Below are 52,812 nucleotides of genomic sequence, written 5' to 3' on the forward strand. Positions count from 1 at the left end.
TGGGTAGATACTTCTGAGTTGAATGGCTGGATCATATAGTAAATCTATGTTTAACATTTTTAAAAACTGCCAAACCGTTTTCCAAAGTGGCTGTACCATTTTACATTTCCGCCAGCAATGTATAAAAGTTCCAATTTCTACACATCATTGCCAACACTTGTTACTGTCAGTCTTTTAGATACAGCCATTTTAGTAGTTGTGTTGTAGTATCTCACTGTGGTTTTAATTTGCATTTCCCTAAAGGATAATGATTGTGAGCATCTTTTTATATGCACGTTGGCCATTCCTATGTCTGCTTTGGTGATAGGTCTATTCAAATCTTTTGCCCATTTTTTTTTTTTTTTTAAAGATGACCGGTAAGGGGATCTTAACCCTTGACTTGGTGTTGTCAGCACCACGCTCAGCCAGTGAGCGAACCGGCCATCCGTATATGGGATCCGAACCCGGGGCCTTGGCGCTATCAGCACCGCACTCTACCGAGTGAGCCACGGGCCGGCCCACTTTTGCCCATTTTTAAACTTGGTTATGTGTCTTATTGAGTTGTAAGAATTCTTTCTATATTCTTGATGCAAGTCTCTTATATATATATGATTACAAATATTTTTCCAGGAAAACAAACAGAATGGATAACTATTTCAGAAAAAAAAACTTACATAACAGAGAAAATTAACCTTAAGTAAAGACCTATAAAGAAAATTTTTTTTATTTTTTGGCAGCTGTCCAGTACAGGGATCCAAACCCATGACCTCAGTGTTACATGGCTGCACTCCAATCAACTGAGCTAATTGGCCAGCCCAGAAAAAAATTTTTAATTACCACCCCAAAGTTATCTGACCTTGACGAATGCAAGTCCTAACTTGGAATAAAAAAGATTAAGAATTTCAAAGTACATGAAATGTACTCAATATGGCTTATGAGGTACATATTGTTTTAATGCTCAAACTTGACCAGGATAACACAGACATACAAAGATTATAGGTCATCTTGCAAATATAGATGACATATCATAATAATAAATAAATCTTAACAAGTTTAAAAGATCTTAGCAAGCCTAACATAAACAGCAGAAAACAGAAAATAAATGAATACCAATAAAATAAGACTGTAAGATGAATTCAAGCTACATACAAAAGAGAGAAAAGTATTGCGATGCTCACAGGAAAAATAGAGCCATTATCTTGGTGAGGCTAAAAAGGTGTACAGAATTCAATAATGATACTGATTAAACTCTTAAAAAGGGGGGGATAGGCGATTGAGGAAGAACATCTCTTTCTCTTTTCCCTCTCCAAGGTTTTTGTTTTTTTAAAACTGACTTGATAATATATAGTCATGTGCTGCATAATGACATTTGAGTCAAGGATGACGCGCATATATAATGGTGGTCCCACAAAATTATATTGGAGCTCAAAAACTCCTATTGTCTAGTGATAACATCGCTGTAGTAAGGTCACAGCACAACACATTACTCATGTGTTTGTGGTGATAGTGGTATAAACAAGCCTACTGCGCTGCCAGTCATATAACAGTATAGCTTAGGTATAGTAGGCTAGAATTGTGTAAGTACATTCTATGATGTTCTCACAATGACAAAATTGCCTGACAATGCATTTCTCAGAACTGCTTCCCCATTGTTAAGCAATGCATGACTATATTTTAAAATTAAGAATTACTATATCAGGCTGACCAGTTAGCTCTGTTGATTAGAGTGTGGTGTTATAACACCAAGGTCAAGGGTTTGGATCTCTATAATGGCCGGCTGTCAAAAAAAAAAAAAAAAAAAAAAAAAAAAAAAAAAGAATTACTGTATAAAATGCTTCCTAGTCCCTTAAAAAAACAGAAATTAGACAATGAATAACTTCACACCACTCTTATTTAACAAATTTTAAAATGCTGATTAAAGTTACCCAAGGGAAAAAATAAGCAAGGTTGGTATCATTATTTGTAGATATCATTAGAGGTAACAGTTTAGAAAAAACTATAGAATGAGTTATACATTTTAAAAATTCAACTTCATTTTTATGTCAAACACATCACAGAAAGACAAACAAAAGCAGGTACTTTCTTTTCCAATAACAAAAAGCATGTAATAAAAGGATATTAAAGTATTCACTTAGGTTTAATAAAACCATAAAACTACAATTCAAAAAACTGAGAGAAAAAGTCCCTGAAGAATACTTTATATGAGTTTGGAGTTTGGGACAAGCAATTAGCTCAGTTGGTTACAGCACAGCCTTATAACACCAAGGTCATGGGTTCAGATTCCTGTACCAGCCAGCCACCAAAAAAAAAAAAAAAGAACAGTTTTGCCAGTGCTGGCAAAATTCATCTGGATAAATGTGCAAAATACCCTTTTAATACTCTTGACAGCAGACATACACTAACCTTTTAATATCTTCTAAGACAAATTTTAGAGAGGCTCAATTTTAAGAACTTTATATATAAACAAATTGAAACTACATAGAGAGGACATTATTTTTCAATAAATGCTTTTGGGCTATTTAGTTATCAGCACAGAGACAAATTACTGTAACAAATTCTAAATAAGTCAAAATGTTAAGCATATTTAAAAAATTGTTTTAGACTAGAAAACAAAGAACAGCAACATTATTTTATTAAGGAAGAAAAGTACATTTCTGAGTCATGAAGAGCTAAGATACCGTTAAAGACGAAATAAGAACATGCCAAGGTCTTATTCAAACAGCACTGCTTCCACAAATTCCTCCCCAATATTCTGCTCCCCCAACTTAAAAAAAAAAAAAAAAAAAGGGGGAATAATTGCTTTTTCCTGTATCAGCCTCAAATTATTTGAGTCATGTGTATGGCCCTCATCACATTCTCCACTGCATCACATTATTTATGTTCCTGTTCTCTACCCCCCACTAGACTGCAGATGACTTTAGAATTGTTATCTTTACAGCCCCTTATATAAAACAGGTGTAACCTATGAATATTTAAATATAAAACCAATGTTTCTGAAGACAAAATATTGTTTAAAAACCAAAATGTAGAAAACTATTCATAAATAAAGACAATAATAAAATCTTTTTGGGAGGGTGCATGGAGAACCGAACCCTTGACCTCGATATTACAAAGCTGTGCTCTGAGCTAACCAGCCAGCCTGATAAAATCTTACCTTTCAAAATATTACAAAGAATTAATAAAATAAGGTTGTTACAAGGTTTTAATTGCTAAGTAAGCAAGGATGAGAGATTCTGTACACATGGAAAAATAGAGAAAATTATATCCTAGTCATTAAAGAAACTTCCATTTTCACACAACTTTGCACCACTATGAAATTAATAAGGAGTTAAACCCAAAGTTGGTGAAGGAAAATCTATGTATCACTGTTAACTGGCTCCATAACTCTGAAGAGCAACCCAATAATTTGCAAGGACCATTTAGTTCATGCTGCAATTCAGCAATTCCACTTTAGGGAATAGATTCTAAAATTTTATCACCTCTAGCTTTTCACAGGTCCTTTGCCTGCTTTATTTGTAACACTTATCATGGTCTAACTCTACATATATCACTTCTCAATTTTGTCGACCATATTTCCACTAGAATATCAGTCCCACAAGCTCCACAACTGACCTGTTTTGTCACTGTTTTAAGGAAACAAGTACTTGTCCCCATGCCCAAACAGGTATAGCATATAGAATTTGTAACAACATAATTGATAACTGTAAAAACTGGAATCTACATGCCAAGAGAATAGCTAAGCAAATTAGAATATAATTACACCATAAAATACTGACTAGTCATTAAACATAAAAAGTTTAATGAAAACATTTATAAACTACGTGAAGAAACATGACAGCAACATTCATATAATCATAAAAAATGGTGCCTTGAGGGGCCAACCCATGGCTCACTTGGGAGAGTGTTGTGCTGATAACACCAAGGCCACGGATTTGGATCCCTATATGGGGATGGCCAGTTAGCTCATTTGGGAGAGTGTGGTGCTGACAACACCAAGTTAAGGGTTAAGATCCCCTTGCCCGTCATCTTTAAAAAAAAAAAAAAAAATGGTGCCTTGACCATTCAGAATTGTAGCTCAAATAAAGCTTTTATAAATAAGGAAGTATTAACAGAAGAATCATTAGATTCTTTAATAACCACCTTCTCTTACACTCATAATTTTCAAATATTCTATCAGGTCTGCAACATTTTAAGATTAAAAACAGCTACCGTTTCAGTGGCATAATCTCCACAATAGTTGGTATGATTTGGGGGAGGGGTGATAAATGTTTCCCTTTTACAAAGACTAAAAAATGTAAAAAATTAAAAATTAACAGTAAAGTTTCTAAGTACACTGCAAAATAGGGTTTTTTTCCATTTTATTTATTTTTAAGATAAAACTCATTGCAGTATAATCTACAAAAAAAAAAAAAAAGCACCCATTTTAAGAGAATACCCCTGGCATCCACTCTGAAGTGACCTTGACTGAGGGGCTGAGTGGGACCAGTTGTCATATACAGGATGCTGAGGCAAGGGGCTAGCTGGATAGCTCAGTTGGTTAGAATGCAGCCTTGTAACACCAAGGTCAAGGGTTCGAGGATGATGCTGGGACAAGAGTTCACCTCCTGCAGTCTTCACAAGTGAGGGACGCACCAGCTCCTTGCCAAGGACCCATCCTGCCTGGCAAGAACATTGCTTACCCCTCTCACCAAGGCCATACACACCTGTGCCATACACAGGGCCTCATGTGACCAAGTCTCTGGTGCCAGGCCCTTGATGGAGAGGACTCATCAGCATATGGGCAAGGCATCGAACATACAGGAGAAGCTGAAGGGTCACACCTTCAGGTGGGGAGCCTGCCTCTGGTTTCCACAACAGTCAGCAAGTGAGGACTTTGGAGTCAGACCCCATCACCTACAGCCTTGACTGTGCTTCCGAACCTCTTTAAGCCTGTTTCCTCACTGGACTTAGAGGGAAAGTACATTTGCAGGAGGAAGATGACAAAAGTAAGAGACAACCCCCAGGAAGCCCCAGTGTGCAAACTCACTTTATTCCAGCCATGATTATCCTAGTTGTCCCCTTAGATGCCTGCCATTTGTGACTATCTCCTGGCTGGCACATTCATTCATACCCACTCTGGCTCTGAAAGACTCAAAAACTAAAAATGGGCAGTTGGGGCTAAAGAGTATTTACATAGAAGGCTCCAAAGGACCACTTTCGCTAGGGTACATATCCAGCCTCTCTCAGCAGAGGGAGGGTCACAGATTCCTCATTGTGTTTTCTGAACAGGGCCCTGGGGAACAAAGGCATATCAGCATCACACCATTCAACCCTCCCTGGGTCACAGCAGAGCTGCTAGTCCAGACTGAAATACTACTGCAAAGGTGTAAAGACCCATTCCTGCTAGGTTGCTTTATCTTCCACTTCCAAAAATAGTACAAGGTAGCTTCAACTGCCCCTAAATCAGGTCACAGAACAGCAGGAGACATTCCTTTGGCAAAAAAGGACACGCTCTTGTCTTGTATCTTGTACTGGTAAGTGAGGCTCCGATCCCGCTGGGCTGTGGGCTGTGACGGCCTTCTCCACAGGATCCTCAGCTACAGAGAGGGAGAAGAATGAAAGAGGAGCAGCTGCACCAAGTACCTGTCCATTGTGAATCCCACCCTGCCTTCTCTGTGACCTTCAGTGAGGCTTTTATGAGATTGTAGTCAGATGTGCCATGCAGTAGGAGAACCAACTTCCAAAATAAAGATTACCAGCTAACTGAAAATATAGGTTTCCCCCTTTGTTAAACCATCATATTTGCTCATTACAGAAAATGTGAGAGAGCTGGCTAGTTAGCTCAGTTGGTTAGAGTACAGCCTTGTAACACCAAGGTCACGGGTTCAGATGCCCATACCAGCCAGCTGCAAAAAAAAAAAAAAAGTATGGGCCGGCCCATGGCTCACTCAGGAGAGTGCAGTGCTGATAACACCAAGGCCATGGGTTCGGATCCTATAAGGGATGGCCGGTTGGCTCACTGGCTGAGCGTGGTGCTGACAACACCAAGCCAAGGGTTGAGATCCCCTTACCGGTCATTTAAAAAAAAAAAAAAAAAGTGAAAGAGAAAAGAAAAGTAAAAGGAAGAAAAAAATCCTCCAGAGAAAAACTGGTAAAGTACTCTTATGTATTTCCCTAGGGTCTTTTTTTCTTTTCATGGTTTTGTACTTATTGCTAATTCTGAAACTCCTACATTCAACGAAGAGGCTCAGGAAGGCCATTTGATGATTATTTTGATGATGTTCTGCTGACTAACAATGCTCTGGAGGACTGGCTTGAGAGAGAGACCACAGCTACCCTGCAGAACCTTCTCCTTATTCTGTGCCACAGGCACGACCAATGCAGCATTTCTGGGCTCACTCCTTTGCTTTATCTGCCAGACTTGCCTCTCAATGACTGTGCGCCAAGATTCCTAACCAGCCTTACTGGGTCAAGAGTGATCAACATGAAGTAAACCTCAAAGATGTAGGGAGACTTGGGGGTGATTCCAAAAGAGAAGTTTTAGAAGGCACAGAACCACAGCAACCCCATCAGAGGTTAGAACCCAGCTTCCCTCCCAGAGCAGGACTCTCAGCTTCTAAGTGCTCCGAACTTTCTGGGAAGAGGCAGCAGTGCGGGCAGCAGCAACCCTAGTCCATGGGGAGGGCCTCCCCAAATCTTTATTTTATTTTATTTTATTATTATTATTATTTTTTAAAGATGACCGGTAAGGGGATCTTAACCCTTGACTTGGTGTTGTCAGCACCACACTCTCCCAAGTGAGCCACAGGCCAGCCCTCTGAGTCTTTATTTTAAAAGGAATAGGATTGAACTGAATATACAAAGCCTGCTGTAGTACTGCAGGGGAATTTTGCTGGTTTTTTTTTTTTTTTTTTTTTTTTAAAGATGACCGGTAAGGGGATCTTAACCCTTGACTTGGTGTTGTCAGCACCACACTCAGCCAGTGAGCGAACCGGCCATCCGTACATGGGATCCGAACCCGGGGCCTTGGTGCCACCAGCACCGCACTCTACCGAGTGAGCCACGGGCCGGCCCAAATTTTGCTGTTATTTGATGGCATGACCCCTGCATTCTACTCTAGACAGCTGTCTCCTCTTTAGGAGAGCTCCACTTTGGTCACAAATGGAAAATGTGCCCTGATCCATGAGGCTAAGCACCATCTGGAACAGGCCTCTGACTTGCATTCACACAACTTCTGAGGTTCCACTTCCTTTTTTTTTTTTAATTTTATTTTGTCGATATACAATGTGGTTTATTGTAGCCCATTACCAAAACCTCCCTCCCCCCTCCCTCCCAACATCCTTTCTGTATGCTTGTCGTGTCAACTTCAAGGAATTGTAATTGTTATGTCTTCTTCTCCCCACCGGGTTTTGTTTTTGTGTGTGTGTGTGTGTGTGTGTGTGCGTGTGTTTTGTTTTTGTGTGTGTGTGTGTGTGTGCGCGTGTGTTTTGTTTGTGTTTGTGTGTGTGTGTGTGTGTGTGTGTGTGTGTGTGTGCGTGTGTGTGAGAATTTATTTATTTATTTTTATCTCCCATCAATAAGTGAGAACATGTGGTATTTCTCTTTCTGTGCCTGACTTGTTTCACTTAATATAATTCTCTCAAGGTCCATCCATGTTGTTGCAAATGGCAGTATTTCATTCTTTTTTATAGCTGAGTAGTATTCCATTGTGTAGATATACCACATTTTCTGTATCCACTCATCCAATGATGGACATTTGGGCTGATTCCAACTCTTGGCTATTGTAAAGAGTGCTGCGATGAACAATGGGGAACAGGTATACCTTCGACTTGATGATTTCCATTCCTCTGGATATATTCCCAGCAGTGGGATAGCTGGGTCATATGGTAAATCTATCTGCAATTGTTTGAGGAACTGAGGTTCCCCTTCCACCTGAAGGAATGTCTCAACCAGACAAGCCTGTGAACCTGACATTCCCCAGTGCAGTCTGTATTCATAGGCACAGGGGCAAGCAGACCATTGCCCAGTGAGCCCCTGGCCCCAGCCCCTGCATACCTGTCCATGCACGTCCCTGCAGAAGCCAGTGGCCAGGCCCTCGGCCCTCAGGATCAGGTGACTCTGATGACTGAGGCCGTTCAGTAGGATGTCGTTCTCCTCATCCTCGGCATCTCCACTGTCATGCACAAGAGCCACCATGTTTCCCTGCATTGGATATAAGATGGAAACCTGCTCTATACTGGAAGGGACATCTAGGGTAAGGGAGCACTGGGCTCTCAGAGCTTCCACTCCCCTGCACATCCTCCCACAGATACCATTCCTACTGCTGCTACCACCAGCCCCTTTGTGGGAAAAACCCCTGTCTGGGCCCTAGGACCCTAATTCCCACCATCTACTGGACAGTTTCACCAACATGTCCAACCTGTCTTCCAGCTCATCTAAAACCAAGCTCGCCCTATGGTCTTCAGAATTAGCTCATTCTCCTGATCCGTCAATGTTATTAAAAATGCCACCATTCTGGGCCGGCCTGTGGCTCACTCGGGAGAGTGTGGTGCTGATCACACCAAGGCCATGGGTTCGGATCCTATATAGGGATGGCCAGTTAGTCCACTTGGGAGAGCGTGGTGCTGACAACACCAAGTCAAGAGTTAAGATCCCCTTACTGGTCATCTTTCTAAAAAGATAAAAAATGCCACCATTCTGCCAGGCACCAATTCATCCAGTCAACAGTCCCTAAGCACTTACTGTGTATCAGACCCCACAGTGGGGATAAAAGGCAAGAGATATGGTCCCTGGAGAGAGACAGATGCTGACAATACTGGATGACAAGGCCAGAAGAGAGGGAAGCATGGGGTCCTGGGGGAGCACAAAGAAGAGGCATCCTATCTAGCCAGAAGGAAGGGGTCAGGTGGGTACTTCTGAGCTGAGCCTTGAAGGGCAAGCAAGAGTTAGCCAAGCAGAAATGGAGAGGAAGTTCAACCTCATCAAAAAGTGACAGCTTGAATAGTAAGTACCATCTAGTTGTTAAAAAGAATGCAGCAAGGGCTGGCCAGTTAGCTCAGTTGGTTAGAGCACAGTATTATAACACCAAGGTCAAGGGTTTGGATTCCCACACTGGCCAGTCGCCAAAAAAAAAAAAAATTAAGGTAAAAAGAATGCAGCAGATCGATGTGTTCTCTTTTTGGGCAATGAACAAAACATACTTTTTTTGGCAGCTGGCCAGTACAGGGATCTGAACCCTTAACACTGCACTGTAAATAACTGAGCTAACTGGACGGCCCATGTGTGTGTTTTTTTTTAATTGAAATATAATTTATTATTACATATTTTTGGAGTACAATGTTGACTCCCATCACCTGTGTACAGCATATGTTGATCAATGTTATTAGCATATTATTACAGATTGTACTTATTCTTTGCACTCCTCATCCCCCTCCCCCTCACCCCACCTCTAATAATCATAGATCTGTTCTCTCTTTCTTAAAGATTAATGGTTTCTCTGGCTTTTTATTTTTTTTACACACCCCATAGAAACATTCATGTTTAAAAAATATACTCTAAGATGTTGTTGGGAGGGAGATGTGGCAAGGGGGGGCAGGGATAAAGCCCTCGGCCCCCCATCTGAGGGCCCCAGGGGATTTTGGTTCCAGCTCCCTGGTCGGCCAAGTTGCTGACGACGGTGAGCGGGCTGGGCCCACTGGCCAATATTCAGGGCCTCAGGGGCGAATGGTGCTGGCTCCCCCATGATGGTCTCCCCCATGGTCGCCTGGCCTGGATGCACCTTGTATGTTTTATTAAATGAAAAAAAAGAAGTACTAAACAGTGTGGACAGCAGGTAATGTGAAGAAAAATGCAGGGAGACAAATAACATACAAATGTGTTCATTATTCCATAGACTCCCTAGAAGGATACACATTGGAGGGAGGGAGACAATCACTTTTTGCTAAAGCACACATTATATTCTTTCTTTCCTCTTCTTTTTTAAGCTATGTCCAAGTTTAACTTTTCTAACTAAGAGAACTATTTTCACAAAAAGAGGGTGGCAGCAGGCCACGGAGCAAGCTGAGTTATAGAAGGCACCTTTGACTACTGTCACTCCAACCCTGACTGCCCTCCAAGCCCCTACATTTTCTCCTCCTCCCACTCCCTCCACATTACTCTGGTTCCTGGCCCTGCAACCGTACCTGGGACAGCCTCAGCAGTTCCCTGAACACAGCTTCCAGGCAGGACATGCTCAACACACATTACTGGTTATCCATGCCCCTGGCTAACTCATTCAGCCCATCTGTCCCACTGCCCCACACTTGCCCCCTGACCACACCACGCCACTCACTGTCCACGGGCTTCTACCAGCTGCACATCACAAACTGAAGAGTGGCTACCATGGGCCAGACACCATGCTGGTGTGTTATAAGCTTCATATCACTTAATTCTGACAGTCAGGTACCTGTGAGGTAGGCACCACAGCCATTCATATTTAACTGGTCTACTATTGTTAAAAACTCTCCAATGGAAAAATTTCTATTTTTGCCTATAATTTGATAATAAAGGTAATATCTTACATCCTATACTTGTATTGCACTTTACAATATGTAAAGAAGTTGACACCCATTATCTCAGATGATCTTTAAAATATACTCAGGGATGATAAAAACTTGCCCTAGAACACACAGCAGTGAGTGGCAGAGCTGGGACTGCAGCAGTACCACACATGACCAGCCCTACTGAACACAGAGCTGGTCACCCCTTTAATTTTGAGGGTTTTATTTTTTAGCAATGGCAAGCAGGGGGTAGCAGGGTGGGTAGACCAAAAGAATTTCTTAGCTTGCCAGAGTAAAGCCAAAACTTCAAGCAAATAAAAAGATCACTGAAAGCAAGTAAGTCCGGACCTGTCTAGGGTCTCAGAGGTCACAGGTGGGAGTGCAGAATGCCGTATCATTAGTACCTTTAATTCCCAGCACACAGTGGCTCTGCAGTAGTGGATGAAGTCCAGCACGGCCACCGCCCCCACGCCCAGGCTCAGCAGCACACTGAGGTCATCTACCAACAGCACTGGGCACCTCCACGCAGCCCCCCCATTGTCCACAGGCTTCAGGGCTTCCCGCACAAACTCATACAATGGTTGCAGGTTCCCAGCGTTGGTCTCCCTGAAGACACAGGACAAAAGTCACCAAAGTTCACTCTCTCCATAAATGTTTATCTGGGACCAAGCAGCACCACAGGAAAGGGCTGGGGGAAGCAAAGAACTTTATCACAGATCTTGGCATCAGGAGGTTCGCAATTAGGCAGGAAAAAAAAGGCATGCACATGTGCACAAGTTTTACTCCAAATCAAATACTTCCTGAGGCCTATTAGGTACAAAGCACTGTACTAGAAACTGAGAGACACAAAAATAAACAGCCCTGGGGCCCTTAAGAGACACCATACAACCTCTCAACCCAAGAGCTTAAGGCATCTGGAAGATTAACTTGGACCAGGCAGGCAAGAAAAGCTTCCCAGCAGGTCATATGTGGCTATAAAAAGTTAAACAGTAATGCAGGTGCCCTGGTGGTGAGGGGCAGCACCCTAAGGGCTGCTAGTACACATAACAGATTCAACCTGCTCCTGATACAAGCTGGTCTACCTACCTCTGTCTTCCTCACTAATGGGTTGGGTAACAGAGCACAGGGCTCAGGCATCTGCCCTACAGCCTCATACTACAGGGATGAGGCCCTGGCATTGGGTTATCTTCACTAACAACAAGGATGACTCCCCACACCTTGGGATCAGGGGTAACCAGCCCCTGCATTCAGATGAAGAAACCCAGGGTCACAGGTGCTAAGGGATGTGTGTGAGATCACACACACAGGGTTAGGGAACACAGCTTCCCAGCCACTGCATAAGGGTGTGTCTGAGAGAGGGGGGCAGTGGGAAAGTTCCTGTATGACTTCCTTTTTGGTAGAGAAAGAGGAGCAGCCAAATGGGGAGTCTGCACACAGCTATGTCTGTGGCTGATGTTCACATAGGACAAGGAGGAAAGCCAATCTCAGACCTGTGATGATAAATACCAAACCAGGAGATGACAAACTTTTTCTTAAAAGTCTAGATTGTAAATATTTAGGCTTGCAGTCTCTGTCTCAACTGTTCTGTTACTATAGTGCAAAACAGCCAGATCAATGTGGCTGTGTTCCAACACAACTTTATTTACAAAAACAGGTGGCTGGCCCATGGCCCATACTTTGCTGATCCCTATATCAAGCCAAGAACAGAGCAAAGATGTATACTAGGGCTGGAAAAAACAGCAAAGCATACTCTTCTGCCATATTCCCAGCAAATGATACTCTCTAAGCTTTTGGGACAACTGTATACCCTCAGCTTCATGATAAGAGGTAAGGGCTTTCTGATAATGCTGCAACACCAGGTGAAGTATCTGACTCTTGAAGCCAATTTTGTCCTCCCACACAACAAGGAGAAGGAATCACACAGCCACCCTTGTGTGTGCCCACTTGCCAGGTGTGGCCTTTTGGGCTGGGCTTCAGGCTGACTGACCTGAGAAACTGCAAGGGATGTGGCTCCTCCTGAGCCTGGAAGAAGACATCCACAGAGGACTTGAGACCCTCGAGAAACACAAGCTGCCCACATTCCCGCGCCGTGGTCAGGCTGACACCCTAAACACAAAAAAGGGGAATGAGTTACTGTGCCTTGTAGAGGAACCCATCAGAGGACTAGATGCTAGCTCACGAGAGGGCACAAGACCATTCGAAACCCTGCAAATGTTTACTTGTCTACTCTACACACGGGGCCCATGTCTTCTTTCCCCTAGGTACTTCCAACCCACAATTCCCGTTCTGTTTTTAGATGTGCATTTCCATTTAACTGTCACATTCTTTTTGAAAACTTACATTCTTTTGTTTACATATCTATTTTTATAATTATCGAATACTGATTGGGTATTCAATTATAATTTCCCCTACAATAGTAATAAAAAATTTCATTTTTAAATGCATGTATTTATAAAATTAAGCACATTTAAAAACAAATAATTAGTAAATAATAACAATATGATGGGTGAATGATCCGGAAAATGCCAGTACCACAGAGAAAGGGCCAGATTTTTGACTTTGTTTGCCCACCAGGGGCATGGAACCTGAAAACTGGTCTGAGGTTTTAAAGAATACAATTCATGGACTATAACCATCAGGCTGCCTGAAATACAGTAAGAATTCATTACAAGTAAGTTCTCCTTCTATTTTATTTTCCTTAAACTAAGGAAGTACTCCTATCAAAGTTAAGGCAACATGAACTCTTGATGCTCTAGTCCAGGGGTCAGCAAACTTTTTCTGTAAAGGGCCAGATAGGCTTTGCAGACTGTACAGTCTCTGTTGCAGCCACTCAACTCTGCTGCTGTAGAGTGAAAGCAGCCACAGACAATTTGTAAATAAACAAGTGTTGGTGTGTGCCAATAAAACTTTATTTATGAAAAACAAGGGATGCAGAAATTTAGTTTACCTACCCCTGCTCTATACCAGGACTTCTTAAATATGGTTTTTCATGAACCACCCAATTAAAAATCCCTTGAGATGCCTGATTAAAATGTAGATCCCTGGACCCAACTTCAGACTGCCAGAATGAGGGTAGGACCCAGGATCTACATTTCAACAAATACACAGGGATGGTGATGCATTCAAAATAAGCAACCCAGTACTCTATCTGTGCAGAAATAGATCACATGGAACTCTTTAGACTCGCCAAGCCTCTAGACCAGGCGTCAATTGCTAACTCACACAATGAACACCCACCATCCTCCACTATCCAACACCATTCGCTCAAACAGCTGCCCCAACAGAGAAAGACTGATCATCACCTTTGCTCTTACTCATTACTAGTCTACTTATGTAAGTGCAATAACATGCCATGAATATGGAAGCTCACACTCCAGTACTTCACATGCCAAGTACTGTACAAGCCATCCTTGCCATGTTGATTATGACTCAAAGGTAAAAAAAGAAAAGTGGCCAATCTGGACATGAGAATACACAGGTTGGCAGTGACTTAGCCCAACAGTAAGATCGGCATTTTAAAGATCACTTCTGATGAGTGACCTGGTTCTCACCCTCTCTAAGGATGGCCTACCCAAAGAAAAACCAAATACACCTCTTCAGCTCCCATTCTCAGGTAGTAAGTCCACTTGGTCATAGGTTACATGTAATGGCCCAGCCTGGTTCAAGAGGTTCACCAGCCTCTTGGCCATTTTCTTTTTGATGTCGTTGTTACTTTTTTGTACTTTTTTTTTTCTTATTTTATTTGCCATCTTATTCTTTCCTGGCTGCATCTGATGAGATGAGGGGCAGGCAACAAAAGTGCCTCTCCCCACATTTGGGTCTCAAGCCCTATAATTAGGCAGAGACAGTGGGAGGCATCCAACTTGGCAGCAGACCAAGCCGTGTTCTCCAACCCAGCAAGACCAAGATTAAAGTCCATACTGAGAAGAAAACCTTAACTTGTCCAGAATCAGTAGAGAAGGATTTGATTAAGATCCACAAACAACAGTCCAGTTCTATGAACTCTCAATTGATAAAACATGCTGAAATGCTGCCTCAACCCCTCAGATAAGAGGTTCAGCATCCGAAGATTTCCTTAGTTCCTCCTTTGCTAAGTTTTCTACAACCCAAACAGGAAAGCCCAGCCTTAGACCATGCTCACACATGCCTGACTCACTCAGGGACCTCACCACAGAAGTCTAAAATATTTACCAGCTTCTGTCCCACGATATTGTAGTGACTGAAGGACTGGATGAGTGCCACAAAGCAGACTTTACAATTAGCTAGAAAACAAAATAAATTGATTTTTAATAAATCCTCTGTTTACAACCAGTCTCATACACTTCATATCTCTGGAAACAAAAACACTGAGAAAAATCTAGAAACCCAGAGGCCTTGTAACCTGACATACTCAATTTGATTCTAAGATGTACTTTTTCTCATAGTTAACCGTTATTCCTCACTTCATTGATTTTGGGATGTACTTCTGTTAGATGTATTAAGAAATACTTAATTTTGTTCTATTATAATAAACTGTGTCTTTTAAAAAAATTTTTTCTGTTTATTGTCGGGACACAGGAACACAACTGGTTTTTTTTGTTTTGTTTTGGTTTTTTGGCAGCCAGCTGGTATGGGGACCAAACCCTTGACCTTGCTGTTATCAGCACCACACTCTACCAAGTAAACTAACCAGCCAGCCCCCCACAATTGATTTTTTTTAAACTGGTCCTGTATCCAACAGGAAATAAGGGAAGCACAAAGAAGCTCCAGCTACCTGTCTGGAGCTTATTAATTCTAATAATTTAACAGTAAATTCTCTTGCTTTTTCTATGCTGATGATCACATCATCTGAAAAAGAAAATCACTTTCGAAGCTGTAAATGAGGCTGGCCGGTTAGCCCACCGGGGAGAGTGTGGTGCTGGTAACACCAAGGTCATGGGTTCAGATCCCCATATAGGCCAGTTGTCAAAAAAAAAAAAAAAAAAAAAAGCTATAAATGATTATGACTATGAGTGCCCAAGGTCTACCTCATAGCCTGGCCTGACACAGTACATGCTCAAGGGGTATCTGCTGATAAATGAGTTTTTTCATTTGGCCATTTTCTTTATCTAATCTATTTCCATATGTAAACTTCAGTGGCCATCTTCTTTTTTTTTTTTTTTTTTTTTTTGTTGTTGTTGTTGTCTTTTTCGTGACCAGCACTCAGCCAGTGAGTGCAACGGCCATTCCCATATAGGATCCAAACCCGCAGCGGGAGCATTGCTGCGCTCCCAGCGCTGCACTCTCCCGAGTGCGCCACGGGCTCGGCCTGCCATGTTCTTTATGAAGCATTTACTGCCAAGGCAAAGTTTCAATAGGGTGGAACGCCCAGAGACCTCATGATACACGAGGACTAGAGAGCAACTAAATCAGGAGGCCACATAAGAACCTCAGTGAGGCAACGCCTGCACAGTGGGTGAAGGGGAAGGCAGAACATGGATACGGTCAGCACATGCCACTCTTTGGCAGGGATGGGGAGGGAACAAGATGGCCCAGTAATCTGTCACCAAAACACCAAAACCCTGGCTAGTAAATGGTCTTCCCATTGCTTCCTGAAACAGTTCAGTTTTTGGTTTTTTGTTTTGTTCTGGTTTTTTGTGTTTTATTTTGCCTTGGGTTTCTTTTTCTACAGTATCAATGAGTCCTATACCTTTGAGGTAGAAGGAGAGAAAGTGGTTCACAAGGAAACTGCCATCTGTCTTCGCATCACAGAGTAGAGTAAGTTTCCCCTAAAAGTTAAGAGAAACACAAAATTTGAATGAGACTCCCTAGAAAGAGGTCAGCTCAGTGCAGAAAGCTAGTCAATAGGGTCCAGCCTCCAAATTTCTACACCTAGAGAGTGTATTTTTTAACGATATATATGCTGAGTTTAACCAAGAAAGAAAAAAATAGGGCTGGCTGGTTAGCTAAGCTGGTTAGAGCACAGACTTATAACATCAAAGTCACAGGTTCAGATCCCCTTACCAGCCAGCCACCAAAAATAATGGCGGGGTGGGGGAAGAAGTCAAAATTATGGAAAAATCAATGATTAAAGTTATCAGTATTAAGTTACTCATGATGGTCAAACATATCTCAGCCTCCAATTTCTCAAAGCAACAGAGGATAAAATTCCTTCTCTTCCTCAATCCTCAACTTAGTAACTCAGGGACCAGTCTTTTGGAGAATCAGATCCTGAACAAAGGATGCTTTTACCATCAGACTCCAATGAAAACGAGACTACCAGGATTGGAAGGGATCTTCAAAAAGGTCTTCTGACCTAACTTCCTCCTGTTTCTAATTCTGATGCCAATTCTGTCCTATAATGTGGGAGAAAGGGGAGGAAGAACTAGTTGTTGACAAACTCCTCCAATAACAAATTTCTTCCAATGGCCCTACTTCAGGCAGAGCTTTGATCATGGAGAGGCCCAGCAAGACCTCTAAACGTGGTCTCTGCAGTGCCTGGCTGCCCTGCTACAGCTACGTTTAGTTTTCTGTCAGTGACAGGGTAGGTCAGGATCAAGTGGTATTATACATGCCACCTCGTGCCGTGTGACCTTAGGCAAGTACCTAATTTCTCTGGGCCTCAGTTTTTTTACTTACAAAATATGAAAGATCAACTGTCAGACCTTGAGGGTTACTCCCAGTGCCGTCATTTCCTGGAGCCCATTTCAATCCTCCATTCCCTCTCTCTTGCCCTGGGCTGAGAACTTTGGAAGTGCCAATAATGGCAAAGGTAACCACAGCTATCTGAAGGCTTGAACACACAAAAACTGCTGGGCAACTAAAATCCACAGGGATCTATTGAAAGCTACAATTTGCCAGGTACTATGGGGTCATAAAAAGGCTTTACACACAGGGGTATCATGGCTGCCTGGAGGAGCTTACCATTTCAGTAGGAAGACAAAGGTTGTGAAATAAACCAGATATGTTCCTGGAAGAGGTAATCCCTGCGCTAAATGTAAAAGATTTCGAGGTGCCCCAGAATGAGAGCACAAAGGTGGAGAAAGCAGCGTTCAATACCGAGTGCTCCGGGGCGGCAGGGAGACTCAGGGCTAAGAAGCTGGTCCCATGAGGACGGCGAGAATCGAACTCTACTCTCGGTTCTGTTCCGCAACCTCCTCTGGGAGCCAGGGGACCCTCCACCGCAGAGAGCACGCACGGGCTCCCCGGTACACGCCTGTGAATGTAAGCCAACCCAATTGTCCGACATGCTGCCTGGGGACTTTAAAGGGCACGCACAGCCCTTGAAAACATGCGAGAAGGCCCAGAAGCTCCCTTTCCGCGGGCCAAGTCTTCAGCCCAAGCCCCGGTTCGGCCCTCTCCAGACTACAACTCCCAGGCGCGCGGTAAGCACAGTCATAGTACCTCTCCCACCCGCTCCTAGGGTTACATCCCGGATGCAGTCTTCCGCCACGCTCCCAGGACCCGCCCCCTTCCGGTCTGCACGATCTCTGACCTGCTCCGCCTTTTCAGGGGCGGTGTTAAGAAGGTTATTGAGTTCTGTGAACATTCCCGGCTCCAGGTACTAGCGCCCTGGATGAGGAGCTGGAGTGCCGCAGAGACAACCGAGAAGGGAGAACAACACACACCCGCGAACCCAGCTCAGTAGCGCGCCAAGGAGCGCGCATGCGCAACGCGGCTTCTGGGCGCCTGCTGCAGCCAATCAGGCCGGCGCCTCGCTGAGGCTGCGGCCGGCGCACGCGCGTAGCACCCGGGGTCATGGGGCACCGTTGGCGGCGCAGCTTAACGTTCCCACAAGCCCCGCTTGTTCCGTGCGGGTCCACGTGGCGCCCAAGTCCTTGCAGTGGTCCCCAAAGCCCCACGCGACCGGGTCTCCTCCTCCTTCCCTTGGCCTCTCTCTCACCCCAGCCCCGAGCCTTAGTCCCTCCACATGTGGCTGTCAAGCGCCTGCTGAGAAGCTTGGGCTAAGTTCGTGAACGAGATGGGCGAAGATTTACGCCCTCGCGGGAAGCAGAAAACACGCATAATAAACACGGAATTATATCATGAAAAGTTCTGTGGAGAAAAGCAAAAGCAGGATGGGGGAGTAACGGTGCGGGTGGTGTAGGTTTCAGAATTAAAGAGGTTGTCACAGCAGGCCTCACTAAGAAAGTGTAATTGGAACACCCTTGTGTGCCCCTCCTCAGAGCTTTTGCACTATTCCCTCTTCCTGGGATGCTCCTTTCTCCAAATATTCAGCCGATTAAAAATTCCCAACTTTCTTAAGGTCTTTGCTCAGATGTCACTATCTGTGAGGCCTTAACTGATCACCCCATTTAAATCGCAAACTGTCCCTTTCCCAACACTAATTTTTCCTTGTCTTTATTTTTCCATAACATTTATATATATTATACTGTGTACAGTTTTGTTCTAGCCAAATCAGCTTCAGATCACCAGGGACAAACCTGTAATTCTAACAAAGCCAGGTTTATTAACTCATTGCAATGAAGAATATTGCACACCAGTGGAGCCCTGGGCCTGCCACTAAAGGAAAAGGGAGTTGTTATAGGATTTGCGGAAGGATGGAGTTTAGGTGAAATTTAAATGAAGTGGTGTTTTGATAGGCTCAAAGCAAAGCACAGCTGTGTGTAAAGGGATCACACAAATATCTGGCCTGGACTGCAAAGTGCACCCCGGGTAACATTTCTGTGAAAACTACAAGGTTAAGATAGATGTGGAATGTAGTCATTTTTCAGAAGGTCTGCCCCTAGGATGGAAATCGAAGCTGCTTCCCTGTGTCAAAGTGACATAAATACTCCAACCAAGAATGGGGTGTTTCATGCTTACTGGTATATGTGAAAGAGAAAAGCAGCCACTGACACTCGAGGAGCTGGCCTGACATTCACAACTAGTTCTTAGTGTTCTGTTGAGCATAAACAATTTCACAAAACATCAACATCAGAGTGCTTGTGATGGATCAAGACAAAACTAGATCACTCTGTAATCATGTTGAACACAAAACATGAACACTGTTCAAGCCACAAACTACCAAACATCCCCTTTCCTAGCTAATAAGGGTACTGCTTCTTTATCAATCACAGCTTTAGCCTTGCTGTAGTCTGCCCTCCCTATAGATAAGATTAAGATACCCAAACAGAATTAACCCCACTTTCTGACATCTATTCCCGAGCAAAGCAGTGCTTCCTTAAACTCAGCCTCAAATCATGTAAGAAGCCCAAATCCTATAATTATTTTCTAATGCTCTCTTAACGAGATGCCCTGTGGTTCCCCATGGTGTACATTCTGTCTCACAGCAATAAGTAATAAACTCAACTTTTTCAGCAACAGGTATGTTCCTGGTGATTGTTGCCTGGAGGGATTGACATATGATTTCAAAGTTTTGATTTTAGAGAACAAAGTTGCTTAGTAAAAACTCAGTAGTCACTCAAAGAAGGGGTTATTATGAGACTACAGCTGCAGCATGTCCTTGAGAGAAATATTGTTTCCTGTTAAAGCTAGCTTTATCTGTGCTGATAAATAGGACAGATTTTTACACTCTGAGCTTATTTTACCTTTCCTTATATATTTAATTCCTTGTACTAGAATGCAGGAGGGCTGGGATTTTTGTCTGTCTTATTTGCTATTTCCTCAGTGCCTAAAAGAGTGCTAAGGACATAGCAGGTGCTTGTTTTTAAGAAATCAATGTATGTATTTTTCTGCAACTTGATTTATTTGCTCAATACTGTGTTTGTGAGACTCATTCTTGTGGATATGCTGCATTGACAGCATATGTTCTCTTTGCCTTCCTGTCTCTGAGCTGATGAGTTGTTTCCTCCCAAGTGCTGCCTGACACCTGCACCCTCTGTGACAAGAGAGTTTCCATACCCCAGAGTTGGAAGTGAACCCTTAGAACCCAGAGACTGCTGGCAGAAGAAAAGCTGGAAGCAGGTTTGGGTCATCTTCTGCATGCCCACCAGAGGGCGGCAGACACTGGCTAAAGTGGCCCAGTTAACAATTGCTTAGTGTTCATTAAACAGTTGCATTGGCAAGCATTTGGGCAGAGTCCCACACACTGACAGTCTACAGAGGTTAGAATCTGCAGTGTGTCTCGCAGTCTCTCCACCTTCTTGCTCCTTCCCCAGCCTACCCTTAGCTCCCCTCTCTGGAAGCCCAGCAGTGGACTCCTCATGGGCTCTCCTGCTCCAGGATCTCCACTGCCCTCACCCCTCCATGGCTCCACTCCTGCTCAGAGTAAAAGCAGAGTCCTCACAGTGGCCTCAGATGTGGCCCACTGCTGCTCTGAACTCCTTTCCTGCTATTTACTGGCTCCAGCCCCGCTAGCCTCCATGCTGTTCCCTCAGGCCTCAAGCACAGCCACACTCAAGGTCTGTGATTCTGTGCCCTCTGTCTATAAGACTCTTCCCTCAGATGTCTGCAGGGCTCACTTCCTTAACTCCTTCTGGTCTCTGCTCCATGAGGCCTTCCCTAAGCACAGCCATGTGGTAGACATGGAGTTGTACCACTAGATCCCCTTTGGAGGGGGAGCTGCAGGAAGAGCAAGTGCCAAACAATCTCTGGATCTCAGTTCCTCCGGGGTCCTCCTTGGCTGCATAGAGCCTCAGCTGAGGTCCCACCCTTCCCAGGGCAGCCTTCATCTGGTGACTGACTGAAGTGGGGGCTATACGGGACTGACCATTTCTGCCCTCTGTGAGACACTCTGAGGGACTATACTCACTCCAGATCCAACCCCCACCCTCATCTTTGTTGGGCTTCCATCACCGTTCAAGATCTCCCTCTGCCCAGTCCTGCTCCCTCCCCCATTACTTTCATAGGTGTGGGCCCCAAACTTCATCTCAGTGTTTGCTTCTGGAAAAGCCAGACTACCCATCTGCCCCACCCTGCTTTATTTTTATCTGTAGAACTTATCCCATCTAACTCACAATTCAGTTTGCTTACCCAGTGCCCTTCCTCACTAGAATGTAAGCTGGGTGAGGGTAGATCTTTTTGTCTTGCTCTCTTTTTGTTATTTTAATGTATGATGGTCTTTATTTACAACTTTATTGGCAAAAAAAAGGGAAAACTTTTGAACAGTTTTACACAGGGCATCATGGCTGATCCTGTCAGATTAAAGAAGTTTGATTTGCAATGTCCATCTAACTCTCCAAAGATGTACTGAATCTGTATATGCAGTTTCTTTTTTGAAGTACAGTGCTCATCATGTTTTAGGTAGTCTTTAAACAAATAAATACAAAAGAATCAAAATCACTCACTAAAAACTGCATCAAATGAAGCGTACTTTAAATGTAAATATGTTTTGTTCCTAGCAATAACACATGCCCAGTGAAAACCAAAGGGTGGAAAAGCAGTTCCACTTCCTACTTGAGTGGACAGTTGCAACAATCAATCATTTTCTGCAACAACCATTATATTTTCAATTTATCGTGAACTCCTCTGAACTTACCATGAGATGTAGCCAAAGTCAGAAGAGAAGACTTAGAATATTCCTTTTTTGGAGGAGGGTAAGCCCTCCAGAATCAGCATGGGAAATAAACATCCTGTTAATTCTAGGTGGAAAAAAATTAATGTAGTCAATTTCAACTCATGCTGAGCTGACTTAATTTTTTCATTGACTTGTTTGGTGCCATTCTTCTAAATCGAGTGTGTTTAATTCTTCTTCTAGTCCGTCCAAATTTTCCCCAGTAAAAAGATTTTCATCAATAGGAACAGCATCAATGGCTCCATTCTCCTGTCCCTCCCCTTCATTGTCCTCTTCTAAGTCACTTTTTTTTTTTTAACCATTTTCAGCCTTACCACCTTAGTTTGTTTCCATCTTTATCTGAAGTATATGTGCTGAATCTTTCAAGACTGGCTACAGTAATACTTGTCTCATGTACATATTACTTGTCTCATGTACATCTCTCGGGATGGTCAGGCTTAAATCTATGTCATTTATGTTCACTGAATCATCCACTTCATCACCGCCTGTTCCCTAGGTGTAATGGGTATCATCTGCTTCTTCATCATCATCATGAACCAGTTTGGGACAAAATTAAAACACTCCACAACCACTGATCGATCACTAGTGCTTTCCTTGCTTTGAAGTCAGCTTTCTTTCTTTCTATATCTTGTTCAAGTTCATCAACCTTTTCTTGTCTTTTTCTTTTCTGTGCAAGAAAAGATTCTAGAGTGATTTTGGTAACATTTGGACCTAGGGCAGAACACTTTCAATTAGATCTTCTAATGAAATTACACATTCTTTCTCTTTCTTTTTATCTTTTTTAACACAAATCCATAAGGAAGTGAATGACAATACATATGAATATTACCCCCAGCCCAGCCATACTAGTTTTCAATAGCTTCTAGGAAATGCTCGCACACTGAGTTTTGGGTTTTTTCTTTTCAACTTCACCATGTTTACTGTTCACTACTTCTTCCAGCTTTTTCTCATCCCAATTATCCATAGAATCTTTTTCAAGTTCTTCATCTCTTGCACCAATACAAACACTTGGCTTTTCATATTTTCTCTCCAGAGTCAAGTCATGAGAGAACTTAAATTCATCTCCTTGAGTACACTGTCCTTGCTTGAAGAATGCACATATAACAAACAGCATCTGTATCTTTATTTATTTTTTGAGCAGCAACTACAGGTCTGAACAACTCATTTAGCTGCTGCAAGTCTTTCTTCTTGTCATCTTTCTTCAGTTTCTTGTCATCTTCACTTTGTGCTACCTGACATTGATTTTGTTGACCAAATTTAAGTTGATGAGTGACAGCCTTGATGAACATTTGTTGCTTCGCTCCTTTCTCCTTTTTTAGACCAAAAGCTTTGTCTTCAGTAATCTCCTTCTTGTTCTACTCCAACTTTTTGCTGCCCGTGGCCTGAGCCTGTTTCTTGGAGGCATTGCACAGACAGGTGGCACTGCCAGCGCAGCTAGATACTATCAGGGGATCTGGCCCTGCAGCAGGATGTGGAGCAAGACCAGGGGTGATTTTTGTCTCTTTTTTAAATTGATGTATTCCTAGCATGTAGAAGAATACCTGTGATGCAGTAGGTGCTAAATAAATGTAATGAATGAATGAGACAAGGACCTGTGCTCAGTTTGGTATAGCTGGAGGAAGATGTTGCTTTCGAGCAAATTCCAATAGATAAGGGAGGAGTGTTTATCGCCTGGCTTCCCCAAAAGGTTTTGCTGAGATGAGGCCACTTACTTGGAAGGGAACCCCAGCAGGGAGTGAAGTAGGAAAGGTCTGGGTACGGGTGTGTTGTCAAAGTGGAGGTGTCTGCTGGGGTCTGAAAAAAGCCACCAGAGTGTCTCCTAGAACTGTGCACCTGTAGGACAGGTGGCTGGAACAATTTTCTATGAGCTTCCATCCTCGGTGGCCGAGGGTCAACCTAATTGTGTTGATTGCCTACACCCCTGAGCCATCTGCTGAGCACTGGGGCACATGAGACTCAGCTTGAGGAGAGAGGCTCCAAGGGAGTCAGAGGTGACATCAGAGGTGAGCCTGTGAGGTGGTGAGTCCTCTTTGAGAGGAAGACAGTGGCCTCAGGTGCCATGCTGACGAGGAGAGTGATGAGGACAGTGTGTGGTTTAGATGGGGCACAGAAGCCCGGAGGGACTGAACCAGGCATGGCAGTGAGGACAGGGAGAAAGGAATATGAAAAAGCTATCCAGGCTGGAGAAGTGACAAGACCCTGGAGAAGGGGTGAGGGCTAAGAGTGGGAGGCATCCATGGCAGCATGGAAGGACCCAGAGGAGGGTCAGGACAGGTTTAAATTGATATGTTTGAGGACTCAAGGGACACAGAGGTTGACATGTCCAGCAGCCTCACATGGGAACCTGGTGCCCAGTTAGTGGTCTGGGTCAGAGACTAGGGGGCTCTTCACTGATCTGCTTGAGACTGAGGAATGGGCCTCACCTGTGTCTTCTCTAAAATCCCAGAGTTTTTAACGGTGCCCTTTAGCCCTGGGAGGCTGGTTCAGCTCTGATGTGACTCCCCAGATGTACCATACACAGGCAAGGCAGGGCCTCTCCCTGCCCGCTCTAGGCTTCATCCATTTCCCCCATGAGTAAATGGATCTACACCAAACCCCCACCTGGGACCCCAACTCCAGCCTTGGATGACTTTGAAGTGGAGGGAGAACAGGGGCCCTTGAGGCTGTTCAACACCAAGCACAGATGAAGCAGGTGTTTGGTCTGTGCTGCCTTTTCAGGGCTTTATGAGACCCAGCGGAAGAGAACTCACTATTTAAAATCTCTCCTGCCACTTGGGCCCCTGAAAAGAATGGGTATCTGTGTGACAGGTAAGGCAGGGCTGAGATGGGACCTTGAAACAGAGAGCAGGGAATGAAGCAGGTTGTGAGAAGCTTGGGGCCATAAGCACAGGCACTAGTGGGGCAGGGAGACTGCAGCTGCCAAAGGACTTTGAAGAACAATGATGTCTTATGGTATAAACATTTTTTGTTTGTTTGTGGCTGGCTGGTAACCCTTGACCTTAGTGTTATCATAGTCTATACTTTTTAAGCCCTTCTGCAATGTGACCCTGCCACTCCTTGAAGCCCTTGATACAACTGGCTCTACCTGCAGAGACCTCCTATTGTTGGGAAAACTCAAAATTAAAAATTTTATTTGCCTTTGTAATGTCTCTGTAACCATGTCTGCTTATCTACAAGGCCACATGAATTCAGCCTAGCAGTTAATCAACCACTTGCATTCCTTGCTTCTGTAACCATGCTTGCTTATGTGCTTAGACCTCATGAGTTCTGAGAAGCCAAAACTTACAGCTACCTGCTTCAGATGTGTGTTGAGAAACTGAAAACTAAAACCTGGAAGAGTCCACCTATAAAAAGCCCTGTAAAACCTGAGCTTGGGGTCCAGGTTTTTGGAGCATTAGCTTGTCTGGGCCCACGGGTATAATAAAATACTTGACTCTCCAACCCTTCGAGTGTTGGTCACATCCTTGCCACGTTTGTTTCCATAACATTTTCTGGTGCATTGGCCAGGAAGTGATTCAGACTGGCCCTTTGAGCCACTGGTCTGGGTGGGGCTGCCTGGCAGATCGATAATGCTGTGGAGGACTGAGGAGGTGCCGCCCATCTAGTTTGCTTGGACCTTGGAGAATGGGACCTCACTGATCCTAGGGAGCAACTGTCTGACCAGACTCAACAGAGGGAAGGATCAGCCAGATCCCCACATCCTTCAGGACAGGTAGGGCCCCACAATCCTTCAATTCAGTTCAGGCCTGCCTCTAGGCAGAAGGGGAGCTTGATCACTTCCTGAAAGGGTCCCCCTGAGGGCCCGTTTGGGTTAAGGATGTCCAACTGGGTAAAGGACCTTGTACCGAGTTCCATCTATGCAGGACCTTGTAGTAAGGTCCATCTGGTTGAGATCTCGTCATGAGATCCTTCTGTTTACAGACATCTGTCTGGGTAGATTAGGTCAAGATTGGGGGAGGGAAAGGTACCTTAACTTCTGTATGAGTGTGTGAGTGAATGTGAGGTATTTGTGGCACCAAGACTTCCAAGTCGTGGTGTCCAAGTGGGTCCTAACCTGTGGTTCCATGGTCACATTGTACAGCATAATGGTGATTCCAGTCTGGAAATGGACTGAGACCAGGCCTGGGGTTTATATAGGTACCCTTTAGCCAAGATGGACCTAAAGTCCCTCTGGGGACATTGCTAGGTGGACACCTGTGTTGTCTTCCCTCTCTTCTGGGAGCGGGGGGACTCCCTACCTTTGTCTGTTTTGCATCTCTGATGCAAGGAGGGATTCGGGAGGGGTTACATGCATAGAAGAAAGCCCTTGTCTATGTCTGGGTGCCCCTGGTGTCCCCAAAAGAGAGGTAGGAGTTTCTTTTTGGACATAGGAGATGTTTATTTGACTGCCGAGGAGTGACACATCCTCTCATGTTGCTTGCTCTGGAGACCCATTGCCCTTTCTGCCATGGAGTTCCCCTCCCTATGCATGAGTTCCACACATCCCCAAGGGTGAAGCCTCTACTCAGCCACCTAGTAGGGAGCCCAGATTGGAGCCATATCCTGGTACACATTTTCTGTCACTGTCTGACTTTCCCTTGTCACCTGTATTCCCCTGAGATCAAGGAGGCCCTAGTCTATGGGCTGTTGATCTCTGTGCACACCCTTCAAATCCACCCGGCCTTCCAGGTGATAAAGGACTCAGGCTGCCTTTTCCCTTATGCCCAGAAACCTTGCCATCTGGAGCATCAAATAGGGACTGTCCCCACCTTGCAGTCCCTAGCTGCTTGCAAACTACTTACACCAGTATACGAGAAAGAGGTTTGAGAACTCTGAACCTTCATTGAGTGGCAGCACCAATGCTGTCTGGGATATAAATGCCTGAGACAGGAATTGAGAGGCTAGAATTAAATATGGGGACAAATAATTCAAAACCTACCATCCTTGAATGTATGTTAAAGAACTTTCACAATATGGAATCAAAATGACCCCTGGGAAACTCTGAACCCTGTGTGAATTAGAACAGCCTGCCTTTGGTGTGGGTGGACTCTGGGAGGGACACTAGACCTCCCAAAGTTTTGAACAGTTTATGAGGTCATTACAGGGGAGGCAGGGCACCCGGACCAGTTTCCATACATAGACTCCTGGCTGACTATAGCAATGACTCTTCCGCCATGGGTCCAGTTCTGCATTCATAAGGGAAAGAGTAAGGTCCTTGCTGTACAAACAGTGTGGAAGTCAGCGCACAATCAGAAAGAAATAAAAAGGCCTATATATCAAGGAGACCTGGATGAAGATCGTTTGCCTCTGCCATATCCCACGACTTCAGGGATGCCTGGCTCTAGACATCCCTTGCCACACAGCCCCCTGGCTTTGGTTCCATGGGTCCCACCAGCATTGTCACCAGAGAGTCTGGAGAGTCCAGGGAGTCCTGAATCAGTGTGGAGACAATTCTGCCCAACAGTTTTCAGCCCTCCAGATGCCCCTGTGGGAGACCCAAGGTGCACAGCAGATCAATCCAGATGGCAGTGTAAAGCCAGGGCACCCCCTCTTCTACTACCAACCCTTCACAATCACAGATCTTTTGAACTGGAAACACCATACTCCGTCATATCCAGAAAAACCCCAGGCTCTCATCGGCTTCATGGAGTTGATTTTCCTCACCCATCAGCCTATTTGGGAGGACTGTCATCAGTTGCTCCTCACCCTCTTCAACACCGAAGTGTGACGGCACATCCTGACTGGAGCTAGGCAATGACTGCAACAGCAGGCACCCATAGCCACTATGGATCCTGAGGCCTGTGTGAGAGATGCTGCTCCAGACACTGCACTGAACTGGGATTTCAATGAAGAAGGGAGGAATCAGCTCTGCAGATATAGAGAGGCCCTCCTTTAATGGCTGAGAGCAGGCCAGAAGACCCAACAATATGTCCAAAACAACCATTATAACCCAGAAGCCAGATGGGGCCACCTGCAGAATTCTATGAGAGGTAATGTGAAGCCTTCCAAATCTACACACTATTTGACCCCAAGGCAGCTGAGAATCAACGGATGATCAATGCAGCCTTTGAGGTCCAGTCCTGTGCCAACATCTGTCGTAAGTTTCAAAAGCTGGAAGGTTTTGCTGGGTTGGATGCCATGCAGCTCCCAGAGGTGGCCAACAAGATATTCATCAATCAAGACTGGGAGGCCCAGAAGGAGGCATATAAACACCTGAGGCTGAAGGTGGCACTCCTGGCAGCAGCACTCAATCCAGACTGGAGCTCTGCACCAAACAAGAAAAAGAACCGCTGGCATGGCGGATGGGCACTCCTACAGCCCAACCAGTGTGCTTTCTGCAGGGAGCTTGACCATTGGAAAAATGAATGCCCAAAAAGGGGGGAGAAATCCCAACCAGCATCCCAAGACAAAGCACACGCAGGAAAGAAAAAATATGAGCCTGAACCACCGAGCTAGGAGCTCCAGAACCTCATTGGCCTTGCAGGGATAGATTCGGATTAGGAAAGACTGGGCTCCCTGTTTCTGAGCCCCCAGGACCCCATGGTTGAAATGGTGGTAGGGGACCAACCTATGACTTTCATGGTGGACACTGGGGCAGAACATTCTGCATACATATATTTCTTACAAGTGAATGACAATAAGATTAACAGCTGGCTTCTTATCAGAAGCAACAGAGGCCAGAAGGCAGTCAGAAAACATATTCAAAGAGCTCCAAAAAAATGTCCACATCATTATCAAAACTATGGACCAAAGTTCATTTTTTAAATTAGGGTTCACTCTTGGTGTACATTTTATGTGTGTGACAAATGTATAATGACATGTGTCCACCATTTTGTACCATACAGAATAGTTCCAGTGCCCTAAAAATCTGTGCCTCACCTATTCATCCCTCCCTCCTCCCAAACCTCTGACAACCACTGATATTTTTTTTTTTTTTTTGTCTTTTTCGTGACCGGCACTCAGCCAGTGAGTGCACCGGTCATTCCTATGTAGGATCCGAACCCGCGGCGGGAGTGTCGCCGCGCTCCCAGCGCAGCACTCTACCGAGTGCGCCACGGGCTCGGCCCAACCACTGATATTTTTAATGTCTCCATAGTTTTTCTGGAATATCATATAGTATATAGCCTTTCATTTTTTTTTTTTTTTTTTTTTTTAAAAGATGACCGGTAAGGGGATCTTAACCCTTGACTTGGTGTGGTCAGCACCACGCTCACCCAGTGAGCGAACCGGCCATCCGTATATGGGATCCGAACCCGGGGCCTTGGTGTTATCAGCACCGCACTCTCCCGAGTGAGCCATGGGCCGGCCCAGTATATAGCCTTTCAGATTAGATTCTTTTGCTAAGTTTACATGCATTTAAGTTTCCTCCATGTCTTTTTGTGGCTTGATAGCTCATTTCCTTTTAACATTAAGTAATATTCCATTTTCTGGATGTACCACAGTCTATCCATTCACCTACTGAAGAACATCTTGGTTGCTTTGAAATTTTGTCAATTAGGAATGAAGCTGCTATAAGCATCCATGTGCAGACTTTTGTGTAGACATAAGTTTTCAACTCACTTAGGTATATACCAAGGAGCATGACTGCTGGATCATATGGTGAGAGTATGTTTAGTTCTGTAAGAAACTGCCAATTGTCTTCCAAAGTGTTGGGCTGGCCGGTTAGCTCAGTTGGCCAGAGCCTGGTGTTGATAACACCAAGGTTGAGGGTTCAGATTCGTACACTGGCCAGCTACAAAAAAACAAAAACAAATACAACAAAGTGGCTATTCCATTTTGCATTCCCACCAGTAATGAAATTACTGGTTAATTAATTTTTATTTTATTTTATTTTATTTTATTCAGAGGCAGCTGGCTGGTAAGGGGATTCAAACCCTTGACTTTGATGTTATAACACGGTGCTCTGACAAACTGAGCTAACTAGCCAGCCCCTTCATCTTATTGAGTAGATCCACACCCATCTGCCATTGAGGGATCTGCACAAGGCTTCTTAGTAAAGAGCCATGTTATTGTCACTCATGGTTCTCCTCCTCCAGGCTCTCCAGCGGCTTGGCAGTGGCGGGGGGAGTGGAGGAGAGGAGACGGCAACTCACCTGGAGTTGCCCAAATAGATACTTTTACTTCTTCCTTTCCCATCTGTATGCTTTTTATTTTATTTCTTTGACTGTCTGGGCTAGAATTTCTAGTACAATATGACATCTAGATTTACATTTTCAGCCCACGCCTCTCTTGCTGGTTCTTGAACAGGCCAGATAGTAACCTACCTCCAAGTCTTACTGGTTCCTTCTGTCTGAAATGCTCTTTACTAGTGTATGTGGTCTGCACCAGGTCACCCCCTCACTTCCTTCAGGCCTTTGCACAAATGTTACCTTCTGTGGTAGATTGTGCGTTCCAAAGGTGACCACACCAGTATCTATCCCATTCCACATGTTCTTCTTACGGTGTGACATTGACACTCCTTTGAGAGATAGGGAGGTCTATGTTTCCTTTGCTTGAACCAAGACAAAGTCTTGTAATTGCCTTGACCAAGAGTGTGGCAGAAGTGACACTCTGAGCTTTCCAAAGCTGGGTTGTAAAAGGCAATTCATTTCCACCTGACTCTCAGACATGCTCCTTTGGAGTCCTGACTGCTGTGTAAGAGGTCTGGCTGCCTTGAAGCTCCTCTGCTGGAGAGACCAAGTGGAAAGACCACAAAGAGACAGAGATGGCCGAGGAGCCCCAGCTGTGTTCATCTCCAGGTATTTGGGTCTTAGGCCAGGCCCAGACATGTGAATGAAGGAGACTTCAAGGTGATGATCCTAACTCCATCCACCCTCTGACTACAACCTCATGAGAAACCCTGAGTCAGAACCACCGAGCTGAGATGCTCCCAAATTCCTGACCCAGTGCCTTGACCAGTGCTTTGCACATAGTAGATGCTCAGTATTTACATAGATGGGAACAGTAAACACTGAAGTCTGGATGGTGGTTATCTCTGGAGAGGGTGGAGAGGAAGCATGTATCAGGGATGCTAATTACATGGATATTTTCTTCTTAAAAGAAAAAAGAACTGAAGCAAATATGGTAAGTTGTTTTTTTTTCAGGTTCTCTCAGGTTGAATGGCAAGATGTTTATATTTGATAAAATAGTGTTTATCGAAAAAACGACAAAAAAATAAATAAATAAATTTTGGGCCGAGCCCGTGGCGCACTTGGTAAAGTGCTGCGCTGGCAGCGCGGCGACGCTCCCGCCGCGGGTTCGGATCCTATATAGGACTGACCGGTGCACTCACTGGCTGAGTGCCGGTCACGAAAAAAACGACAAAAATAAATAAATAAATAAAATAGTGTTTACCGCATTATTCTCTATACTTTCCATGATACTTTTTTTTATATAAGTAAGACTTGCACATGAATGTTCCATAACAGCTTTCTTTGTAATAGACAAAAAGTGGGAACAAATCAAATGCCCATCAATTGGTGAATAGATAAACTGTGGAATATACTCAGAAATTAAAAAAAAAACAGACTACTGATACATACAACACCTAAAACCATTATGCTGAGAGAAAGAAGACTTACCCAAAAGAGCTCCTATTGTATGATTCCATTTATAAGAAATTCTGGTGCAGGCAAAACCACCAATGGTGGAAATAAATTAGCCTTAACACCTTGCTAGAGGCCAAGGCCCGACTCCCAGGCAGCCCCTGTGCCTTCCATTCCTCATTACAGTCCCAGCTCAGGCCCTCCCTCACTGAGTGACCCTGGGCAAGTTATGGCCTCTCTCTGGGCCTCAGTTTCCCCATATGTAAATTCAAACAGAGGCTAGAATAGGTGGCTGCATGCTTCTTTTCATCCTGACATTCCAGGATTCTGTAAGTCCCTTGTAAGCCATTGCTGCCTTGAGAAATCCCCTGTGCCAGCCTGTTGGTGGCTTAGGCCCCTATGGCAGGGTGAGAATGTCCCCCCTGGCCCCTGGATCTCTGGCCTCAGACAGATCTGGATGGGGCTGGATGCCAGCCACCCACCGTAAGTGGGGCTGGGGCTCCCTGTGCTTCCCCAAAGCACCGGGCTTGGAGGGTGAGGGATTGGTGATCACTCCTTACCTATTGTTTCTGTCTCTGGGGCTTTGCAGGCCAATGAAAACACAGCTCTGAAAATAATAGCCTCTTGTCCAGAGTTCTGAGCCCTAATCCTCTTATGTTGCACCAGCGGAAAGCCAGAGCCGGTGGCAGAAGGGCCGCTCTGATTCCCTGCCAGCCTGTCCCTTGTTCCACACTCTAGTGCCAGCCCAGTTTCATCACAAAGGGCTGTTGCCCTGGCCAAGCAACAATACAGCTGAATGTAATCGCCACTCAGGCCTCTCATGATGAAGTGATCAGACTGTGAGCTCTGGATGGGGCTTGGACGGCTCAGGAAGGTCTGAGCACTTGCCCTGCCCTGTGAGCCATTGGCAGGTTCAGAGCCCCAGTTTTGCCCTGTGTGGCCCTGCCTGGGTTCTGCCTCTCTCTCCTGGGCGCCCACATTGTTCTTTAAGTGATAAGGGGGGCCTTGATTGGGTAGTCACGAGGTCTCCCTTGGCTCACTCATCCCTTTAGGAAGCATAGAGGGAGCCCCAGCTCCCAGCTGTGACTGGCAGGACCCTGAAGAGGTGGGTGCAATCCCCCTACCCAGAGTCTCCCTGTCCAAGTAGTGAAAGGACAGACACCTATGTACCAGGCAAGAACTACAGCACCAATGTGGCCACATGAATGGGTACACCAGCCTTCCCGACCTCCTGGGGAAGCTGGGCAAGACTCTGTGCTGGACTTTGAAGAGCAGGTAGGAGATGGGCAGATGACTGAGGTCAGGCAGGAGAAAAGGAAAGAGACAGGACCTTTCAGGAGGAAGGAGCAGCAGCCCGAGGATGGTATTCTGAAGATCTGGGGAGAGCAGCTGGCAACAGCCACACAAGGAACTATAAAATATGAACTCTGCACTGTAGGCCTGGGCATCTGAAATGGGGTGAGGCTACCACAGGGAGACAGGACTTCAGGAAGTCAGGGGACAAACCCAGCACCAGTTTTATCTGAATATTTAGTGGGGGAAGAAGTTAAGCATTTAACAAGTGTCTTAGTCCTCTCTGTGCTGCTATAACAGAATACCGGAGACTGGGTAATTTATAAAGAACAGGGATTCATTTCTTACAGTTCTGGAGGCTGGGAAGTCCAATACCAAGGTGCTGGCATCTGGCGAGGGCTTTTGTGCCATGTCATCCCTTGGTGGAAGGTGGAAGGTGGAAGGTGGAAGGGCAAGAGAGGGCCAAACCCACTTTTTATCAGGAACCCAGTCCCTTGATAACTAAGCCACTCTGACAATAACAGCATTAATCTGTTCATAGGGCAGAGTCTGCATGACCTAATCACCTCTTAAAGATCCCACTTCTCAACACTGCTGCACTGGGGATTAAGTTTCCAACACATGAACTGCGGGGGGGACACACTCAAACTACAGCAAGAAGTAAGCACTATAAAAGTCAATACTTTAAAATGAAAACAAATGCAAACATGAAGTAAAATGCAAAATTCGCATGAATTTTAAAGATGAAACAGAGAGGCTTCAAAGAAATGTGAGTCTGTGGAGACACTTTAGACTCTGCTGGCAGATCCCTGGCCCTGTCTCCCCTCTCAGCTGTGGTTTTGAACAGGGTGGTGACATAATTAGGACTACTTGTAGACAGACCACCTTGCCAACCAAGTCCATCAGACAATGTCTCCCACCCATCCAAGAGTGTGGCGTGGAGCCGGGGAGACAGGCACATCCACAGGCAGGTATGAGAATCAGAATGCTATGTGTGTCCTCAGAGTCTGGGACAAGGCAGGGGCATTTGTGTGTGCTGTGTCCTGGAGCCACAGTCCTGTGAGCAGGAGGAGGCTGGGAACAGAGTCCAAGGCAAGAGGAGACTGTACATTAACCAGAAGAAGAGCTGAGATGCAAGTGAGGTTTGGGGACAAAAGCCAGAGTGGTGGTGAGGACAGGTAAGGCCATAGGTTCTGAGACTGAGATGTGTAATTTGTAACCCCAAACTGCTGTGGGGTATTCCTTTGATGCAGACTGTGGTGGGGGATACCAGATAGGAGTGCAGGTGGGGCCTCTGGTGACTGAGGGTGGCACATCCAGCCTTGCCTGGTCCCTGAGCGGACCCTGACCAAGGCAGACCACATGTCAGAAGTGGGGCTACTCTTGTGCTGGGAGCTAGGCATAGGCGCAACAACACAGGTGCTCACTGACTCCACAGGAAAATGTTCCTGGGCAACAGGGTGCCCAGTGCACTGGGGCTGCCTCTCCTCCCAGTCTCACCTGAGCTCACTCTAATCACGCTTCTGCTCCCACTGCTGTCCTGTACCTGCTCAGGCCCAAGTCACCAATGACTTTCATGTTGCTAAACCTATAATCAATTCTCATTTCTTACCGTCTTACTTGAGCATCAGCAGCATTTCACACAGTTGATCACTCCTCGACACATTCATTTAGCTCACTGGCCTGGTTGTCCTCCTACTTTCCTGACCATTCCCTGTCAGTTTCCTTTGCAGGTTCCTCCTCTTTCCCCAGACCTCCTTACCGTGGTGGAGCCCAGGCATGGAGCCCACAGGGGCTTAGATTTCTGCTTTTAAAATAATTACTGCCATTGTTGAGGGCTGTCTTCTGGGTATCAGCAAAAGAATAGCTTTCTTCTTCCTCCTACACCTTATCCCCCGAATCAATGCTAGGAATCCTGCCCTGCTTAACCTCCATCCTGCACAACAAACACAGCTGCCATTTGGCACCATGGTCTTAACACCGTACAAAAATGTGGCTTAGAACTGAAAAGTCAAAATAGCTCTCCAAAGATTTTTCATTGTACTTGACACTTTGTCATACACTATCACAGCATTTCACACTTCATTTATTCATCATTCATTCACTCATTCATTCATCATTCAACCTACATGGATTCACTTCTCTAGGACCCCATGGGAAACACAGTGAGGAAATGACTACTGAGAAGCCAGAAAATAAGCACAAAGAATAGATTTTGAAAATAGAAATTTCAAAATATCTTTCCCTGAAGTATTAATAAAAGCATAAAGATTCTTTTATTTATTTATTTATTTATTTTTTAAAGATGACTGGTAAGGGGATCTTAACCCTTGACTTGGTGTTGTCAGCACCACGCTCTCCCAAGTGAGCAACCGGCCATCCCTATATAAGGATCCGAACCCGTGGCCTCGGTGTTATCAGCACCACACTCTCCCAAGTGAGCCACGGGCCGGGCCTCTTTTATGCTTTTAAAAGAATGGCTTTTTAATGGCTGGGTGAAGCCATTTGACTGAATAGATAAGGTTGAGAGACAAGAAATATTGCTCTGAAGTATGATGTCTTAAACAAGTGGCTCTGTGAAATAGTTACTTCCCTGCAGTGCAACCTTGATTAACTTCACTGAGCTTTAGTTTCCTCCTTTTGAAAAACAGGAAAAGTAATACCTACATGCATCTGAGGGTTGTCATGAGAATAAAGTGAAATAATTCTGTTGAGTACCACGCATAGTACCTGGCTCTATGGCAGCTATTATTAAGTTTATTAATCATAGTTCAATAAAGCCTGAGGAATCAAGAGTTACTATGAAAGAATGCGTTGGTCATGCAAGGGTTAAGCAGGACCTGTTCAAGTTTCCTCATCAAACCTGCTGTCACCTACACACTCCTGTCTGCGAACATGCCAGAGAAGTTGAGATATGAGGCAGCCCAATAACAGCCTCACGGGTAAGTCGAGCTTAAACAGGCATCAGGGCTGTCTGGCACATGGTTGAGATGGCCAGTTGTACCCGCATTTGGATCTGTCATTGGATGTGGGCCACCGTGCGAAGGGGGTGACCTCAGGTGAGGCAGCTCTCTGCATCCCTGAAGGGGCCGACTGCTGTAGACTGTTTTCTGGCTGCACTCCCAGCAGCTGGGCATCAATTCCTCCTTGAGGGGGATCCGAACAGTGCACCTCAGCAGACGCCACACGGGTGGGCACGGGGCGGGAGGAGGGCTGCATGGCAGTCAACTGACAGGGAGGCTTGGTCTGTGGTTGGACCCTGAGCCAGATGAAACTCGAGTCTGAAGTGCTGTGCAGGGAAATTTGCAGCCTAAAGCCCTGCTAAGCCGATGGGCTGGGAAAGAGTCAACTAGCAACCCAGGAAATAGCAAGAGCAGGAGCTTCACAGTTCACCAAGCGCTGCTCCCACTCCTCTCTCCTCACCCTCCCCTCCATCATTAGCTTGCTTTTAGCCAAAGAGGGAAGTGACAACATGTGAAACAGGTGCTGGGACTGAGACACACAAAAGGCTTTGTTGGGGATGTGAATGGCACACTCAACAAATGTACAGATGGCAGGTGTCACTTACAATTAGCTCAAAGGTGATTCTGGAGGACAGAACTGGGGCTCAAAAGGAACTTAGGTTAGAAATATGATACTCAGTTTCTACAAAGGCCAAGTCTAGCCTTGGACCCCAAAACCCAATTGAACAAATGGAGTAGTACTTCCGTCAGAAAAATGACAATGGGGACTGTTTGGGTATCAGCTCAGGATGACCCAACAGAGGGATGCATGATGTTGGCAAGTCAGTGAGGCCCTCAGACCCAGGCAAGAAGAGTCCTGACTCTTCTCATGGGGCAAGGGGTGCTCAGAACCCCCACCCTTCCCTTGCAAACCCCACTCAGCATCCAGGACTCCAGAATGTCTTGGCCCCAAGCCTGCTTCCCTAGGGATGGGGTCTGAGAGGAGGCCAAGGGGGTGTGAATAGTTGGATTCAGATGTCCACATGTGGATCCTGAAGTGTCTTGCATTGCAGGTGGGGCCAGGGGTAAGAGGGAAGGCGACCAGGCTGGGGGCAGCAGGGCTGCTCTCCCAGCCCCACCACTTCCAGAGCAGAACTCAAGAGGAGTCCGAGAAATCTAAATTCAAACCTAGCCTTCTAAGTCATTATGAAGTTATGGAGGTTAAAGTAGAATGGTCTGCTAGCTCGAATCATTACCTATGACCTCTCAGACATCGGCCTCTGTTTGCACCCAGTTCTGCCCCGCCAGTGAGTGGCCACATATGTGCTTCTGACTTTGGACCACACCTAGAGTGTGGCGAGCCCTTCTGCACCCACCCTGAATGTACTGAGATGGGCACTGGGACATTGGGGGCCAGCAGAGCTATCACATGAGGGATGGCTGAGGGTACTGAAGACATCAGCCAGGAGAAGAGAAGCCTCAGGACAGCACTCTGTTGTCTTTTGGTCTTGAAAAGAGCATGAAAGAAAAAAAGAGAGATTTACTAATTCATCCTAAGTGCTAGGCCCAGGGGGTAACTTGGGGAGGCAGGAAGGCTCAATAGAAAAATGACCCAGCTAACAAACAGGTCGGAAAGGGGGGAAGGTGGCAGAAGCAAAAAAAAGGGAATGGACCCGGGTATAAATAGAGGATGAAGACAGGTCAATAATCAAGCTCATCCGTGCCCCAAGAGTCCCTCTGAGTCTGACTGATGAAAGCCATGTTGAGGGGCTGGTCTCTGACGTCATACATCTGAAACTCTTCCCATTTTCCAGGAAGGGTAAACTGAGGCACGGAGCAGGGACATTGGAGCAGTACCTGTGACCAGCTTGCCCTGCTAGACTTCAGTGGGGACCTGCCACCTGCTCCTGTTGGTCATGCTCTCATCTGCTTTTTTGCAGGTTTGGCAGGACCGGCAGTGGGAGGGTCACAGGGAGGGGTGACAGTTCTCACATGGACATCTCTTTGCGAATGCCAGAAAACAGAGTCTTATTCCTGGCACTTGGCAGGGCCTGGGCAGCCACAGGAGCCAAAGGGAGGTCTTTTTTCCTGTGGGAACTCATTCCAGTTGCCAGCAGAGCAAGGAGCAGAGCCATGTCGCTTGGCTTTCTGGTGGTTACTCCTGGCAACCTCGCCTGGCCTTGTTGTGGTCTTGGGCAGGGACCCAGTCTGCCCAGGGTTTCTGTTTCTCCATCTGTAGAACAAGGGTGAACTTCTGCCCTGGCTGGCCACAGAGCCAGCCGGACCAGGAAGCATGCTGCCCTCCTTGAGAGGGCCAAGCAGCCGCCAGAGTAAAGACAAGTGAGAACTGGGACCTGCTGCCTCCCAAGAGAGGCCCAATTAGAGCAGTGAGCAGTTCCCACCAGAGGCTCTGGCCGACCCTCAAAGCCGGCTGCATGAGCAGCAGCAGCAGGCTGTATGATTAATGATGGCAGCTCAGGCCGCCCACTGGGCCCGGCCTCAGGAACTTCAAATGAGCCCACACAGTGCCAAGGGGGAAGAAGGCCAGCTCCCTTTCTTCTGCAGGGAAGGAATAAGGGAACCAGCTGCGAGAGCACCCAGCAACAAGAGGCCAAGCCCAGATAAAGGGCCATGGTTTTAAGGGCTCCTGAGATCTCTGCACAGGCCTCCCCTGGGGGCTCAAGAGAGAGTGTCATCAGGGATCCAGAGATGGGCTCCCTTCACAGGATCCCATCAATACATCCCGAGGAAGCCTCAGCCATCTTCCAGGTTCAGGGCAATGGATGCAAACAAAAGACTGCCCTTTCCTGAAAGAAACAGAGTGTATCATTCATTCATTCATTCATTCATTCATTCATTCATTCATCCATCCATCCATTCAACAAAGACTGCTGCCTACTGAGTGCCCTCGGGCCTTGCAGTGAACAAGACAATCAGGATCCCTGCTCTCAAAAATCTATATTCTATGGAAGTCAGATAGAAAACAATTAAACCAATGAGGAAAAATCACAGAGGCAACCGGGAGGTTATGGGCACTGAATCTACAGTAAGAAGGCCTGGGTTCCAGTCCCAGCCCTAACTCTACCATCTGACCATGAGGAAGCTGTTTAACCTCTGTGCCTGGGCTTCCTTCTCTGTAAGTAAAATGGTGGTAATGAAAATACTTATTGCACCGGGTAGTTATAAGGATTAAATGAGTTAATATTTTGTAAAGCATTTCAAACTGTGCCTGGCATATAGTAAATGCCATATAAATATTTGTTAAATAAAAAGTAGTTTCCAATAGTGATAAATACTATGAAACACCTAACTGGGAGGGTAAAGTGGTGGAGGGAGGCACATTAGAGAAGATAAAAATTGGGGTGCTTTTGGCTTCAAGTAATAAGAAACCTGGAGAGTGGGCAGCTTTACAACTTGTCCGCTCAATGACATCTGTGAAGAACCAGGAATATTCCATCTGTCTGTTTTCTTATCTTCAGCCTTGTCCTTGGGCTAGTGCCTCTCATAGTCTCAAGACAGCTGCTGCAGTGCCAAGCATTACATCCATGCAAGACATGTTCACTGAAGAAGAGACCATCTCTACCTGGTGATAGGAAAATTTCCCCAGGATTTCCCTTCACACCTCATACACCAGAGCAGCATTACATGCTGACACCTAAAACTAATCACTGACAAGGTGACAGCAATCACCTTCACTGGGTTACCGATCAATATGCACTCTGAAACACGGGGACTCTCAGAGGAGGCCTAATAATGAAATGAAACAAGGTTACTAGGAATAGGACACCATACAGTTGTTTGGTAGGTAATCAACAAATTCTGCCACAGAGTTTAAGGGAAGGCCTCAATAAGGATGTTTATCTGAGCGGGGATCTGAACGATAAGAAGGAGCCTGCCGTACAACTAGGTGAGGAAAAGACATTTTAGGCAGAGGGAATAGCAGGTGCAAAGACACTGAGGTGAAAATGAGTTTGTTATTCAAAAGAACATAAGGAAGACCAGAGTGGCTGTAGAATGGATTGAATGAGGTGGGAGAGTGTAAAACAATGATGTCTTTTGGAATTTGGGATACACAGAGAAAATTTAAAACTATTAACTGTAGTGTATATATCAAGAGAGGAACAAATGAGTGAGTGTTCTGAGGTTCTTACATGGTCTGGGAGGAGAGTAACAACAGTGTCAATATCAGACATTGGTATATCCATACAATGGAATATTATTTGGCAATGAAAAGGAAAGAGGTACTGACACATGCCACAACATGGTAAACCTTGAAAAAATTACACTAAATGAAAGAAGCCAGTCACAAAAAGACCACACATTGTATGATTCCGTTTGTATGTAATATCCAGAATAGGAAAATCCATAGAGATAGAAAGTGAATTACTGGTTGTCAAGGGCCTGGGGAAAGTGGAAAAGAGGGATAGGTTTGGAGTTCCTTTTCTAGGGTGATAAAAATGTCCTAAAATTGATTGTGGGGAAGATTGCACAACTCTGATTATACTAAAAACCACTTTGAGTGAGTGAATTGTATGGTATGTGAATTATATCTCAAGAAACCTGTTATAAAAAAAACCCAAACTACTGTGTAAAGCAAAACTTAGAGTAAAATTTATAGTCTTAAAATGGGTATACCGGGGGCCGACCCCGTGGCGCACTTGGGAGAGTGCGGTGCTGATAACACCAAGGCCCCAGGTTCGGATCCCATATACGGATGGCCTGTTCGCTCACTGGCTGAGCGTGGTGCTGCCAACACCAAGTCAAGGGTTAAGATCCCCTTACCAGTCATCTTTAAAAAAAAAAAAAAAAAAAAAAAATGGGTATACCGGAAGTCTGAAAAATAATGAGCCAAGCATCCATAACAAGAAGTTTCGAAAAAGAACAGCAAAGTAAACCCAAAGAAAGCTAAAGAATGGAAATAATAAAAATAAAAGTAGTAATGAAATCGCAAACAAATACAATATGCAATAGAGATGGTCAACAAAAAGTCAAGAGGTTGTCAGGACTATTGTGTGACTAAGAAAAAGAGAGATGGCACACCTAACCAACATCCAGAATGCAAATGGGGACACAATTACAGATTCTGCAGACATTAAAATTGTAAAAGGATGGGCCGGCCCCCTGGCGCACTCGAGAGAGTGCAGCGCTTGGCGCTCCCGCCGCGGGTTCGGATCCTATATAGGAATGGCCGGTGCGCTCACTGGCTGAGCGCGGTGCGGACGACACCACGCCAAGGGTTGCGATCCCCTTGCCGGTCACAAAAAGACAAAAAAAAAAAAAAAAAATTGTAAAAGGATATTATGAACAATATTATACCAAAGCAATTGAAATTTTAGATAAAATGGACAAATTTCTTTTTTTCTTTTTTTTGTCTTTTTCGTGACCGGTACTCAGCCAGCGAGTGCACCGGCCATTCCTACATAGGATCCGAGTGCGCCACGGGCTCAGCCCCAAAATGGACAAATTTCTAGAAAAATACAACTTACCAAAAGTGACACAAAAATAGAAAACCTTAAAAATCACAACTATTAAGGAAGTTAAGTCTATAATTAAGAAAACATTCCACAAAGAAAACCCCAGGTCCTGATGGTCTCACGGGTACGTTCTACAAACATTCAAGGAAAAAAGGGTGCAAATGCTCAGAAACTCTTCCAGGGAATACAAAAAGAGGTACATTACCCAATACATTTTATAAGGCTGACATAACCTTGATACCAAACACTCAACAAAGATGGTACAAGAAAGGAAGGTTACAGGCCAATCTAACTCATTAACATATATGCCAAAACTCTAAAAATACATGTTAGCAAACTAAGCCTACCAATAACTGAAAGGTTAATGCATCTGACCAAGTTACGTGTATTCCAAAATGCAAGACTGGTTTAACATTTGAAAGATCAATGTAATTTTCTGTATTAAGAGAATAAAGTATCCGCACCTAATTAAGCCGAATGTGCTCCTTTCTTTGCGGGGGGCCCAGGGTGCAATGGTGGCAAACAGCAGCCTCCTCGGTAGTGTGTGCAGCCTGTTGCTTGTATGGGTTGCCCTAAGGGACCCTGGAAACAGCCCTTTCCAACAGACATTCATGTCTCTGACCTAGTGCTGTCCCCAGTCTAGGCTCCAGATAGGTATTTGGAGTGCTTTTGGAAAGCCCCAGAGCATGTGGTTCATATTGGCGAAGTCATCACGTCCATCTGCAGCAAGCTGCAGAACATGGAGCATGTACTGAGGCTCTACGCAGGGTCCCTGGCCGCCAGGAGATCCACCTCTCAAAGAAGTGGGGCTTTATTGAGTTTAATGCGGATGAATTTGAAGACATGGTGGCTGAGAGCGGCTCATCCCGGATGGTTGTGGCGTTAAAAACATCCCCAACCGTGGCCCCCCGGACAAGTGGCAGGCCCTGCACTCATGAGGGTTTCCACTGTGCTGCCCTCTCCTTACTTGTGTCCGCTAATAAATCCTACTTCCTGTCCAAAAAAAGAGAGAGAATAAAGTAGGAAAATTACATGTTATCTCAATAGATGCAGAAAATATTTTGATAAAATTTAACATCCAAAGTAAACACTCTTAGCAAACTACAAATAGAAGAAAAACTTCTTTAATTTGATAAAAGGTATGTGTAAAAGCCTACAGCACACATTATTCTTAATGAGGAAATGTTGAAGGTTTTCCCTTTGAGACTGGCAATGATACAAGGATATCTGTTCTTACCGTATGTATTCATAATGTACTGAAAGGTTCTGGCTAGTGTGATAAGCCAAGAAAGAGGATTAAATTGTATAGATTGTAAAGTAAGAAATAAAGCTATCATTATTTGCAGATTATACAATTGTATACATAGAAAATCCAAATCTAAAGATGAGATTTTTTATGAGTGTTTAAGCAAGGTTGTTGAATATCAAATCAATACTAAAAAATAATTGAGTTTCGCTATAAAAAGCAACATATAACTAGAAAATTAAAACTGAAAAGGTATGACTTACACCATAAAAAAAAATCAAGTACCTGGAAAGAAATCTAACAAATATGTTTCATAAAGAAAACTATAGAATGGTATTTAGAGAAATTCTAGAAGATCTAAATGAATGGAGAGGGAGATCATGTTAATTGATTGAATGACAATATTGTACAGATAAATTCTCTCAAAATTGACCTATAAATTCTATCCAGTCCCAATCAAAATCTCAGGAATTTTTGTTGTTTTTTATCTTTTATTTATTTTTTATATTTATTTATTTATTTATTTTTAAAGATGACCGGTAAGGGGATCTTAACCCCTGACTTGGTGTTGTCTCCCAAGTGAGCTAACCGGCCATCCCTCTATAGGGATCCGAACCCGTGGCCTTGGTGTTGTCAGCACCGCACTCTCCCAAGTGAGCCACGGGCCGGCCCCTTAATTTGTTTTTTAATGTTTGCTTGTTTTGGTAGAACCAGACAAGCTGGTACTAAAATGTACATAGAAATAACGAGAACCCAAAATTGTCAAGACACTTGAAAAATAAAGTGGGAGGACTTGGTCTACTGGATAACAGGACTTACTGTGAAACTAGAAAAACAGTGTGATAGTGGTGCAAAGGTAGGCAAATAGACCAAAGGAAGAAAATGAAGATCCCAGAGACAGGCCCATTCATTCGTGTGTGTGTGTGTGTGTGTGTGTGTGTGTGTGTGTGTGTGTGTGTGTGTATTTGAATAATATATTGGTGACACTTAAAAGTAGTGGAGATATGAGAAATGGTAGACTTTTCAATAAATGATGCTCGGCCAACTGGATATCCATTTGGGGAAAAAAATGAACTTGAATTCCTATCTCGTTATTTACAAAAATCAATTCCAGGTGAATTAGAGACAGCAGTGTGCTGATGAATGTTGAACAAATAGAGTTTTAAAAAAATACAGAGTTATTATTCAACTTTCTAAACTTTATTATTTAAAAAAAGATGATCTTTTCTTTCTTTTTTTTGTTAGGTTTGTTGAGTTATGTGCAGAAGAGACAATATAGCAGGCCTGAGAATGTTGTCCTTAGAAAGTCTTGCTTATAAGGCTGGCCCTTGGCTGGCATCTGGGAACTTAGATTTTGGGAGGGTTCCTACTATCCCTAACCGATAAGAGTAGTTCACCGTGTCTAAACTATTTCTGCAAACAATATGGTTTATGCTGAACACCTGCTTTCCTTCTCGGACTCTGGAATTTGGGTTCATACTAAGTAGCGGGTGCCTATATAACTAGCCCCCAGTAAAAACTCTGGGCACTGAGTCCCTGATAGGCAACATTTCATGACATTTTACATATGTTGACACAATTCATTGCTGGAGGAATTAAGTGTGTCCTGTGTTGACTCCACTGAGAGAGGACTCTTGCAAGCTTCTTCCTGGTTTCCTGGGTTTTTTCAGGCATGCCCTTTTACAGTTTTCGTTTGGCGGCTGGCTGGTGCAGGGATTGAACACTGGACCTTGGTGTTATCAGCACTACGCTCTAACCAACTGAGCAAACCAGCCAGTCCTCTTCTTTGCTGATTTTCACTGTAATAAATCTTAGCTGTTAGTTGACTACATCTGAGTCCTGTGTACAGTTTGATGAGTTTTAACAAACATATACAGTTGTGTAGCCACCATCACAAACAAGTCATAGAACATTTCCATCACCACAAGTTTCCTTATGCATCTTTGTAGTCAATTCCTTCTCTCCACCCCCAGCTCCTGGCAACCACGGATCTATTCTCTGTTTCCATACTGTTGCCTTTTCCAGAATGTAACATAAACAGAATCATAAAGTATGTGACCTTTTGATCTGGCCTCTTTTGCCCAGCTTAATGTTTTTGAGATCCATCCATGTTGATGTGTATATGAGTAGTTTATTCTTTCTTGTTGCTGAGTAGTGTTCTGCTGTATAGTTGTACCACAGTTTATCCATTTACCATTGATGTATATTTGAGTTGTTTCCTGTTTTTGGTGATTATGAATAAAGTTGCTATCTACATACACATACAGGTCTTTGTATGGACATATGTTTTATTTCCATTGAGTAGGTATCTAGGATTGTGATTACTGGGTTGTATATATGTTCACATTTATAAGAAACTGCCAAATTGTTTTCCAGAGTTGCTGTACCAATTTGCTTTCCGAGTAGTAATGTTTGAGAGTTCCAGTGGCTCTGTATCTTCACCAGCACTTGTATTCAGTCTTTCAAATTTTAGCAATTCTAGTAGATATGTAGTATCCAACTGTAGTTTTAATTTGCATTTCCCTAAATACTAATGAGATTGAGTATCTTTCTGTGTGCTTGTTATCCAAATACCTTCCATGGTGACATATCTGTTTAAATCCTTTGCTCACTTTAAATGTTGGGTTCTCCTTTTATTTTGAATTTTAAGAATTTTTTAAATATATTCTGAATGCAAGTGCTTAATCAGATGTGTGTTTTGCAAGTATTTTCTCCCATCTCTGGCTCATCTTTTCATTTTCTTAACAGTGTTTTTCAAAGAGCAGAAATTCTCAATTTTTATCAAAATTAAAAATTTTATTGAAATTGTATTAAGTTCAATTTAACCACAAATTCAATTACTTTAATAAATATAGGACAAATAAAGTTATCTGTTTATTCCTGATTGAGCTTTAATACAATTTGTTTTTGAAGGAATGTGTCCATTTCATCCAGGTTAACAAAGTTATTGGCATCAAGTGGTTCATAAAATTCCCTCATCATTTTTTTTTTTTTTTTTTTTAAAGATGACCGGTAAGGGGATCTTAACCCTTGACTTAGTGTTGTCAGCACCACGCTCTCCCAAGTAAGCTAACTGGCCATCCCTATATGTATTATTTTTATTTTATATATATTATTTTTAATGTCTGTAGGATCTGTAGTGCTTCATGCCTCATTTTTCATCCTCTCATTCTTGATCATTATGTAATATTTGTCTTCTCTCTTTGTTTTTGCTTTTTTATCAGTTTGGCTGGAGGTTATAAATTTTATTAATCTTTTCAAAGAATCGATTTTGGTTTCATTTATTTTCTGTATTCCTTTTTAGTTTTCTATGTAATTGATATCAGTACTGATATTATTTCCTTCATTCTTCTTGCTTTGAGTTTACTTTTTTCCTAGTTTATTAAGGCTTAGATTTGACCTGAAATCTTTTTTTTCTAATAAAGTTGTACTATAAGTTACTCTTTAAGCACTACTTCAGCTGTGTTTCACAAATTTTGATCTGTTGTATTTTTATTTTCATTCAATTCAAAATATTTTCTCTTGTGATTTAGTCTTTGAATCATAGATCAAAATATGTTGTTTAGGGCCGGCCCGTGGCTCACTTGGGAGAGTGTGGTGTTGATAACACCAGGGCCCTGGGTTCGGATCCCATATAGGGATGGCCGGTTCGCTCACTGGCTGAGCATGGTGCTGACAACACCAAGTCAAGGGTTAAGATCCCCTTACCGGTCATCTTTTAAAAAAAAAAAAAAAAAAAATGTTGTTTAATTACTACATGCTTGGAGGTGGGAACTTTCAGATATCTTTGTTACTGATTTCTAGTTTAATTCTATTGTAGTCAGAAAACATGCTTCGTATGATTTCAATACATTTAAATTTTTGAGATTTATTTTATGGCCCAGAATGTCATCTATGTGGTTTTTTTTGGCTGCTGGCCAGTATGGGGATCTGAACCCTTGACCTTGCTGTTACAAGTCTGTGTTGTCACCAGCTAAGTGAACCGGCCAGCACTTCATCTATCTTGACTAATGTTCTTTGTGCACTTGAAAACAGTATGTATCCTGCTGTTGTCGTGAACAGTGTTCTACAAAGGTCAATTAGATAACGTTGGTCAATGGTGTTGTTCATATTTTCTACATCTTTACCAATTCTTGGTTTCCATGTACTGGTGGAGGAATGCTGAAGACTCCAACTATGCCTGTAATTTAGCTATTTCTCCTTTCATTTAAATCAGTTTTTGTTTTATGTGTTTTGAACTGTCATTAGGTGCCTGTACTTTTAGAATTGCCATGTCTTTTTGATGAACTGATCTCTTTATCATTATATAATGTTCCTCTTTAGCCCTGTACTATTCCTTGTTCTGAAGTCTATTTTGTCCGTTATTAACATAGCTGAAGGAATTCTTCATCTCTAATTTTGTGGTGGTCTTTTTGTTGCTGTTTATTTCTAACATTTTCTTTTTTTTTTTTTTTTTAAAGATGACCTGTAAGGGGATCTTAACCCTTGACTTGGTGTTGTCAGCACCACGCTCTCCAAAGTGAGCGAACTGACCATCACTATATAGGGATCTGAACCTGTGGCCTTGGTGTTAGCAGCACCACATTCTCCCAAGTGAGCCATGGGCCGGCCCTATTTCTAACATTTTCATGACTCTTTTTTGTATTTTCCATCTCTCTGCTCAAATTCCCCATCTTTTTATGCATATTGTTCATCTTTTCCACTAGACTCTTTAACATGTTAATTAGTCTCTGACTAATAGTTCCATTATCTGGGTTATGTCTGGGTCTGGTTATTTTGTCCTCTTTATCACTTGACAATGGGTTATTTTTCTTTTCTTTCTTTTTTGTTTGTCTCATGAATTTTGAACGAATGCCGGATACTGTGTGTAAAAAACAGAGTAGAGGCTTAGGTGAATAGCCTTTATGCCTAGAGGGGCATGTCTCTTTTTGTGTTACGCTCTTAGTGTAAGGGATTGAGTCAAGTGGGTGTTGCAGAGCTGGATTTGCATTTTGTTGTTGTTAATTCCTCCAGTGGTGGACTACTCCTACCTTTTGATTAATGTGAGGTCTAAGATGCTGGAATGTTTTTCTCAGTGTTCCTGCTCTGCATTCCACTTTCGGCAGGTCCTGTATGCCTGAACCTCAGAGAAGGCTTCCTCTTCACCTTTCCCACCCCCCAGCAGAAAACTGCCATTGCTTGTTAATCAGAGCTAGTGCTGTGGTGGGGGCAGCTTTTCTCAGCTTTCCTGGTTCAGCTTCAGTCTTAGGCAGAGCTTGTGCTCCTAAGTTTCAGGTGGGGCTTTCTTACTGTTCTTGTCCTTTCCTTCCTTGGCAGCCAAACTCTGACTTGTCTCTGTGGGGAACTGTGGGTAGGAGAAGGTTTTCCAATCCTTCCTCAGTGGTAGCAGACCTCTGTTTTGTATCAGTGCAGGGTTCTGGGTCCAAGCAGGTTTTCCACACCTCCCCAAGGGTATATGGTTTTGCTTTATCCTCTGCCTCAGTGACAGTATACTTTTGTTTGGAACTGATGGCAGAAGACATTCCTGCTCCTCACTCAACAGTTATTTGCTGCAAGGCTTGTAGTGTGGGAGAGAGGCTTCCTGCCCCACTCCCACAGGCAGTTGATTTTTCCTGGTGGTGGGATCAGGAGGATTTCCTGTCCCTGCCCCAGCACCTTAAGGCTTTATCTTTGATTTCTAGACGAATCTGGGAAGTGAGTGGTGTTTTCTTCCTATGTGGTACTGACTGAGATACTCTCAGGGCTCATGCCCCCAACCCCCACCCCAGTTTTCCTTGTGAGTCTACAATAGAGGCTTGTGGAAGAGAGCTTATGAATGGCTGAAGGCTCCCCTTATGTCTGGAGCTCCCAGGGATTCTGAATGGTCATGTTGCTCACATACCACCTTTACAGTGTGAAAGTTGCCAATACCAAAATGGAGTTACTTATGTCAAATCCTAACAAAATTGAGCGGAGAGGCCATGAAGGAAGGGCCCTCACACATGTATAAGCCACTTGCCCAAGGACATTTGTCTAATAATGGCTGTCTCCACCAATAAGCTAACACCAACTTCTGCAACAAGCCTACATGGAGCTCTTTTTTTCTTTTAGAAGCTACACTGCCTTCCACCTCTGCAGATTGCCTATGGTTCACTATAGCATGAACATCCCAGTTGCAATAACATGCTATTCCTGAATAAACTCTTTGCTTTGCAGGGTCCATCTCTTTGTCACTCATTTTAGGCTGACAACAAATTTGTTAACATTTTAACTGTCTTCTTTCCTGCTTTTATGGTGCTGCTTCTTCCTCCCAGGCTCTGCCATGGATAAAGCCATTCATGTGTTCTTTCTGTGACAGAAGGGGCTTGTTATCCTTTGGAATTCAACTTATTTGGTTCCCTTGTGACCTCAGCACATTGATGGAATCAAGATGTGATTGTGTAAGTTATCTTACTTCTATTTTGCTGTTATGGTGTTAGTGACGTTCTCATGTGTCTTTCAGCATCCAGGTAGAAGTGACTTTTCAGGAATAATTCTGTAACCATAAAGGAAGATTGGTAAATTTGACTACACAAAAATTAGCTTAAATTTTAACTTAATTAATACTAAGAGTGTGAAATTGCAAGTGACTAAGTGGGAAAAGATATTTGCAATACATATGAGCAATAGAGGGCTCATAAGCAGGATATTTAAAGAATGCCATTGAAACAAAAGAAAAAAGATAACTTAATAACAAAGTGGACTAAAGAGTTAAGCAGGTACATGACAAAAGCAGAAATCCAGATGACTAATAAACAGACAAAAAGTTGTGCAATTTCATTAATAGTTAGGGAAAGAAAAACTAGAATCACAGTTATATACCATTGCATGCCTAAAAGAATGGCTGAAATTGAAGAAATGTGAAACCATCAAGCGCTGGTGAGAATGTGGAGCAAAGGCAACTCTCATCCACTGTCGATGGAAGTTATTCATTGATACAGCCACTTTTGATATTATCTTGTAATAGTAACATAGGTTAAATTCCACCCTAGCAATTCTGCTCCTAGGTGTATAACTCAGAATTGCATACACATGTGCACCAGGAGAAAAATCCCTCTGATTAACACATTTTTCTTTTGGCTTTGATAAACTGTTGGCCAGAGTACTGCTTAGTCTGGCTGGCCATCTGATTCCTTAGGGTAACTTTGCATGTCTTTGCTCCCGTGTACTTTGTGTAGTCTCATGGTTACACACTGAGGAGACAATATTATTTCCAAGTTTGCTTCAGTGGAGTCCCTTACTCTTTCCTCTAAGCCCCTGGTATAACGGTGATGAGCTCCCAGCCTGAGGAAAGAGCCTCTGCTACAGTTCTCAGTGATGGCGGTGTTTACAAGCCTCCTTGCTTGCTACACCAATGAACATGACTTATCTCCTGTTGGTACTCACCCTTTCCCTTGGGCTTGGAGGATGGGTTTGCACAGCCCCTTCCATTTCTCAGAATACTTTTACATATATTACCTTGAGTGAATTTCATGACACTGGGAAGTAAACTACATGACAGAGTTTTTGGTCTGTTTTGCTCATTGCTATATCCCTGATGGCTAGATAGTCCTGTGAAAAGGTAAGGATTTTATAGATTAAGACTCTTAGGTTCAGAGACAATGTGACTCCAAAATGGAGACAACTTCTAGCTCTGAGTCCAGCGTTTAGTGCTGTTTTTCAGAGGTCAGGCTAATTTTTTTCACTTCTATAAATTATATGAGAAAGGACAAGGAACTATTAATGCAGTGCTGATGGTGTGATATGATACAGAGGAAAGGATACTAAAATAGAAGTCCAAAGTTTAGGCTGTAACATTACCAATGATGCTTTCTAGTCCTAAGACCTAGGCTCCAGGGCTCTGGCGAGGATGAATGAGACCGCAGATATGAAAGTGTGCTGTACATAGTAAGGCACTGTTGTGGACTGTCCCCCCAAAGATATATTGAAGTCCTAACCCCCACTACTTGTGAATGTGACCTTATTGGAAATAGGGTCTTTGCAGTTGTAATCAAGTTTGATGAGGCCATACTGAATTAGGGTGGACCTTAAATCCAATGCGTTTGTCCTTTTTTTTTTTTTAAAGATGACCAGTAAGGGGATCTTAACCCTTGACTTGGTGTTGTCAGCACCACGCTCACCCAGTGAGCTAACCTGCCATCCCTATATGGGATCCGAACCCGTGGCCTTGGCGTTATCAGCACCGCACTCTTCCGAGTGAGCCATGGGCCGGCCCAATGCATTTGTCCTTATAAGAAGGCCACGTGAGAACACAGAGACACAGACACACACAGAGGGAAGATGGTCGTGTGAAGGCAGAGGCAGAAATCAGACCGAAAAGCTAAAGCCAAAGAATGCCAACCAAGGATTTCTGGAAATAACCAGCAGTTAGAAAGAGGCAAGGAAAGATCTTCCCTGGAGCTGTCAGAGGGAGTATGGCCCTACCGACACCTTGATCTCAGACTTCTAGGCTCTAGAACTGTGAAGAATAACTTCCTGTTACTTTAAGCCATTCAGTTTGTGGTGATTTGTTATGGAAACCGCAGGAAACTAAGACAGGTGTGGCATCCATAAAAAGATATGCTTTGTGTAGACAGATGGCTCCACACTGCATGCACAACTCTCCCAAGTGAAATGGCCTCGTCAGTGCTGAAAGACTGCACAGACAAATGACGTTTCCTCCATGATGCCTAAGTTTCCCACATTTTCAGTACATCCTTTCTTTAGAGAGGAGGACTCTGGATAGGCTATGGAGCGAGATGGGAAAAACAGAGAGAAGAGAAGGGCACACTCATCTGAAAACTCTAGGGTGAATGGGGAATGTCCCAAGGCTGGCACTGGCCAGCCCTGTGGATCATAACCCTTGAGAAGTACAAACATTCTGGGAGGACAGAGGACAGGCACAGAGAGGAATCAATATATCCTATTCCAACACTTCAGACCCTTCTTTTGGTCAACGACTCTTGGTAACATCTGGTAACTCTATTCAACAGAGTCTTCACTGTCTCCTGCTTCCATTCTGATCTGGGTTTTCCTATTCCTCCTGCATCTGCTGAGAAGGTGGGACAGAGCCAAGGACTTTGATACACATTTCATGATACTCTTGTGGGGAAAACAAAACAAAGCACAGTATTAACAAACCCTTATTTCTGGATGGGATTTAGAACTTACAAAGCACTTTTACATATAGTCTCTCTTGACTAAGCCTCCCTGTGAAAGTATCCAGAGGTGCCTACCCATGAAAGACAGGCCCTCTAATTCAGAAAATACAGGAAGTCCTAAGCAGACCATGCAAATCCCCGAAGTGGATAAGTGATATGGTTAGGAGACCATAATACAGACCCCAATGTACCCCTATCCAATAGCAAAGAGCCGACTGAGCTCATGGCGGCAGCTGAACACAAACTGGGCAACAGTCCCAAGAGGAAAACAGAAGACTTCTGTTGTTAGTAAATGGGAGACTAGGTAAATCGGACTAACTATTTCACTAAAGACAAAGAAAATGTTGCACAGAAATCTGAAAAGCAACAAAGAGCTAACAAGATACTAAAGAGGTACTAGGCTGACATCCAGAGACAACAGGTTTCCAGACAGGTGAGCCCAGCACGCAGGGCCACTTGTACCCATTTAGCAGAGGTGACTGAGAGAATGAGTTGTGTCTGAAAGTCTTGCAGGGCTGGGTGGCAGGGAGGGGAGCTGGAGAACAGGGCCACCAAAGGTGGGACACTGGTAAACCACTGCCTGTTTTGTGCTGTGACTCCAGAGGACTGCATCCTAAATGTTAAGGATAAACCAGAAGCAAACCAGCCCTCACATAATCTGATAGGTCTGCAGTTTGGTTTCAGTGGCTTAGAAAATTTCCAACCTTGAATTTAGATTAATGTGATCCCAGAATCCTAGTGCCCCTAGATACCTGACGAAGCATATAAAAACTCTCTCTAGGGGAAGAAATCATCCTTGGCCTCAAACTGCTTTAATAAACAATTTTCAAATATAATGTCCAGCATGAAATAAAAAAATCATGTGGCACAAGTGAGTATAAATTAGGGAGAACCAGCAGAAATTAGGCAACAGAAACACAATTTACAGGATTTCCAGTAATCGGAATTATTTCAGATTGAATACAGGCAAGAAGTTGTAGAAAACTCCCCCAATAGTTAGTAAGTCTGGCTATTTGAACTCTTCCCTGTAATCCATCCCATTCTACAATCCCATCCTCAGCCTGCCTGCACCACTATCTCCCTCCCTCAGCCCTGCACTTAATGGCAGCCAAGCTCTTTATAATCCATCCTAAATTGCCCTTTTCAGCCTCATCACATAGGATTCTTCCCTCTCACACAATCTCTAGTCACATAGCACTACCTTCCTGAGTATTCTTCCTGTGGCTTGAATGTCCTCTTCTGTTTTATCTTGAAATATGCCTCCAT

General features: G+C 44.0%; 1 protein-coding gene, 1 non-coding gene and 1 pseudogene across 5 annotated transcripts; 1 reads left to right on the top strand and 2 right to left on the bottom strand.

Annotated features, from left to right (window-relative positions):
- Positions 1-2,605: 2,605 nt before the first annotated feature.
- On the bottom strand, positions 2,606-18,080 carry ELP6 (elongator acetyltransferase complex subunit 6). 4 transcript variants are annotated; one of them, XM_063114171.1, is made up of 7 exons: positions 17,950-18,080; positions 16,165-16,243; positions 14,688-14,758; positions 12,484-12,602; positions 10,901-11,102; positions 8,014-8,160; positions 2,606-5,555 (listed from the first exon to the last, which is right to left on the bottom strand). In XM_063114171.1, exons 1-7 carry the CDS (start codon positions 18,001-18,003, stop codon positions 5,427-5,429), a joined length of 801 nt encoding a protein of 266 aa, XP_062970241.1. In that variant the 5' UTR covers positions 18,004-18,080; the 3' UTR covers positions 2,606-5,426. The 4 variants fall into 4 exon arrangements, with proteins under 4 accessions (XP_062970241.1, XP_062970242.1, XP_062970243.1 ...); XM_063114172.1 differs by lacking the exon at positions 17,950-18,080 and adding an exon at positions 17,379-17,692; XM_063114173.1 differs by lacking the exon at positions 8,014-8,160.
- Positions 18,081-22,056: 3,976 nt separating this feature from the next.
- On the bottom strand, positions 22,057-23,459 carry LOC134390089 (zinc finger CCCH domain-containing protein 15-like; annotated as a pseudogene).
- Positions 23,460-41,600: 18,141 nt separating this feature from the next.
- Positions 41,601-41,736, top strand: LOC134391422 (small nucleolar RNA SNORA70). The gene has a single exon (XR_010024963.1). It is a non-coding gene; the product is annotated as a small nucleolar RNA SNORA70 (small nucleolar RNA).
- The last annotated feature ends 11,076 nt before the right edge of the window (positions 41,737-52,812 follow it).

The sequence above is a fragment of the Cynocephalus volans genome, chromosome 11 (genome assembly GCF_027409185.1).
Source record: "Cynocephalus volans isolate mCynVol1 chromosome 11, mCynVol1.pri, whole genome shotgun sequence".
Taxonomy (NCBI): Eukaryota; Metazoa; Chordata; class Mammalia; order Dermoptera; family Cynocephalidae; genus Cynocephalus; species Cynocephalus volans.

Coding starts and splice junctions, on each gene's coding strand:
- ELP6 (XM_063114171.1), bottom strand. CDS start 18,003: ATGTTCACAGAACTCAATAACCTTCTTAACACCGCCCCTGAAAAGGCG. Junction 16,244..17,949: donor CCCCTGAAAAGGCGGAGCAG/GTCAGAGATCGT, acceptor CTTAACTTTTAG/GGGAAACTTACTCTACTCTG. Junction 12,603..14,687: donor ATATCGTGGGACAGAAGCTG/GTAAATATTTTA, acceptor TTTTGTGTTTAG/GGTGTCAGCCTGACCACGGC.